Source organism: Ostrea edulis, chromosome 5 (genome assembly GCF_947568905.1).
Source record: "Ostrea edulis chromosome 5, xbOstEdul1.1, whole genome shotgun sequence".
NCBI classification, from domain to species: Eukaryota; Metazoa; Mollusca; class Bivalvia; order Ostreida; family Ostreidae; genus Ostrea; species Ostrea edulis.
This window is the reverse complement of record NC_079168.1, coordinates 26,792,132-26,864,220: the sequence shown is the minus strand read 5'-3', so window position 1 is coordinate 26,864,220 and position 72,089 is coordinate 26,792,132. Positions and strand designations below refer to the sequence as shown.

The 72,089-nt window shown below is 34.0% G+C and overlaps 3 protein-coding genes and 1 long non-coding RNA gene across 5 annotated transcripts; 3 read left to right on the top strand and 1 right to left on the bottom strand.

Annotated features, from left to right (window-relative positions):
- The first annotated feature begins 5,492 nt into the window (after nt 1–5,492).
- Nucleotides 5,493–10,025, top strand: LOC125652057 (uncharacterized). The gene is made up of 6 exons (XM_048880968.2): nt 5,493–5,579; nt 5,907–5,966; nt 7,759–7,812; nt 7,916–7,966; nt 8,873–8,962; nt 9,872–10,025. Exons 1-6 carry the CDS (start codon nt 5,519–5,521, stop codon nt 9,946–9,948), a joined length of 393 nt encoding a protein of 130 aa, XP_048736925.2. The 5' UTR covers nt 5,493–5,518; the 3' UTR covers nt 9,949–10,025.
- Nucleotides 10,026–28,215: 18,190 nt separating this feature from the next.
- Nucleotides 28,216–34,165, top strand: LOC130046628 (uncharacterized). The gene is made up of 6 exons (XM_056165576.1): nt 28,216–28,311; nt 28,633–28,692; nt 31,688–31,741; nt 31,845–31,895; nt 32,874–32,990; nt 34,015–34,165. The coding sequence occupies exons 1-6, from the start codon at nt 28,251–28,253 to the stop codon at nt 34,056–34,058; spliced, it is 387 nt and encodes a 128-aa protein (XP_056021551.1). The 5' UTR covers nt 28,216–28,250; the 3' UTR covers nt 34,059–34,165.
- A 15,856-nt stretch (nt 34,166–50,021) lies between these two features.
- Nucleotides 50,022–56,385, bottom strand: LOC125653883 (uncharacterized). Of its 2 annotated transcripts, none has more exons than XR_008803128.1 (3): nt 56,146–56,385; nt 50,785–50,872; nt 50,022–50,142 (listed from the first exon to the last, which is right to left on the bottom strand). It is a non-coding gene; the product is annotated as an uncharacterized LOC125653883 (long non-coding RNA). The 2 variants fall into 2 exon arrangements; XR_008803129.1 differs by lacking the exon at nt 50,022–50,142 and adding an exon at nt 50,150–50,676.
- Nucleotides 56,386–60,081: 3,696 nt separating this feature from the next.
- LOC130054789 (uncharacterized) lies at nt 60,082–65,934 on the top strand. The gene is made up of 6 exons (XM_056165575.1): nt 60,082–60,174; nt 60,496–60,555; nt 63,551–63,604; nt 63,709–63,759; nt 64,738–64,854; nt 65,784–65,934. The coding sequence occupies exons 1-6, from the start codon at nt 60,114–60,116 to the stop codon at nt 65,825–65,827; spliced, it is 387 nt and encodes a 128-aa protein (XP_056021550.1). The 5' UTR covers nt 60,082–60,113; the 3' UTR covers nt 65,828–65,934.
- Nucleotides 65,935–72,089: the final 6,155 nt, after the last annotated feature.

Sequence of the window (72,089 nt, the reverse complement as noted above, 5' to 3'; positions counted from 1 at the left end):
TCATAGCCAACTGACACTTTAATATTAGTGCATATTTACCATTTAGCTGTTTGTCTTTTATTTCACAAGTTTTATCGTATTTTTACAGCCTTATTACTTTTGATTTCATCTCGACCACGTGTATATCCTACATTCATACGCATATTATGAAGTAGTTCCAAATTTATGATCAGAAAACGGCGATTTTAAACAATTTACAGTAAGCATCAATTTGATTGCACCTAAAACATATCATAATATGACTAAATATTTAGTCCAAAACATAAATGTTGGATCAAAGAAACTTTTACAAGATTTCTGTAAAAAGCCGTTGACAGAGGTATAGTGCGGGGAGTGCATGGAACTCTGGGTAGAGAATGCCAAGGCCCTCTGAAAATCACTAGTATGCATTAATTACTTATGAAATGTTATCAGAGGTAATTGTAGTACACATCTAATAAATGTGTTAGACGCACAGCAAGATTAATTTTGGTAAAGATAATCTTTTTATTATGCATTTTATTATTCGTTTTAAACTGAAGATCACCGTCACAATATCGGTACTTTAAAACTAGTAATACCTGTACAATTCCTCTTCAGTGAGAGGATGCGAACTTCCTTGGGAAGTATAATGACAATCTTTCCCCTAGATATGACCATTTCAGCATAATGGTTGGTGGCAATACAGATGGAAAAAACCAAATCTTCTGTCAAAAACAGCTTCCTAAAATCTGCAGTTTTCTGAATATCTGAAAGGAAATTGCAAATAAAATGAGTATTGGCCACCACACCTTTTTGGCAGCATTTAGAAAACTTGCCATACCTTATAATTAGAAACAGAATAATAATTTTCCATTTTCTTTGTCTCTTTTTGTATGTATGTGATACCTAGTAATGCAGTAAAAAAAAAAAAACACCAGTAAAACACGCATTTCAGTGTACCATGATGCCGTGATTCCATTTGTGAATGTATTATCTGGATTTATTTATTATTATTTATTGTTAACCAAATGTATACAGATTTAACCCTGTATTCAACCTCAAAGAGTCATACCAACTGAATGTCAGGTTGTCACTCTGAATGAAATGCCACAGTTCTTGGATCAGGTGTCCCTGTGTCCTTCACATCAGCATCCTTCCATCGCATGCCTGGATTTGCCAGCAGACTGTCACTAGAGGACTATACCTGGGAACTTCCAACTAAATATTGGGATGGCAATACCCTTTTTAAAGATGAAAAGAAATTACAATTAAGAATTGTTAGTATTGGGATTGCGTACGTACATGTGTTAGAAATGAATGTAATAATTTATTATACATTGCAAGTGTAGCAGAGTGCGTAATGAAAAAAAAGATATGCATGATGTAGGTGTCAGCATTATGCCTAGCATATACATTGGGGGGGGGGGGGGTACTGAAGAAATTAAGGTTAAAACTTACAGGATCCAGCGAAAATACTGCAACTCTGAGGGAAAGTATGTGACCCCAGATATAAAAGTAGAATTGAACTGGTTCTTCATGGTACACAGTGTCTAAATCCCCTTGCATGGTACTCTGATGGCGTGTGGATTTAGTCGAAATTAGACAAAATCTAGGCAAGATCATAACTCATAGCATACCAGTACCAGCATGTATGGATCACATGTAATTTATGGTCATAAGCTACTCAGTGTATATAAAATACATGCATTTGGATAAAAGAGAAATCTATATGATTTTTCATTAGCCTGTCATAATCAGACTTTGATGTTACGTACCCCCCCCCCCCCCCCCCCCCCCCCCATTTCGGCCCAAACACACATTTCGTAAATATATTTCTGTTACAATATGAAGAAAATAATTCAAATTATGATAAAAAATTCTATCATTACAATGACGTAATAGGTGTTTTCCTAACAGATTGTGTTTTCATTTCATAGAAAGATAATTTTTGAAAAACATGGAAAAATCCTGGAAAATAGCCCTCTAACCAGCGGCCATGAATGCCCAGTCTGATTAAAACCACACCATCCCCCTTCTCATTGTACACCCACTTCTTACACTCGCGCGCCAGGTAAGGAGAGAATTCTGGAAAAAGGGGGATGTTAATCAGACGGATTGATGCCGGACCAGGACAGATTAAATGATGTCAGCTCTTAATAAACAATTGGGTGTTATTCACTTGGTTTAGATAGAGTTAATGCTACACCTGTATACAGGGGTACCTGTTTGTCCTCTGATGACAATATCAGACTGTTTATATTTATATATTATAATACTGACTAAGAGTTAATGCTATACAGGGGTACCTGTTTTGTCCTCTGATGACAATATCAGACTCATAAAATATAAATATTTTCTTTCATGAAACGACAAATTATGGCATCAAATCGCGTTGATTAATCGTGAATTTTTCATAACAAATCTGCAATTTTTTTCTAGTCGGCCTATGTGGCTACATCAACTTACATATACAAGTTTATACTGAATGCATGATCGTTTGGGTCATCCTGCAACAGGAATTCCTGGGCATCTTCTTCTAACATCAGGTCGTTTTAAAGATGTAAAATACAAGCCTTCCCTGTGACAGTGAAACTATGTTGTTGTTTTCGTTGAAACGGAAACACGTGTGTTGCCAGTGCACACTTTCAGAAAACCCCGCGGGACCCGCTATCCCGATCACGGAAAAATAAAACTATAGGCCTAAAGGCTATATGCGAACTTCTCTTTAGTTTTATTTGTTTGGCAGGGGAAAAATTATTACTACTCCGAAGAAATATAACGTTTATATCTGAAATTGAAGTATTTCATTTTTTTTTTTTTTAAATTTACTCTGCCGATGTAACATTGTCAATAGGTGTTTTATGAAGTTACATGTGGGTTGTGTAACTGTTATATACCAATATTCGTTTTATGCTCTTTAAAAAAAGCAGAAAATACCTGGCTGATTATTTCATACATATGTGTATATTGCTTTAGTGTATCAAAAGGTACTGAATTTACTAAAAGATGACAATAGTTTTCACCACTTTATTGTGCGACGCGCGTCGATCGCTTTTAGCAACGACGTTTTGTCGCTAATTTTAAAGAAAACCGCGCAGCATGTCCCTATTTCATTTTATCGTAATATAAAAACTACCGAGAATTATAACACGAATAAGGGCCCATCAAAATGGAAGTGTCCTCTACTTTTACAGGCTGTATTTACTTTTCCCTATTTCCATATGTAAATATAGGTACACTGTAAAACGCCGATATGTTTAAACATTGAGAAATAAAATCGTAAGAAAACGTACATGTGCAAAAAATTGCTATTTTCTTATAACTTTGCCAGGCATTAAAAATAATTTTATATCTTCTGAAAGCAGGGAATATATGCTTTTCAAAAATATAAAAAAATATTGAAATCATAAGGAAAATAAAAAAATCATATCGAGGGGGGGGGGAAATTACCTTGCGAAAAAGCGTTGCGTCATATTTAGACGAAGCCATCCTTCACTTTAAATGCTTTTTTTAATTTAATGGCTTTACTTACTTTATTGATTTTTACATAGTCAAACAATAGAGGAAATTTCCAAAAATATGATATATACACCTGTAGATCATATATCTTATGACCGTAGTTTCAAAGATTTAGAGGCACTCCTTTTGCGTTGCCCTGTTTTTACGCGCCACCGGTCAAATTGACCGGTACGGTAGAGAAGGGATTAATGAAACGAACAATTATGGCATCAAATCGCGTTAATTAATCGTTAATTTTTCATAACATGACAAAACTGTAATTTTTTTTCTAGTCGGGCTATGTGGCTACATCAACTTACATGTACATGTTTATACTGAATTCATGATCGTTTGGGTCATTCTGCAACAGGAGATCCAGGGCATCTTCTGACATCAGGTCGTTTTAAAGATGTAAAATGCAAGCCTTCGCTGTGACAGTCACAGTGAAGCTGTGTTGTTTTCGTTGAAACGGAAACACGTGTGTTCCCCGTGCATACTTTCAGAAAACCCTGCGGGGCCCGGAAAAATAAAAGTATAGGCCTATAGGCTATATGCGAACCTCTTTTTAGTTTTCTTTGTTTGGCAGGGGAAAAAATATTACTATTCCGAACAAATATAACGTTTATATCTGAATTTGAAGTATTTTATATATCTTTTTTTCTTAATTTACTCTTCCGATGTAACATTCTCAATAGGTGTTGTAGGTTGTGTAACTGTTATATACCAATATTGGTTTTATGCTTTTTTAAAAAGGCAGAGAATACCTGGCTGATTATTTCATACATATGTGTATATTGCTTTAGTGTATCAAAAGGTACTGAATTTACTAAAAGGACAATACAAATTTTATAGTTTTCACCACTTCATTGTGCGACGCGAGTCGATCGCTTTTAGCAACGACGTTTTGTCGCTAATTTTAAAGAAAACCGCGCAGCATGTCCCAATTTCATTTTATCGTAATATAAAAACTACCGAGAATTATATCACGAATAAGGGGCCATCAAAAAGGAAATTTCCTCTACTTTTACAGGCTGTATTTACTTTTCCCTATTTCCATATACAAATATAGGTAAAACGCCGATATGTTTAAACATTGAGAAATAAAATCGAAAGAAAACGTACATGTGCAAAAAGTTGCTATTTTCTTATAACTTTGCCAGGCATTAAAAATGATTTTTATATCTTCTGAAAGCAGGGAATATATGCTTTTCAAAAATATAAAAAAAATACTGAATTCAAAAGGAAAATTAAAACAATCATATCGAGGGGGGAAAATGACCTTGCGAAAAAGCGTTGCATCATATTTAGACGAAGCCATCCTTCACTTTAAATGCTTTTTTTAATATAATGGCTTTACTTACGTTATTGATTTTTACATAGCCAAAAAATAGAAAAAAATTCCAAAAATATGATATATAGAGCATGTATCTTATGACCGTAGTTTCAAAGATTTAGAGGCACTCCTTTTGCGTTGCCCTGTTTTTACGCGCCATCGGTTAAATTGACCGGTACGGTAGAGAAGGGGTTAAGGAAACTTTTCTTGTGAAATTATATATTCACAACTTATACCATTGAGTTAAGCTATTTTGATTACCATGATAAGAAGTTGAATTGCAGTCTCTACTTGTGTAAATATATAATGCAACATAACTACGACTGTTTCGTTAGGATTATAAATTGAAAAGTATTTTTGGAGAAAGTAAACGGAAAAGTTCCCAACATCAAATACACTAAGTTACAACTCGAGCGACAGCTTGGAGAAGGTGCTTAAACCATATAAAAAAAACACATATAAATCAAATTAATTTCCTGAAAATGTGATGTGTTTTACAACAACCAAACAGTATAGCTTGTTCATACATTATAAATAATAGTACGGAATGGGTAATTTGACATAGGTATTTCTTCAAAAACCGGCAATTTGACAGGTGTGATTAAAGGGGTGATTTCATATACATGTACATATTTGTTTTCAAAAAACTTGCGTTTGTTACAGTGCATATAAAGACATGGTATTTTCTCTCAATATCATTGAGACTCGCAGGGACGGATATTCAATATGGTTCCTATGAGGTTGTTACTGCTGTTCGCAATACCACTAATTGGTATTTTTCTGCAAAGTAAATATCAACCTATCTTTACTGTAAATTTCTAATTATACGCGAGGAATTTATTATCGCGTAGTTTCGCGAGAAATATCACTTTCGAGAAAAAAAATGGTTTTCGTTTTTATTTTTATATTGCTAAAATACATGCAAAAACACTAGATCAACAGAACACTCGCGTATTTATTTTTTCACGATTTGACGTCCGTGAGTGATTTTACGATGACAAATGCTCGCGTAAAATAATGAATCTACAGTATCTATCTGTTCAACTGTAATATCTATCATATTATTTTCATTTATATTTTTGATAGTTGTGACTCACCAAACTTATCATTTCAGAATCATCCAGCAAGAGCATTGACGAAAGTAATCATCATCTCGAAAGTTCCTCAGACCTCGGTGAGTAACTTCACCTGTGTATGAAATTAATAGCGTCAAATAATATCTACAACCGTTTTAATCACTGTTTTCTACTGCGGGGTAGACCCTTTTACCCAATGGAGCTATAGGGCTAACACTATAAGTTTACTCCTCCTAGTTACCCGATCCCACTTTTGGTATGTCTAAGGTTCCATATTTGTACAGCAATTAATTTTGTTTTTCTTATACAAGTTATATATCTCAACTAACTGAATACCATAGAGGTTGTTTTCCATATGATCAGTTATTGAATCGAGGCAGGCTAGTGAGGAAAAAAATGAGGTTACATGGGTTTCGACAGTCCCGCTTAAACTTAATATTTCACAAATTTTATGGCCGTCATAACGACATAGTTTACCAATACAACAGATTGATACAGGTGCTTACTCCTACTAGGAACATCATCGCACCTCTTGTATATCCAGGGGTCCGTTTTTGCCCGACTCTGTATTTTGTAATGCCTGTAGCAGTTATAAGAATGATCACTGTTCGTTATTTTTACATTTCAGTTGTAATTTAACTTGAAATTAACAAAGCTGGTCTTTCATATCTATATGAAAATATTCCATTAGCACCTGTATGTAAATCAATGATAGGTTGTATTTGCAATCTAGATTGTTATAACGACCATAGAATTTGTGAAATTCTGACTTTAAACGAAACTGTTGGAAGTCCTGCACCATCAACATGTTTGTCAGTAGCCTGTTTACTCATCTTTAAAAATTGCTTTGTTAAAAACTACTCTGATTTCACGCACAAGTACTCTGGAATTAAAATTGAAATGAGTTCCTCATTGACAGTATATTCGTAGTCTTTGGTGATCAGGTCTTCCTAGAGTCTGTTGGAATATCTATGGGCACGAATTGTGTTCCTTTGCTAGCTGACCTGTTTTCATAATCATGTGAAGCGGAATTTATTTGAAACCTTTTACGTGAAAAAAGAAATACCTTGCTGTGGTAGCTATACCGACAACGTTTTATCTGTTAACAATGATAACATTCATTCATATGTCAATTCAATATATCCTTGTGAACTGGAAATAAATGACACCACAGAGTCATCCACTTCGGGTTCATACTTAGATATTTTATTAAAAATAGATATTAACGGGAAGTGAACAACTCAACTTTATGATAAACGGGATGGTTTAAGCTTCTCCATCATCAACTTCCCATAATTATGCAGCTATAACCCACTACCGCCTGCACATGGTGTTGATATCTCTCAACGTAATCGATACACACTAACGTGTTCTGCAAAGGATCAGGTCTAAAAAATAAGAATGAAAACAAGTTAATGGTGCAGGGGTTCCGACAGTCTCGTTTAAAGTCAGCATTTAAAAAAAATTATGGTTGTGATAAAGATGTAGTTTGCCAATACAACCTATCAATGTGTCTAATGCTGTCTGACGTATTTCATGCCGATTGTTAGGCCGTTATGGCATTACTAATTTTGACTACGGATAACTCCGTTTACCTGATCAAGATATAGGACTAACAGCGGATAAACCCGGTTGACAGGGGATGCTTACTCCTCCGAGGCACCTGGTCCCAACTCTGGTATATCCAGGGGTCCGTGTTTGCCCAACTTTCTGTTTTGTATTGTTTATAGGTGTTATGAGATTAATCACTGCTCATTATCTTTAACTTTCAATAAGCAACTGTCTATAATGTCATACTTTCATACCAATTGTTTGGGCGTTCTTGGCACATTGATTTTGATTAAGGATAACTTCGTTTATTATAAAATTCAATTTCATTTTTTTTTCCAGAGGGGAACCATATGCTGATTCGAACCAGGCGAGATATAGACAGTGCAATTGCAGGTAGTAGAGTGCCTAGATGATTTTGTATCTATTGCAGATGAAATTATCTCTTAGATGGTATGTTACGAAGAATACTTATAACTTTTTTTCACGTTTTTCTAAGATATGACAGAATCTGAACGTGCAGTGGGCGATTCAGAGCTATCAAATGAGGGTAAGTGTTTGAAATCATTTTAGCATCAATGTGTTTACTTGCGATTACTTGTTTGAATGTATATTTATTTTGAAAATATATAACATGACGGCATGAACGGTGAAGTTTAAGGAAAGTTGATGGATGCTAGTTAGCATTTATTAAAACGTATACAGGGTGTGAAACCTTACGATTTAAACAGCCATGTTGAAACATGAACTTTATTTCTTACTTTTCTTTATTTCTGTTGAATTTGCAGCCATCATAAAATGCATACTATATTTTACAATTAGTATTGTATTCATACGCATATTATTTGCAACTGCGCTCATTCATGAGGTAATACCTACCAACGCAATTTATCAAGCTATCAATTGCAAAAACATTGAAAATATACGTGTTAGTGATACATTAACATATATTCTATCACTATTTCGAAGTTCTCAATCATATTAGTGTAAACTACTGAACAGTCTCTATCTCAATATAACTATATTATTGTAGAATACTTGATTGCATTATAATTATACCAGTGTAGACTACTCTATCTCATTAAAATTATATTCGTGTAGATTACTTTATTTCTTTATAATCAAATTAGTGTAAAATGCTGAACAATCAATATCGCGTTATAATTATATCAGTGTAAAATACCGAATAATCATCATCTCATAATAATTATATTAATGTAGAATACTGAATAACCATCATCTCATAATGATTATATTAATGTAGAGTACTGATCAATCACTTTCTCATTATAACTATATTAGTGTTGACTCAGCATCTCATTATAAGTATATTAGCGTAGTAGATTGAGGAATCAACATCTCATTATGATTATGTTATTATAGAACACTAAACAATCACTACCTTCTTATGATTATTGATTGCAAAGTTCAATAAAAATTGTGAATTATTCGTCAGATGAAATAAAAAAACGTTTGGTTCGACGTAAACGAAAACGCCGCCAAAGGATCTTCGGTGTGAGACGTGTTCTGAAGGGAGTACGAAAAGGTAACTACAAAGCTTGACCTGATGAATATAATGGCATTCCAGTATGTGAATATTTTTTATGTTCATGTGTACTTAAAAAAACTCCAATTTACTTCGTTTGAAATCCAAATACACTTTATTTATCGCTAAATATATTCACTTCGTACTCACAACTCCTCATCTCTTGGGGCAGATTGGCTTTCGGTTTCCATCTCCGTTTTTGAACGCATTACGTGTTATTAATTGTCACATTGATCTGGTTTGATAACAAATAAGTATATATGTGTATGTTTAAGTAAGAGAAAATATCCCCCCTGCACCAACAAGAGATTTTTAATTCCATTTCCTCATTATATGATGCTGTGGTGAAAGTGAACGCTCTTTAGCCATTTATCTATTCATTTATTCAGGCATCTTTTCAAGAACAATTCATCGATCATTCACCCCAATAGGAGAATATGTTTTCATCTTTGTCCGTTAAGCATTGATTAATTTATGGAAAAGTCAGATAACTTTTTTATGATACATAGGCTCTTTTCACTGAACAATCTCTGAAAGTGTTTGGTGCAATATTGCGTCATCGACCGTTGTTTTCGAAACTGGATGTGAAATGGCACGTATTTTTCTATCAAGTAGAATTTCCACGGCATGCTATTGATGATCACCATTTACATTTTGAATCACTGATTTTTATCATTGTTGGTGAATACTAACTCTATAAATGAGCTGTTTTCTTTTGTTTTGCATTTATCCAAGTATAACGATGACACCAGTCATTGTTATGTAGTTTTATTAAAATACTTGAAGTGTCAATGCTTCTTATTAATACCAGAACTCAACAATCGTCCACAAGTACAATTTTGTTTTCTGATGGAAACCTTTACTATTTCTACTCATCGCAATATTGAAAAAAGTATTTACTATATGCAGGTTTAGATATAGCAGATTCTCTCACAAATCTGATCGGGATCCGAGACACTGATGAGAACAACGAAGACAATGCGTGAGGATGATTATTAGGACGAAGAGGCCTAAAATACATGCACAGTAAATTAAGTAAAAAATAAAAAAGGTAGATTACTTTTATTGTTGTCACAAACTTTGAGAAAAGATTCTGGTAATGAACAAAACATTTAGTAATGGCATTTGTTTCCTTCTACACAATGGAAAAAAAACTTTCAATAGAGATAATCATTTTCCTAGTTTTCAGCTATCAGTGTGGAAAACAAAAAGTCCATAAGCTTCATTACTCTCCAGAGGAGTTGTACGTTCCCATGTAATGCCTCAAATCCCACACGCGTCCCCACCCTTACCGCAGGATTCCAGATACGAACAAAAAGTTAATGTACACTAAAGAAATGTGAATGTGTGTAAACATTTCTTACCGCCTTACCTTGTGATTTTTAAGAGAGAATTTAAAAACCAAACTTTCTTCAGCTGTACACGAAATGGGGATCCCAGCACATTTCTAAAATCCTTTAACACAGTCTCCAACAAAATACCTTAAAACCACCTTTTCTTCCTTGGTTCCAAGAATCATATCCAGTTATAGCCACTTTTGAAAAAACTAATCAGATTAAAATAAAACGTCGCATATACAAAATTGGGTAGGTATGGGAACTTTGTTATCAAATCGCATGCTCCTTTATTGGCTGACCTGTTCTTTCTATTCTTACCAGGCAGAATTTATTCAAAAGACATATGAATGAAAACGATTATTTTTGAAAGATAAAACGTCATCGACATATCTATATGTCAAGTTGAAGGCCACGGCGAGAATGTTTTTCTCCTGTAGAAGCTTTTGAATAAATTTTGTGTCGTAAGCAAATAAAAGGAGCACAATTCCTGCCCACGGCTATTCCAACAAACAGTTGGAAGATCTGATTACTAAAGACTACAAATGTATTATCAATAAGGAATTCCAGCATCTTTTTTATATCAACTCCAGTGTAGTTGGCCTAAATCCGATTGGTGTTTATCAAGGTAATTTGTTTGAATGACTGATCACTAGATATGAATATTTTCTTTTTACATTTTAATTGATGACGCAACATTCTATAATATAAAAAAATATTTATCTCTTTGGTGTAATAATTAATTCATTAAACGTCTGGTGAACGCAATTTAAGTCATGGTTCTGTCGCATATAAAGTCAAAACTGAGTTTTTGTGTCATGGTAGACGTTTACACAAGAAAAAAGGCTATCTTTGCTAGGGCCGTGATTGCCATGCACAGGTAAAACACATTTCGCAATTCATTTACATCTATATAAGAAAGAAAAATTCTCAGTTTGGATATCCAATCCACAGGCGCGATTTACAAAAACACTTACGACTTACGACCAAATTTACATATTGGAATGTTATAGTTTATTGTAAGATCATTCACTCCAAATTCAAAATATCTTTTTTACAATGTTGACAATTAAGCCACAGAAAACTTTTCCTTCATTCACTCAACGTAATAACAGTGTAATACAATCTAAGAAGAAAACATCTCTCGTTGCGGCCTTCAATGCGACATTTAGATATATCGATGACGTTTTTTCTATCAATAATAATAGCTTTAATTCATATGTCGATTTGATATATCCCTGTGAGCTCGAAATAAAGGACACCACAGAGTCGTCAACTTCTGCTTCATACTTAGATATTTTATTGAAAGTAGACATTAACATCAAACTGACGACTCCACTGTATGACAAACGGGGTGATTTTAGCTTCTCCATCATCAACTTCCCATATTTATGTAGCAATGTTCCATTATCACCGGCATATGGTGTTTATGCAAGGTGAAGATAACGAACAGTGATCAATCTCATAACTCCTATTAGCAATACAAAATAGATAGTTGGGCAAACACGGACCCTTGGACACACCAGAGGTGGGATCAGGTGCCTAGGAGGAGTAAGCATCCCCTGTTGACCGGTCACACCCGCCGTGAGCCCTATATCCTGATCAGGTAAATGGAGTTATCCGCAGTCAAGAACGGCTTAACAACGGTATGAAACACGTCAGACAGCATTTGACCCCATGCGAGGTTGTATTGACGAACTAGATCGTTATAACGACCATAGAATTTGCGAAATGCTGACTTCAATCGAGACTGTTGAAATCCCTGTACCAACAACTTGTTTGTCAGTAGCTTACCTCGATTTAAAAACTAACTATACCCAGAACAAGCTCTTGCATATCGAATCAGTTGAGATATACAAACACCATATGCAGGTGATAATGGAATATTGCTACATAAATGTGGGAAGTTGACGATGGATGAGCTGAAATCATCCCGTTTGTCATACAGTTGAGTTGTCAGTTTGCCGTTAATGTCTACTTTCAATAAGATATCTAAGTATGAAGCAGAAGTGGACGACTCTGTTGTGTCCTTTATTTCGAGCTCACAGGGATATATCAAATCGACATATGAATGAAAGCTATCATTATTAATAGACAAAACGTCATCGATATATCTAAAAGTCGAACCAATTGTTAAGCCGTTCTTGGCACACTTATTTTGACTGCAGATAACTCCGTTTACCTGATCAGGATAAAGGGCTCACGGCGGGTGTGACAGGTCAACAGGGGATGCTTACTTCTCCTAGGCACCTGATCCCACCACTGCTCGTTATCTCTTCACCTTGCATATATATATATTAATTAAGGAATGACTTAAACTGACCCAAACCAGGTTATACACGTATAACTTGCCTCAGAATTAAAGTCATTCCTTATAATTTAATGCAAGAGACAAAGATGATACACTTTGTTTATCAAAATGTACAGAAACTCGGAAAAATACAAGTCAATTGAGCCGCGCAATGATTCACTTAGCAACAGCGACATGAAGCGTCTATTTATCAAAATATTGCATCGAAGGTGAAGTTTGTCATGATAGAAAATATGTGTAGACCATGCATACGATGCGTATTTCGCTGCCCTTTAGAGATATAGATCGCCTTTGTAGTTGCTCATCCCAGACAGACTGAGAAAATACGGAAAATTGCATTGTTTAGGAATTAGGCCTACCCAAGACAAGTCTTCAAATATCAGAAAATGCAATCAATTGCAGCTTTTCTGTGAAAACTTCTATTACATGAAAACTTAATAACCCTTGGATGCAACGTTGTCGCTAATAGTAAATCCAACACAAGATAATATGTATAAGCAAGTGACAAATTGCGATCCACATGTCAACGTGACTCACGTCATGTGTTAAAATGTGACGTATGAATGTTTGTTTGCTTTGTTGAAAGGTGGGTCAATCCCCCCCCCCCCTTGTTTTTTTTTTCTCCCAGTTAGAAATGTATTTCAAAATGAACAAAGCCATACTTACTTGGTAAATCATTATTTCGAATTTGATATCTTTGTTTTAATATATTATTTGACCATCATACAGAGAATTATGTTTTACAACAGTGATTAGTGTACAAGTAGATGCAATATTGACAACGAAAAAAATAATATGTGTATCAAACCGAAGTATCTTATTGTACACGTTGACAATAGACGACTGAAAACAGTGCAGAGCTGCGATATAAATTGAAAGAGAGAGACAGACAGACACACACATACACACAGAGAGAGAGTGAGAGAGAGAGAGAGAGAGAGAGAGAGAGAGAGAGAGAGAGAGAGAGAGAGAGAGAGTGTGTGTGTGTGTGTGTGTGTGTGTGTGTGTGTGTGTGTGTGTGTGTGTGTGTGTTCCGGCATCTGGTTGTCAAGGGTGTGTGTCCCCATACCAATCCAGGTTATACAAAAATAACTTGCTATTTCTGTGCTTTATATAATATATTTCGAATGCATTGTGTATCATGTATGATCCTCTGAAATGTACGTTAAATAACTGTATCCCATTTCCATTCTCAATGACTGTGTAGCATGTGACAGCGTGGAGAGAATTCCATCATCATTGAAAGCAAGTTTTAAGACTTGTCAAGATGGTCGAGCGGTCTAGCGCGACGATTACATGCAGGTCGTGAGTTCAACCCCGGGTGGGGGCAAAAGTGGGTATCCAAATCAAGCGAAATTTTCTGTGCTATATATTAAATATTTCTTCACTTAGGGCAGATATTCATTTAAGAGTTCATTGCTCTTTCTGTGCTTTATATATATATATATATATATATATAGAGAGAGAGAGAGAGAGAGAGAGAGAGAGAGAGAGAGAGAGAGAGAGAGAGAGAGAGAGAGAGGGGGGGGATAAATCTTCTATATAATCTTCTAGAGTGCTCGACGTGGCCTCACGGAACTACATAAATTGATGACCAGATAGATTTCTATCACATAATACCATTTATTTCTCTACAGGCTGTTTCGTAAGGGGATACCCCCCCCCCCTCAATGGGGATTTTTTCTTAAACAAACTTTATATAAAATTGTACAGTAGTCAAATCTGATTAATAATGGATAGAAGGAAATGTATTAACAAACTATCAAACTATGTCAGTGAACGCATGGTTACAAGAAATGAAAGACTTCAGTAGAGAAACAACTACCTGGATTTCTTTGTTTTAAATAATGAAAGGTAAAGATAACGAACAGTGATCAATCTCATAACGCTGGACATTAAAAGAATAAAAATGAACATTTTAAGTGAAGTTTAAGTTCCTATATGGGAAGAAATCTCTTGTCACTACCTAGTTCGAAAATTAGACGCTTTGTATTTATTAAAATGCTCATGAGGTTGATATTAAAAAGATACTGGAGTTCATTATTGACAATATCTTCGTAGCATTTGGTGAACAATTCATTTAACAGTCTGATGGAATTTCTATGGAAACGAATTGCGCTCCTTTCACTGCTGGCCTGTTTTTATATTCCTACAAGGTATATTTATTGAGAGTTTTACATGAAAAAAAAAAGCTTTTACATCGGAAGACAATATGTCTTACTGTGGCCTTCAACTCAACAATGATACATTTTCTATTAATTATCTTGTATGCACGCTTACATTCCAAAGTCACAATTAGCGTCTCGGTACCAAATTATGATATGTACTCTCAGGTGTCAATTTCATCGTATTGACACCTATCTGAACATTGCAGATCAGTCCTTTGTGTTGAGTAAATTTGTGAAATAAAGAAGTTGCCCTGCGTCATTTCTTACCTAATCGACAGGGTACTCATATCCTGGGCAGGATGATGATTGAAAGTTTTGATGCAAAAACTTAAATGCAAGATCGCGTCAAGATTTCTAAAACACGAAATGATTATGTCGCATTTTTTGAATTTCTACCGCATCCCCTCAAATTGCATAACAAAACAAATATCATGGACAGCACGTTGCATTAAATATTTAGGTAAAAAAATTCGAAAAGAACAAGGATCATTCGGGAAATAATTAATACAATCGATATATTTACATTCCAATATTGTTGGGGTTTTTTGGGTTTTTTTTGCAAAGACAAGCTTTGAATTCTTAATGATAGTAGTGGTCAATGACATCATAGCGTTGATCTAACCAATTACATTCTAAAACTTCATAATTATTTCGGATTTCAAAGATTTCGGTTGAGCATCACTGAAGATATATTACATTTTGTATTTGTTGAAATGCGCATCTGGTGCATCAAAATTGGTACCGTATAAGTTTTACATTATGACCCCTGGGTCGAGGCCTCTGCTGGTGGACTGTTAGTCCCCGAGGGTCTCTACAGCCCAGTAGCTAAGTACTTCGTTACTAGCTTGAAAATACGGATGTATATTTAATTGCTGTTACAAAATTTAGAAATTCATTTCAAACTTAAGGATTATCTCCCTCATGCATAGCTCTTATCCTTGGATGAATTTGGCTCCACTTGTTTGGCACGCTGTTTTTGGCTATATTTAGCTCTAAAACTTCATAGTTATTTCGGATTTCAAAGATTTCGGTTGAGCATCACTGAAGAGACATTATTTGTCGAAATGCGCATCTGGTGCATCAAAATTGGTACCGTATAAGTTTTACATTCAAGAAAACCATTCTGACTTTGTGGTTCTTGCAATCATGTTGTAAATTCTATAAAGGTACGAGTTTGGTTAGTTTCTTCCTGGGCACGTAGAATCAGGGTGCAGGGGGATGCTCCCTTTTTCGACAATGACCATTATTTGTTACTTTGTAATACAAATGAAAATTTATTGGATGACTGCCCTCTACCACGCATCATTTATTTTTAGCTGTAGCAGTGAAAGGGAAGATTATAAGCTTCAAAGTCAGGAGTATATACCCTTTTGAGAAATATGTACATAAATAGCAAAAATATTCCCCCTCCCCCAATGATATAAGAAATGAAAAAAAGGAATTTTTAAGGCACTTAAAGAAAAAGACTCTAACCTAAACACCCGCTCCTGCCCCTGCTGTTGAAGACAATGAAGACTGGACATTTTTAAATATTTCCTTTTTGTTTTTATCATTTTGCTTGTCATGCATTTTTTAGAAGCCAACTTCATACATGTATTATCTTGTATTTCAGCTGCCTTCCCCTTCCCTTTGGAACACGAAAATACCTGTCTGGGGCCCGTTTTACAAAACAACTTACGACAAAGTCGTAAGTGCAAGGTGAAGATAACGAATAGTGATCAATTTCATAACTCCTATAAGCAATACAAAATAGATAGTTGAGCAAACACGGATCCCTGGACACACCAATCGGTATGAAACACATATTAACAATTGTGAAGGAGAATCTTCAAACTTGCTGTGTGACTACATATAAGTGGTGATAATCAAATATGGATTCTTAAATATTCCAAAAAACTTTTAGCAAACTTGATATCGGAAAACTTTTGTCAAATCAACAACATCAAAACGTATAGCTTTTCAACACTTTACACGACTCTCCTCACACTTTACACGACACTCCTCACGATGAATTAAAGACTACACTTTCTGACATAATAGGCAGTTGCGTCCTCAACAAAAATGGAAAACGCAAACATTCATACACTGTATCTAGTGATCAGTTATTAAAAAAAATACTTTGTTAAACACTACTCTGATTCCAGGCAAAAGCACGCTGAAGTTGAAATAAAAAGTATGCTGGAGCTCCTCACTGACAGTATCTTCGTGATCTTTGGTGATCAAGTCTCTCAACAGTCTGTTGGAATTCCCATGAACATTAATTGTGCTCCTTTGTTAGCTGACCTGTTTTTATATTCATACGAAGCAGAATCTATTATAATGATTGGTTTTTATATGGCGCTTTTCCCGCGTATGCTGCTCAAAGCGATTTACAATACATTATTGTATTGTATATTCATGTATACAATACACAATCTGTATATATACAGACCTTATATCAATCTAGAATTGTCTCAGCTTCCTTCGAAGCATACAGTGAAATCTGCCATTACAGGCGCTAGAGCACTAACATTCTAACAATATCTTTCACTATCTATAACCAGGTACACCTTTTACACTTGGGTGGAGTGAGGATATTCATGTAAAGTGCCTTTTCCAAGGACAGAACGTCGGCAATGTCGCGTCCAGGACTCGAGCCCACAACCTTTCGGTCGAGAGTGTGACAGCCTATTCACTAGGCAACCGACGCCACATATTCAAAATATTTCATAACTTACATATTCAAAAGTATTGCAAAACTTCGTGAAAAGAAAAAAATCGTTTGCTATGGCCTTCAATTGGAAATTAAGATATATCAACAATGTTTTGTCTATTAGTAATAACAATTTTCATTCATATCTCGATTCAATATATCCCTGTGAGCTCGAAATAAAAAAAACACCACGGAGTCGTCTACTTCTTCATGCTTAGATATTTTATTGAAAGTAGACATTAACGACACACTGAAAACTCAACATTATGACAAACGAGGTAATATCATCTTCTCCATCGTCAACTTCCCATATTTATGTAGCAATATTCCATTATCACCTGCATATGGTGTTTATATCTCCCAACTGATTCGATTCGCAAGAGCTTATTCTGCATATGGTCAGTTTTAAATCGAGGCAAGCTACTGACAAACAAGTTGATCATACAGGGGTTTCAACAGTCTCGATTGAAGTCAGCATTTCGCAAATTCTACGGTCAGTAAAACGATATATCATTGGGACTAATGCTGTCTGACGTGTTTCACAACGATTGTTAGACTGGTTTGGCACACTGATTTTGACTACGGATAATTTCGTTTACCTGATAGGTATATATGGCTCACGGTCAACAAGGAATGCCTACTCCTCCTAGGCACCTGCTCTCACATCTGGTGGGTCAAGGGGTCCGTGTTTGCCCAACTATCTATTTTTATTGCTTATTGGAGTTGTGAGATTGATCACTGTTTGTTATCTTCACCTTTCATGAAACATACTCGTTAGTTAAATAAGCTAGAATGTGATAATACTGATTTTATTGTATGTCCCCCTAGGGACCTGGTCTCACCTCTACCTATCTATTATACTAAATTAGCTATATATATATCTACATATACGATATTGAACTATCTATTTTGTATTGAATATAGGAGTGATGAGATTGATCATTGTTCGTTATCTTCGGAGAGTGGTAATGAAGAAATAGACTCTTCTAACGTTAAGATGGGGTCATATAAAATATATTTCTCAAAATGGACTCTTGGGTTATAAATTATTTTGATTAGAAATTGTAGGTGATACTTGCTGATACATATGTATCTTCCAAAATATGATGTAGATGAAATGTGAAGATAACGAGCAGTGATCATTCTCATAACTCCTATAAGTAATAAAAAAAATTAGAGAGTTTGGCAAACACGGGCCCCTGGAGACACACAGGAGTAAGCTCTTCTGTCGGCCGGTCACACCAGCCGTGAGCCTATATCTTGGTCAGGTAAACGGAGTTATTCGTAGTTAAAAACAATGCGCGGGTATGTTAAGGCAGGTTATGAAAATCTTTACTGGGATAAAATCCGTGAAACAATGTGACGTCATAAATGAAATTGCATGTACATTTAAGAGCGATTGAATTCTTGTCAACTGATAATTTTTATTTTGTGTAATATTGATTACAAGTCTCCCTTTTGTAATACATTGCATATATTATATATATAGTATGCGCCACAGTAATTTTGATAGTATAGCCTATAAGTCACCGCAATCGCTCCTACATGTACATGCAATTTGCATCTCTAGGCATTTACAACAAGAAAGCCAATCGTGTGTAAACAAAGACTTGTTACAAGTATAAGATGAGGATCGTTTGTTGATATCTATTATAGTAGTTTGAAACTAGTACTGGACACACACTTCTCCGAATCTTGCTTGGGAAACTGATGAACTATTCCGGTGCTTTTATAATCGAGCATTGTTTGCGAAAAATCCCCCCCCCCTTATGACGACATTCGATACTTTTGTTCAAATATTAACGTCCATACTGGGAATGTTTAATTTTCGCAAGCATTTTCATGTAAATATAAGTACGTTTTCTTTCTCAAACTATTCCATATTCCAAATTATTTTACGAAACACTGCTGCGGAAATGGCAAATAATGTACAAAATATGACACGCGTCGGAATGTATGCGAAAAGCAGTCGTGTGAAAAAGAAAAAGGTGCAAAGTCACAACATGTGCGACACATAAATACCTTGACAAATAGCAAGGAGACGATCAAGTCAAGCGACACTAGCTACCATTGCCGCGTAACTGCTGTTGAACTTGTAAAGGAAGTACATGTAGTAGCTCATACTGACGTTAACTTGATATAATCCGTGGTTTGAAAGAAGAGGAATTGTCGTGCTAGACTAGATGTTTTGTCTGAATCCATGTTTAATATATACATTATATTTTTAAAAAGAAATAAAAATTTTAATTTATTTTTATTAATTTAACTTTTCTTCCGTAATCATGAAAATTCGAACCTATTTCAGTAGGTTTAAAATAAATATAGTTTTTAACAATGTATTCCAAAACCAAGCACGAAGAACTAGGCTGCCCCAATCTTTGACAATGAGCGTTTTTTATTTTGTAGTGCAAATAAATTTAGACTGTCCCCTCGCCCATTACTTTGAACAGTAGTTGTACATGTAAAGAATATAATCTTGAACGTTATTAAAAACTATTTCGCCAACCCTAACCCCAAGTGATTATACCAATGTACAACTTCTAGGACGCCTACCTCAAAAATCAAGAATACCTTCACCCCTTCATATTTCTACTGGAAGTTAGGTATATGAATAGCTTTTAATTGCAGTGTTTGCAAAAAAAAAATATTCACAGGCTTTTGAGGAGTACTTCATTTAGTATCTGGATTACCCTGTTTTTTAAGTACTAATTTCCACCCAAAATCATTACATTTCCCAATTTCTTATTATATGGTTATGTTTAAGCATGCTATTATTCTATAATTTATATTTTGCATATATTCTAAAGATTATTGTAAAAGATATAGATAAAAATTCCGTCAAATTATTTTTTAAATTGAAAATCGGAATGATCTTGTAAAATTCAGAATTTTCAATTGACCATGAAATTTATACACATTGTAAAGGACATCCTGATCTTCCTTCATGACAAAAAGAAAAAATATTCATTGACTAGTTATTTTTGGCCGATATCAATACATCCCGTATAAAAAGACTTTTTATACACCGTATGAAAGGTCATAAACTAATGTACACGGCAGTTACTGATAGAATCGTCTATTAAGAAAACAATTTAAGAAAACTGCTTAGCATCAGCAAAATGTAAAACATGGACTAGATGGTTTCGTGTTTAAATGTTCAATAATTATTTCCTACTGAAAGTGGTAGGATTATGATAAACTATAAGTGTTTTACCGTCATTATCGCCAGTTAGACCAATATTTAAATCCTGGGGTAGTGTGCTACTTTTCCATTTTCTATTAAGGTACATCCGTGATCTATTTATAACAGTCATTCAATGACGTTATACAGAAGCACATGATTGTTATGCTGTTATAATGCAAAATAGTTTTTAAAAGTTACAAGCTTCCTCTCTCTGTGTAGGACAGATTTTAAAAATTATGCAATTTACGTGCATAAAGGGTGTATGACCTGCCTTAACATACCTGCGTGTTCAAAGAACGGACTAGCAATCGGTATGAAACACGTCAAACAACATCTGATCCAATATTATTTTGCAGAGGCAAACTAGATCGTTAAAACAAAAATAGAATGTGCGAAATACTGACTTTAAGTTATACTGTTGAAACCCCTGCACCATCAACTTGTTTTTCAGTAGCCTGCCTCTATTTGAAAAATACCCATACGCAGAACAAGCTATTGTTCTCGAATCATGAGAGATATAAACACCAAGTGATAATGAAATATTGCTACACAAATGCAGGAAGTTGACAATGGAGAAGCTGAAATCCCGACGTCTGTCAAACAGTTGCATTGTTTATTTGTTTGCAGTTTATATCTACTTTCAATGAAATATATAAGTATGAAGCAGACGTTGACGACTTTGTGATGTCTTTTATTTCGAGTTTACAGCGATATTTCGAATCGACCTATAAACGAAAATTGTTATTATTAATATATAATACATCGTTAATATATCAAAATGTCGAATTGAAGGCCATGCCAACATTTTTTTTCTTACGTAGAAGTTTTTTTTAATAAATTCTGCTGCATAAGAATATAAAAACAGGTCAGGAAATAAAGGAGCACAATGTGTGCCCATGGGAATGCTAACAGACTGTTGGAAGACCTGATCACCATAGACTATGAATATATTGTCAGTGACGAACTCCAGCATATGTTTATTGCAACGTCATGGTACTTGCACGTGGAATCAGAGTATTGTTGACAAAGTATTGTTGTTGTGTTTTTTTTCGATTATTGAATCACTATATATTTATGTATATTTCTGATTTCCATTTGTGTTAAAGAGGCAACTGGCAATGGTGTTAAAAAATCTTGTCTTTACTTTTTCGCGAGGAATGGTCGTGTAAACTGTTAAAAATTCAAACGTTTTGATGTCGATTTGAAAAAAGGTTTGCAATTTCAAATTTACTAAAAGTCCTTTAGAGTTTAGAACCCACGTTTGATTTACACCGCTTCTGGCAAATGTAGTTGCACAATAAGTTTGAACTTTTTCCTTTCCACCTGTTAATATTTTCAGGGCCTTTGTAAAACAATACTAGATCTAGCGATGTATTTTTCTTTCTAAGGGTTTTCATAAAGTTTTTTAACCCTGTATAGGTACCGTAACACATATTCATCTGACCCATTGACTGGGATGTCATATGTTTCTAAAACTGAAGCATCGTTTTCAAGAATTTCATATTTTGAATGGGCAGTTGATGCGTATATACGATTACCAAAAGTGGAATTAATGCCAAGTTCAGTTGTAATAATGATACTTGTATGCACTTGTGTACATGTAGCAATTCTACCGATTACCTCTCGCCCCCGCCCCCGTCATAAAATAAAATTGGAAGATAATATGGTATTTAAATTATGGAATCGTCAAAAGCGAGGTTACCATGTACACAGATGTGATTAGGTCTTAATGTGTAAATAGTGACCTAGTAGGCATATATGCATATACGTGAATAACTAACACACACGTAAATGTACCAACTATGTACAAATTAAGATCAAACCTGAAGCAATATATATAGATTGAGAGGGAAATGGATATCTTAAAAGTCCGTGTAATCGAAGCACATCTGCAAGTGTCATGTAAAGAATCCGTCAAAGGTCAATTTAACGTTACCTAAGGGCCAAAGGAAATGTGAAGATAACGATCAGTGATCAATCTCATAACTCCTATAAGCAATACAAAATAGATAGTTGGCCAAACACGGACCCCTGGGCACGCCAAAGGTGGGATCAGGTGCCTAGGAGGAGTAAGCATCCCCTGTCGACTGGTCACACCCTCCGTGAGCCCTATATCCTGATCAGGTAAATGGAGTTATCCGCTGAAAATAAAAGAAAATTATTTCAATATTATGCAGAAACACAACAACAGGTGGGTTTTTTTTTACCTTGATAAATGTATATCGTATCTACTAGAATTATATATCATAAAATTATAACGTATAATGGTATGTTTTATTTCATTTAAGAAAATAAATAAATTTGCTTACTCCTCCTAGGCACCTGATCCCACCTCTGGTGTGTCCAGGGGTTCGTGTTTCCCGAACTATCTATTTTGTATTGCTTGTAGAAGTTATGAGATTGATCACTTCGTTATCTTCACCTTTCATCTTGCGCTATTGTGAAAATATGCGGGTTTTTTCCAAACTCTGGATCACCTCGACTCTTGACTGCAATGCTTATCCAAGTATACTGATCAAGACAAGTTACATCCCTTTTGCGAAGTGAAAGTAGACATCTGCGAACTTACAGTCACAGTGAAGGGTGTTTCGGATATTTTCTGCTGGTTCAAGTCTTTAAAGAAACTAAACAATTCATTTTACACTTAAGTGTTTGTCGCAGATCGTTATGCGTTTGATGGATAGCTTTCAATGATGACGTATCATTTACGCAGTGATCGTGTTTACAATTGGGATAACTTGTATGCAAACACTTCTAAGAAATTTAGCCAAAAGAGAAATGCACAACTGACATTAAATGCGTCCAATGTCATTGTCATAACAGTTCAGATCCGTGAGTAGTTTATTGTTATTCATTTTGCCATAGTTGTAAAATAATTAGACAGTAAACAACTATATATGCAATTCACCGTTGAACATAACCTTCTAGCAAAATCGTAAAGAAGAAATGCCTGTGCCGATAGGTGTTTGTGATTAAAGTTTTATCACATTAGCTTTAATGTTTGTGACCATTCATAAATATAAAACTTAAATGGTATCAATTTTGATGCACCAGATGCACATCTAGAAAAATAATGTCTCTTCAATGTATAATAATCCGAAATGACAATAAACTTGTAAGAGCTATGTTAGGGAAAAAAGGGTGCCAAAAAGTGAAGTCAAATTCGTGTAGGGATAAGAGCTATGCATGAGGGAGATAGTCTTTAATTTGGAAATTAATTTCTAAATCATACCACAGCAATTAAATATACAATCGTATTTTCAAGTTAATAATGAAGTACTTAGCTACTGGGCTGTAGAGACCCTCGGGGATTAAGTTTCCACCAGCAGAGGCCTCTACCCAGCGGTCATAATGTAAAACTTATACGGTACCAATTTTGATGCACCAGTTGCGCATTTCGACAAATAATGTCTCTTCAGTGATGCTCAACCGAAATGTTTGAAATCCGAAATGCCAATATATTGGTAAGTCTGTCAATTCAAATTCATTTTGAAGTCTACAATTGATCATTCTGCTATCATAAATGTATTAATCAGCAAGAAACATTTATTATTCTTAATATATCTATATATTTTTAGTTCTGACTGTCAGGCATGCGGATTCAAGATTGGATGTTCTAAATTAAAATTAAGACAGAAATGTTTTCGGTGAGGAATGTATAAGGATCATATGACAACACAAATGTGTGTCATTAAAATTCAAGTGGATCCATCATGGCTGTAACTCGTTTAAAGACTTATCTGCTGGAATGTGTCCATTGAGAAAATCATAAATATTGAGACTGTTGGAGAATATTTGATGGACTTTTTTATTATTATTATTTCTCATCACCTTTCTTGGAAGGAACTCAACGCAACTGAATAATGCAACTGTACATGCAGTTTACTGATTAAATACTGATCAATGCAAAAACAAATATTGTGTTAGTCATTGTTTACAAACTAAGTTTTAGATAAATCTTGAACATATAATTAAAGATTGTTTGATTCATTTCCTGCACAGACTGAGGGCTTCACAGTCTGCAATTTAAAATGTACAATTTTTAATTTAATAGAAAGCAATCAGGATAGGTCTGACAGAAACAGAACAACTTTAAATTCGTATTCTTGATATTATCAAAATGGACACAAAATTTGCTTTTAAAAACAACATAACACCAACACCGCGAATAGGTAGGTGGGCAATATCTTTGTAATGCCTGCATCTTATAAGTCATTGACCTATGGTACATAAACCCATTTTATAATTTTGATACACAACCTTAAACTGTTTTTAATAACAGCAATTCACATACTTGAAAATTGTGTTGTTATAAACAATGGATATGTTGGAAATATTGTTAGGCATCAATTTTCATTATTGCATCGTGAATCATCTTTTTAATGCCAACATCAAATAATGCAATATTCATGGAAATGAAGGAAATTATTTGCTACAAATTAGAAAAGTGCACTTATGTTCTTCTGGAAGGAGTACTGACACCAGCCAAAAGACCATCCATAGTCAGGGTTTTTTCACTAAAGTTGGATTAATAGAGAACGAAAGAAATAAAATCAAAGGGTTGTGAAAATCAGGGCTTACAAAATGTTGGAAAAGCATGCATACCTATTCATTGTTATACTAACGTTACATGTAGCTGCTACAGTTCCTATTTAATGTTTACATGGAGACAAAACAGTTCGATTACCAACATTTTTATAACAGGACTTTTGGACTATCTCTAGTCAAAACTTACTCAAATTAGTATAAGGATGTAACATACTTGTTGTTAATGCAAATGGAAAGAGATCTAATTAACCAACATCAAGTTTCCAAGGAAGTAGTTTTCTATAGCAGGTAAACTACATATTGCATTATTTCTTAATTAGGATATTTTAGCCAGCCTATGAATACAAACACAAAGTTATGATATCATAGAATCAAGCTACTGAAGTACATAGAATTGTTTTCAATGATTATGGTTGCTGGCCCTTTTATTTCCATAGTAACATATTTTTCTTCATATTCCCCCCTTTATTATAATAATCAAATCTAAATGATTAAACAGAGTTACATAATGCTTTTACAGGAAATACCTATAAACATAAATATCTAGTAATCTTATCTTGTGAATAACCAAAAATACATTGGATACAAAGTAATTCAAACACATTTATAAAATTTCATTTTTATTATAAGTATAATCTTTTACCACTGTCTTTTGATTTCAAGATTTTATAGATGTTTTCTTCATCAACTTATGACTAATCCATGGAAATTATAAAATGTTGTACTTTATAACAATTATTTAGATTATGACAACACTTTCACATAACAATAGGTTTTCATGTTTCTGCTTCCTGAAACAAATCAGTTTTATAGTTAGCATTTTTCTTCAAAGCTAAAAGGAATCATATATCTTATATAATGGTTGTTATGGTAACACAATTATTTATCATTGACATAGCTAAGCTAATCTAAGCAGTCATTTGTACATAATACATTTATTTGTTCAAATATAATATGACAATGAGATAGTTTACACTATAACATGGTATTAAGCAGACCTGTAATGCTCTCTAATACACTACTTCACTTATTATAACTCTGTTTTCAAATATTGAAATATGGTTGCTATGACAACTAAAATATTTCATAACATGAGGATGCATAATATACATGTATCATTGTTTATGCCAAATTTAATACATTAGGGATATCACATTGATAAGATATTCAAACATTACTCATATATTCAGATCATGAGATTTGTTATATTCCCTTGGCAACCAATTTTTGAAGCTATATATTTTTTATTAGCAAAATAAGACATAGTTTGTTGGTAATTTTAAGAGATGAATTAAATCATATATAACTTTCAAGGATATGTTGTCGTGTTTCTTGTAAATGAAGTCATAAAATGGCTTAAAATTGGTGTTTTTCAAAAATAGTCAAAATGACAAAATTGACAAATTGAAAAATGACATTGATTTTTCATCTAAGGAAACAACAGGTAATCCAATATTGATTTATTGATTTTTTTATTATGTATTTTTTATGATTAACCTAATCTTTAAGCAAGCAATAGAGAAATTTGCACACCAGTCAATTTAATTTATTTATATTTAATTAGAAACAGGCCAAATCGAGCATTTCTAAGCACCATGGGAGCTATTGTCAATGTGTACTTGTTACTATGGCAACAACAGTACCTTAATTACAATTTTTTGTGCCAAATTCTATGATAGGGTATCAAATAATCACTATATACCAGATTTCAGTAAAATTGGCAAGGGCACCTATCCATCCCTATATTGAAAATATTGATGCTTACAGAGAATGGCTCTTAAAGCAATTGAGAGACATGATCACCATATCCTGGCGATAAGAAACATTACTACAAGAATATTGGAATTCCACGATGGAATGCCATTCCGTTTCTTTTACAGTTGAATTTGTTTTTCGTTAGAATACATATTCAATAGGATATCTATTTATATCTATTTATATATTCACCTCTGGTAAATCCAAGGGCCCGTGTTTGTCCAACTCTCCATTTTGTATTCCTTATAACAGACATTATTTGTCGAAATGCGCATCTGGTGCATCACAATTGGTACCGTATATATAAGTTTTACATTATAAGAGTTACAAGATTCTTATTAGGCAGAATGTATTTAAATGTGTCTTCATGGGAAGACAAAATATCTTGCTGTGGCTAAGTATAAAGCATGTGTCGAAGACACTGGGATTTCCTTTTAGCTCAATCAAGGAATCCCAGTTAACTTCCTAAACAGCTGTAAATCTAGATATCGATTAAAGGTTCTTATTATGATGCACTTAAAATGACCATACAGGATCTAGTCCATGTACAAGTTTGAATGTATTTATAATCTTTGAAAACTACAAAAGTATTCCTACATACCGATAGTATTCATGCTTTCTTCATACAGGGGTATTTATAATTGTTTCCTCTGTTCCGACATTTTTAAAAAATAAAAATGGTGTATCACAATTTCCTTCTCTGTCCTTGGAAACTGTTTAGGATGCTTAAAATGCTGGCGGACGATTCGATGCGACGGTTACTAATGGATATTTCTTATGGAAACTTTTCTTGTGAAATTGTATATTCACAACCTATGCCGTTGAGTTAAGCTATTTTGATTACCATGATGAGAAGCTGAATTACAGTCTCTACTTGTGTAAATATCATATTATGCAAAATAACTACGACTGTTTCGTTAGGATTATAAATTTAAAAGTATTTTAGCAGAAAGTAAACGGAAACATCAAATACACCAAGTAAAAACCCGACCGACAGCTTGTAGAAGGTGCTTAGACCTTATAAGAAAACCCCATATAAAACAAATCAACGTCCTGAAAATTTGATGTGTTTTACAATAACCAAACAGAATAGCTTGTTCAAACATTATAAATAATAGTACGGAATGGGTAATTTGGCATACGTATTTGTTCGAAAACCGTCAATTTGACAGGTGTGATTAAAGGGATAATTTCATTTACGTATTTGTTTTCTAAAACTTCCGTTTGTTACAGTGTATATAAAGACATGGTATTGTCTCTCGATATAATTGAGACTCGCAGGGACGGATATTCAATATGGTTCCTATGAGGGTATTACTGCTGTTCGCAATACCACTAATTGGTATTTTTCTGCAAAGTAAATATCAACCTATCTTTACTGTAAATTTCTAATTATACGCGAGGAATTTATTATCACGTAGTTTTGCGAGAAACATCACTTGCGAAAAATATTTGACGCTTTTTTTTCATATTGCTAAAATACATGCAAAAAAAATAATCAACAGAAGACTCGCGTATTTATTTTCTCGCGATTTGATGTCCATGAGTGATTTCGCGATGATAAATGCTCGCGTAAAATAAAAAATGTACAGTATCTATATGTGCAACTGTAATATCTATCGTGTTATTTTCATTTATATTTATTGAAAGTTGTGACTCACAAAACTTATAATTTCAGAATCATCCAGCAGGAGCATTGACGAAAGTAATCATCATGTCGAAAGTTCCTCAGACCTCGGTGAGTAACTTCATCTGCTTATGAAATTAATAGCATTATATATCTAATTCCGTTTTTAATCACTGTTATTTACTGCGGACTACACGTTTTTACCCAATGGAGCTATACGCCTCACGCTGGGTGTTGCCGATTCAAAATGGATGTTTATTCCTCCTAGATTCCCGATCCCACTTTTAGTATATCTAAGGTTCCATATTTGTACAGCCTTATTGAATACCCTAGAGCTTGTTTTCCATATGATCAGTTATTGCATTGAGGCAGACTAGTGAGAAACAAACTGATGTTACATTGATTTCAACACTCCCGCTTAAACTTAGTATTTCACAAATTATATGGCCGTTATAACGACATAGTTTACTAATACAACAGGTTGATCGAGGTGCTTACTCCTACTAGGCACATGATCACACTCCTGGTATATCCAAGGGTCCGTGTTTGCCCGACTCTGTATTTTGTAATGCCTGTAGGAGTTATAAAATTGATCACTGTTCGTTATCTTTACATTTCAATAGTAATGTAGCTTGAAATTAACAAAGCTGGTCTTTCATATCTATATGGAAATATTCCATTATCACTTGCATGTAAATCAATGTTCGGTTGTATTTGCAAACTAGATTGCTATAACGACCATAGAATTTGCGGTATGCTGACTTTAAACGAAACTGTTGGAAGTCCTGCACCATCAACTTGTTTGTCAGTAGTCTTCTTCATCAACAAAAATGGAAAACGCAAATGTTTATATCTATTGATTACTCATCTAAAAAATTACTTTGTTAATAACTACTCTGATTCACGCACAAATACTTTGAAATTGAAATGAATTCCTCATTGACAATGTCTTCGTAGTCTTTGGTGATCAGGTCTTCCTAAAGTCTGTTGAAATACCTATGGGCACGAATTGTGCTCATTTGCTAGCTGACCTGTTTTTATATTTATATCAAGCAGAATTTATTCAATAACTTCTACTTGAGAAAAAAATCCCTTGCTGTGGTCTTCAATGCGACATTTAGATTTACCGATAACGTTTTACGTATTAAAGATGTTAATATTCATTCATATGTAAATTCGATATATTCTTGTGAGCTGGAAATAAATGAAACCACAGAGTCATCCACTTCGGTTTCATACTTAGATATTTGATTTAAAATAGATATTAACGGGAAATGAACAATTCAAATTTATGATAAACGGGATGGCTTCAGCTTCTCCATCGTCTACTTTCCATAGTTAGGCACCTATAACCCATTATCACCTGCACATGGTGTTTATATCTCTCAACTGATTCGATACATACAGGCGTGTTCTGCAAATAACCAGGTTTTACAAATAAGAATGACAAACAATTTGATGGTGCAAGGGTTCCGACAGTCTCGTTTAAAGTCAGCATTTTGCAAATTCTATGGTCGTTATAACAATCTCATTTGCCAATACAACCTATCATTGGGTCTAATGCTGACCGACGTATTTTATGGTGATTTCTATGCCGTTCTTGGCACACTGATTTTGACTACAGATAAGTCCGTTGACCTGATAAGATACAGGACTCAAAGCGGGTGTGATCGGTCGACAATGGATATTTAATCCTCCGAGGCATCTGATCTCAGCTCTGGTATATGCAGGGGTCCGTGGTTGCCCAACTTTCTGTTTTGCATTGTTTACAGGTGTTATGAGATTGATAACTTTTCGTTATCTTTATCTTTCAATAAGCAACTGTCTATAATGTCATATCTTTAAAATGTCATACCAATTGTTTGGGCGTTCTTGGCACATTCATTTTGACTTAGGATAACTTTGTTTACCTGATCAAGATATAGGGCCCACAGTGGGTGTGGCTGGTCGACAGGGGATGCTTAATCCCCCGCGACATCTGATCCCACATCTGGTATGTCCAGTGGCATTTGTTACCCCAATGCTCTATTTTGTATTGCTTATAGCTCTTAGGGCGTACACGTTTACTATTATTTCGGATTTCAAAATTTCGGTTGAGCATCACTGAAGACACATTATTTGTCGAAATGCACATCTGGTGCATCAAAATTGGTACCGTATAAGTTTTACATTATAAAAGTTATGAGATTGATCACTGTTCGTCATCTCCAGCTTTCATTAAAAAGTGTAGTTATTATTTCATGAGGAATGGTCGTGCAATGTGTTTAAAAGTCATACGTTTTGATGTTGTTGATTTGAGAAAAGAATTGTTTAGCGTCCACATTTGATTACCACCATTTCTGGCATTTGTAGTCGCACAGTACGTTTCAACTTTCTTTTTCACGGGTGTTGATATTTTCGTGAGGAGCAAATATAGATTCGTGGTATACCATTTACTGGATCCAACAATGTATCTTTATTTGTAAGGATTTTCATGAATTGTAGGAATGCAGTATAGGTACGGTAACTCATATTCATACGACCCATTGACTGGGATATTAAATGTGTTCAAAACTGAAGCATGGTTTTGAAGAATTTCATCCTTTTAAAATGCAGTTGGGGTATAAGTACGATTCTCAAAAGTAGAATTAATGCCAAGTCCGTTTAAAATACAATTGTAATAACGATCCTTTCAAACAAAGACAACTTTGTTAAAAGCTTTGTCAACTGGAACCAAAACATAGTCCTCATGTAACCTATCTGATTCTTTTATCACTTCTGGATTACTAACCTCATACGGATAGATTGTACATAGTTTTGTTTTGATGTGTCGTTTGTAATAACAACCCATGCATCCAATTTTTATATCAAATTCTATAAACAAATGTTTCAATGTTTACTGGGTATATATAAAAGGCGATTAAAATAGATTTAGAAAATAGTTCGATATAATAATCTCACTTTTCCATCAAAAAGTTTCATTCAAATCCAGTAATTGTTACATTTCAATAAAAACAGTAGAATTAGATGGTGCTATCGTAGATAACCCAACGGTATGAAAATTTAAAGTCCCAATTTCTGAAAACAAATAGTAAAACTCGCCTCATAATTATAAATCTTTTTTCAGATGGGAAGCATGAGCTGATTCGAACCAGGCGAGATATAGATAGTGCAATTGCAGGTAGTATAGTGCCTAGATGATTTTGTATGTATTGCAGATAAAATTATCTCTTAGATGGTATGTTACGAAGAATAATTAAAACTTTTTTTCACATTTCTCTTAGATATGATAGAGTCTGAACGTGCAGTGGGCGATTCAGCGCTATCAAATGAGGGTAAGTGTTTGAAATCATTTTAGCATCAATGTTTTATTTGAGATTACCTGTTTGAATAGATATTTCATTTTGAAAACATATAACATGACAGCAGGAACTGTGAAGTTTAAGGAAAGTTGATGGATGCTAGTTAACATTTCATAAAACACATACTGGCGTGAAACCTTGCGGTTAATCAGTCATGTTCAAATATGAGATTTTTTCTTACATTTCTTCATTTCTATTGAATTTGCAGCCATCATAAAATGCGTACTATATTTTACAACATATACTGTAAATGCATAACATTTGGCTGTGTATTCTATTTAGCGCCTTTGGCGGAACGCAGCTTCCGCTAAATCAAGTACATCGCTAAATGCCATCCGTAAATATAGATGTTTAAAGTAATTCGAGAATGCGCTAAATGAAATCTACGCTAACTTGTTGAAAAAACGATTTCCGCCAAATATCGTACACGCCAAATATAATACGTTTACAGTATTCTGTCACTTTGTTGAAGTTTTCAATCATATTAGTGTAGAATACTGAACAATCTATATCTCAATATAAATATATTATTGTAGAATATTTTCTCACATTATAAATATATTAATGTAGACTACTTTATTTCAATATATTCGTGTAGATTACAGAATAATCAGTATATCATTTTGTTATTTTCGTGTAGATTACTTTATCTTTTTATAACTAAATTAATGTAGAATACTGAACAATCAGTATCTCATTATAATTATATCATTAAAGAATACTGAACACTCGCTATCTCATTGTAGTTATAGTAGTGTAAAATACTCTCTCTTTCATTATAATTATATTAGTGTAGAAGACAGACGAATCTGTCATTATAAGTATATTAGCGTAGTAGACTGAGGAATCAACATCTCATTATGATTATGTTATTATAGAACACTAAACAATCACTAACTTCTTTTGATCATTGATTGAAAAGATCAATAAAAATTGTGAATTATTCATCAGATGAAACACATGACATACAAAAACGTTGGGGCCGACGTAGGAGAAAAGGGGGCCGCAGGAGGTCACGACGTAGAAGGAGAGTCAGTGTCGGCCGTGTTATGGAGAGAGTAGGACAAGGTAACTACAAAGCTTCACCTGATAATGGCCTATGAGTATGTGAATATGTTTTCATGTTCATGTGTACCTTAAAAAAAGTGCATTTTATTTTGTATGAAATACAAATGCATTTTATTTATTGTTACATATATTCACTTAGTACTTACAACTTTTCTCTTGGAGCAGATTGGCTTTCGTTTCCCATCTCCGTTTTGGTACATATTATGTGTTATTCATTGTTACATCGATCTGGTTTGATAACAAATAAGTATATATGCGTATGTTCAAGTAAGAGAAAAGGTCCCTTCTGCACCAACAGGAACTGTTTCTAGTTCCATTTCCTCATTATGGGGTGCTGTGGTCAGAGATAACGCTCGTGAGCCATTTATCTATTCATTTATTCAGGCATCTCTTCAAGAACAATTTATCAATCATTCACTCCAATATGAGGGAATGGTTTCATGTTTGTCCGTTAACCTTTGATCAATGTGTGGAAAAGTCAGATATTTTTTTTTATGAAATACATATATGTATAGGCTCTTTTCACTGAATTATACGATTTCTGAAAGTGTTTGGTAAAACTTACACGGTACCAATTTTGATGCACCAGATGCGCATTTCGACAAATAATGTCTCTTCAGTGATGCTCAGCCGAAATGTTTGAAATCCGAAAGTGTTTGGTGCAAGATTGCGTCATCAACCGTTGTTTTCAAAACTTGATGTGAAATGACACGTGTTTTCTATCAGGTAGAATTTCCACGTCATACAATTAATGATCACCGTTTACATTTTGAATCGCTGATATTTATCATTTTTGGTGATTACTGACTCTATAAATGCGCTGCTTTCAATTGTTTTGCATTTATCCAAGTAAGACAAGGACACAAGTCATTGTTATCTAGTTCTATTGAAATACTTGAAGTATCACTGCTGCATATCAATACCAGAACTTAACAATCGTATGTAAGTACAATTTTGTTTTCTGATGTAGACCTCTACTATTTTCACTGATCTCAATATAGAAAGATGTATTTACTATATGCAGGTTTAGGTATCGCACAGTCTGTCAAGGATTTGTTTGGGAGATGAGACATTGGTAGGAACGATGACGACAATGCGTGAGGATGAATATTAGAATGAAGATGCCTAAAATGGATGCACAACAAATCATACCAAATAAAAAAAATCTTTAGTAATGGCATTTTTTTCCTTCTACACAATGGAAAAAACTTTCAATAGAGATAATCATTTCCTAGGTTTCAGCTATCAGTGTGGAAAACAAAAAGTCCATAAGCTTCATTGCTCTCCAGAGCAGTCGTATGTTCCCATGTACCGCCTCAAATCTCACACGCGTCTCCACCTTTACCACAGGATTCCAGGTACGAATAAAAAGTGAATGTGCACTAAAGAAACGCGAATGTGTGTAAACACTTCCTACCGCTGTACCTTATGATTTTTAAGAGAGAATTTAAAAACCAAACTTTCTTCAGATGTACACGAAATCGGGATTCCAGCAGACTTCTCAAATCCTTTAACACAGTTTCCAACAAAATACCTTAAAACCACCTTTTCTTCCTTGGTTCCAAGAATCATATCCAGTTATAGCCACTTTTGAAAAGACTAATCAGATTAAAATAAAACGTCGCATATACACAATTGGGTAGGCATGGGAACTTTGTTATCAAATCGCATGCTCCTTTATTGGCTGAACTGTTCTTTCTATTCTTACCAGGCAGAATTTATTCAAAAGACATATGAATGAAAATGATTATTTTTGAAAGATAAAACGTCATCGACATATCTATATGTCAAGTTGAAGGCCACAGCGAGAATGTTTTTCTCCTGTAGAAGCTTTTGAATAAATTTTGTGTCGTAAGAAAATAAAAGGAGCACAATTCCTGCCCATGGATATTCCAATAAACAGTTGGAAGATCTGATTACTAAAGACTACAAATATATTATCAATAAGGAATTCCAGCATCTTTTTTATATCAACTTCAGTGTATTTGGCCTAAATCCGAATGGTGTTTACCAAGGTAATTTGTTTGAATGACTGATCACTAGATATCAATATTTTCTTTTTACATTTTAGTTGAAGACGCAACATTCTATGATATCAAAAATATTTATCTATTTGATGTAATAATTAATTCATTAAACGTCTGGTGAATGCAATTTAAGTCATGGTTCTGTCGCATCTAAAGTCAAAACGGAGTTTTTGTGTCATGGTAGACGTTTACACAAGAAAAAAGACTATCTTTGCTAGGTCCGTGAATGCCATGCACAGGTAAAACACATTTCCAATTCATTCACATCTATATAAGAAAGAAAAATTCTCAATTTGGATAAACAATCCACGGGTGCGATTTACAAAAAAAGTTACGACTTACGACCAAATTTACATACTGGAATGTTATAGTTTATTGTAAGATCATTCACTCCAAATTCAAAATATCTTTTTTACAATGTTGACAATTAAGCCACAGAAAACTTTTCCTTCATTCACTCAAAGTAATAACAGTGTAATACAATCTAAGAAGAAAAAATCTCTCGCTGCGGCCTTCAATGCGACATTTAGATATATCGATGACGTTTTCTCTATCAATAATAATAGATTTAATTCATATATCGATTTGATATATCCCTGTGAGATCGAAATAAAGGACACCACAGAGTTGTCAACTTCTGCTTCATACTTAGATATTTTATTGAAAGTAGACATTAACAGCAAACTGACAACTCCACTGTATGACAAACGGGATGATTTCAGCTTCTCCATCGTCAACTTCCCATATTTATGTAGCAATGTTCCATTATCACCGGCATATGGTGTTTATGCAAGGTGAAGATAACGATCAGTGATCAATCTCATAACTCCTATAAGCAATACAAAATAGATAGTTGGAGAAACACGGACTCCTGACACACCAGAGGTGGGATCAGGTGCCTAGGAGGAGTAAGCATCCCCTGTTGACCGGTCACGCCCGCTGTTCGTTATCTTCACCTTGCACTTACGACTTTGTCGTAAGTTGTTTTGTAAAACGGGCCCCAGATACGTATTTTCGTGTTTTAAAGGGAAGGGGAAGGCAACTGAAATACAAAACAATACATGTATGAAGTTGGCTTCTAAAAAATGCATGACAAGCAAAATGATAAAAATAAAAAAGAAATGTTTAAAAATTGCCAGTCTTCATTGTCTTCAACAGCAGGGGCAGGAGCGGGTGTTGAGGTTAGAGTCTTTTTCTTTAAGTGCCTTAAAAATTCCATTTTTTCATTTCTTATATCATTGGGGGAGGGGGAATATTTTTGCTATTTATGTACATATTTCGCAAAAGGGTATATACTCCTGACTTTGAAGCTTATATTCTTCCCTTTCATTGCTACAGCTATACATAAATGATGCGTGGTAGAGGGCAGTCATCCAATACATTTTCATTTGTTTTACAAAGTAACAAATAGAGCATCCCCCTGCACCCTGATTCTACGTGTCCAGGAACAAACTAACCAAACTCGTACCTTCAAAGAATTTACAACATGATTGCAAGAGCCGCAAAATCAGAATAGTTTTCTTGAATGTAATTGGTTAGATCAACGCTACGACGTCATTGCCCACTACTATCATTAAAAATTCAAAGCTTGTCTTTGCAAAAAAAAAAACATTGGAATGTAAATATATCAATTGTATTAATTATTTCCCGAATGATCCTTGTTCTTTTCGAAAAAAATTTACCTAAATATTTCATGTAACGTGCCGTCCATGATATTTGTGTTGTTATGCAATTTGAGGGGATGCGGTAGAAATTCAAAAAATGTGACATAATCATTTCGTGTTTTAGAAATCTTGACGCGATCTTGCATTTAAGTTGGTGCATGAAAACATTCAATCATCATCCTGCCCAGGATATGAGTACCCTGTCGATTAGGTAAGAAATGACGCAGGGCAACTTCTTTATTTCACAAATTTACTCAACACAAAGGACTGATCTGCAATGTTCAGATAGGTGTCAATAGGATGAAATTGGCACCTGAGAGTACATATCATAATTAGGTACCGAGACGCTAATTGTGACTTTGGAATGTAAGCGTGCACACAAGATAATTAATAGAAAATGCATCATTGTCGAGTTGAAGGCCACAGTAAGACATATTGTCTTCAGATGTAAAAGCTTTTTTTTGTCATGTAAAACTCTCAATAAATATACCTTGTAGGAATATAAAAACAGGCCAGCAGTGAAAGGAGCGCAATTCGTTTCCATAGAAATTCCATCAGACTGTTAAATGAATTGTTCACCAAATGCTACGAAGATATTGTCAATAAGGAACTCCAGTATCTTTTTAATATCAACCTCAATGAGAGTTTTAATAAATAAAAAGCGTCTAATTGTCGAACTAGGTAGTGACAAGAGATTTCTTCCCATATAGGAACTTAAACTTCACTTAAAATGGAGATGCTATATCAATACTTGCGATGGTTTTACCTCCATGACATTGTCAAACATAACCAAAAAAACAGAATCTTGAGAATGGTATCAATAATGAACAAAGCTAATCATCTTTGTCAGATCTAATTTTTTTTATTAGATTGACCGTCAATATGCTCAGCTAAAAATACGTTCATTTTTATTCTTTTAATGTCCAGCATTATGAGATTGATCACTGTTCGTTATCTTTACCTTTCATTATTTAAAACAAAGAAATCCAGGCAGTTATTTCTCTACTGAAGTCTTTCATTTCTTGTAACCATGCGTTCACTGACATAGTTTGATAGTTTGTTAATACATTTCCCTCTATCCATTATTAATCAAATTTGACTACTGTACAATTTTATATCAAGTCTTTGCAAGAAAAAATTCCCATTATAACATTTTTGTGACATAATTGCAACTCTTTATGTCTGTCTGGAAATTGATGAAATATATAAATAAAATGATTGTGGTTCAATTATATATTACTGCTGCGTATCTATCTATCTATCTATCTATATAAATATATATATTGATGACCAGATGGATTTCGATAACATAATATCATTTATTTCTCTACAGGCTGTTTCGTAATGGAATAGCTCCCCCTCACTCGTCAGGAAAAAAATGACATCTAATGAAAAACACCTACACGACTGAGTACATGTTACACAGAAACATACTGGGTAGATGCTTATTGCTAAGCATAATTACACACAAGACTGAGTAAATAGAAATTTACGGGAATGACGGCAAGTATTGACAAGTTCTGAACGCTTATTCAATGAAGATTTTTTCGGGATGACATATTATAAAGAATTTCTCTAGAATACATAGATTTCAAAAAGTGCATGCTTCAGTTTTAGACACATTTAATATTCCAGTCAATGGGTCGAATGAATATGAGTTACCGTACCTATACTGGATTCCTAAACTACATAAAAACCCTTACAAACAAAGATACATTGCTGGATCCAGTAAGTGCTCTACCAAGCCCCTATCTTTGCTCCTCACAAAAATGTTAACAGCTGTGAAGGAGAAACATCAAACTTACTATGCGACTACATATGCCAGAAGTGGTGTTAATCAAATGTGGATTCTAAAAAATTCTGAAGAACTTTTAGTAAACTTGAAATCACAGAATTTTTGCCAAATCAATAGTATTAAAACCTATGACTTTTCAACACTATACACGACCATTCCTCACAATGAATTAAAGACTGGACTTTTTGACATCATAGACAGTTGTTTCTTCAACAAAAACGGAAAACGGAAATATTCATATCTAGTGACCAGTCATTCAAACACTTACTTTGTTAAACACCACTCTGATTCCACGCACAAGTACTCTGAAGTTGAAATAAAAAATATGCTAGAATTCTTCATTGACAATAATGGTCTTTGGTGATCAGGTCTTCCAACAGTCTGTTGAAATTCCCATGGGCACGAATTGTGCTCCTTTGTTAGCCGACCTGTTTTTATATTCATAGGAAGCAGAATTTATTCAAAAACTTCTACTTGAGAAGAAAAAATCTCTCGCTGTGACCTTCAATTCGACTTTTAGATATATCGATGACGTTTTGTCTATTAACAATGATAGCTTTCATTCATATGTCGATTTGATATATCCCGGTGAGCTCGAAATAAAGGACACCACAGAGTCGTCCTCTTCTGCTTCATACTTAGATATTTTATTGAAAGTAGACATTAACGGCAAACTGACAACTCAACTGTATGACAAACGGGATGATTTCAGCATCTCCATCGTCAACTTCCCATATTTGTGTAGCAATATTCCATTATCATCTGCATATGGTGTTTATATATCTCAACTGATTCGATATGCAAGAGCTTGTTCTGGATATAGTCAGTTTTTAAATCGAGGTAAGCTACTGACAAACAAGTTGATGGTACAGGGATTTCAACAGTCTCTATTGAAGTCAGCATTTCGCAAATTCTATGGTCGATATAACGATCTAGTTCGTCAATACAACCTCGCATTGGGTCAAATGCTGTCTGACGTGTTTCATACCGATTGTTAAGCCGTTCTTGGCACACTGATTTTGACTGCGGATAACTCCGTTTACATGATCAGGATATGGGGCTCACGGCGGGTGTGCAAGGTGAAGATAACGAACAGTGATCAATCTCATAACTCCTATAAGCAATACAAAATAGATAGTTGGGCAAACACGGACCCCTGTACACACCAGAGGTGGGATCAGGTGCCTAGGAGGAGTAAGCATCCCCTGTTGACCGGTCACACCCGCTGACTATATATATATATATATATATATATATATATATATATATATATATAAACTTCATGAAACCCCCTTTAAACAGACATACATAACTAGAACTAGATCCAGTAAGTGTTCTATCAAGTCACAGTCTTTGCTTCTCACATCAATATTAACAATTGTGAAAGAGAATCTTCAAACTTGCTCTGTGACTACATATAAGTGGTGATAATCAAATATGGATTCTAAAATATTCCAAAAAACTTTTAGTAAACTTGATATCGGAAAAGTCTTCTCAAATCAACAACATCAAAACGTATAGCTTTTCAACACTTTATACGACACTCCTCACACTTTACACGCCACTCCTCACGATAAATTAAAGACTACACTTTCTGACATTATAGACAGTTGCGTCTTCAACAAAAATGGAAAACGCAAATATTCATACACTCTATCTAGTGATCAGTTATTAAAAAATTACTTTGTTAAACACCACTCTGATAAAAGATTTTTTTCTTCTCACGAAGTTTTTCAATACTTTTGAATATGTAAGTTATGAAATATTTTGAATATGCGGCGTCGGTCTACCTGGCTATAGATAGTGAAATATATTGTTAGAATGTTAGTGCTCTAGCGCCTGTAATGGGAGTTTCCACAATATGCTTCCAAGGAAGCTGAGAAAATTCTAGATTAGACAAAAGCACTCTGAAGTTGAAATAAAAATTATGCTGGAGTTCCTCGCTGACAGTATCTTCGTGATCTTTGGTGATCAAGTCTTTCAACAGTCTGTTACAATTCCCATGAACATGAATTGTGCTCCTTTGTTAGCTGACCTGTTTTTATATTCATACTAAACAGAATTTATTATAATGAATAACAATAATGATTGGTTTTTATATGGCGCTTTTCCCGCGTATGCTGCTCAACGCGATTTACAATACATTATTGTATTGTATCTATACAATATACAATCTGTATATATACAGACCTTATATCAATCTAGAATTTTCTCAGCTTCCTTGGAAGCATACTGTGGAAGCTCCCATTACAGGCGCTAGAGCACTAACATTCTAACAATATCTTTCACTATCTATAGCCAGGTACACCTTTTACACTTGGGTGGCGTGAGGATATTCATGTAAAGTGTCTTTTTCAAGGACAGAACGTCGACCATGTTGCGGCCAGAACTCGAGCCCACAAGCTTTTGGTCGAGAGTCTGACAGTCTATTCACTAGGCAACCGACGCCGCATATTCAAAATATTTCATAACTTACATATTCAAAAGTATTGAAAAACTTCGTGAGAAGAAAAAAAATCGTTTCCTGTGGCCTTCAATTGGACATTAAAATATATCAACAATGTTTTGTCTATTAGCAATAACAATTTTCATTCATATGCCGATTCAATGCAAGGTGAAGATAACGAACAGTGATCAATCTCATAACTCCTACAAGCAATACAAAATAGATAGTTGGGCAAACACGGACCCCTGGACACACCAGAGGTGGGATCAGGTGCCTAGGAGGAGTAAGCATCCCCTGTTGACTGGTCACACCCGCCGTGAGCCCTATATCCTGATCAGGTAAACGGAGTTATCCGCAGTCAAAATCAGTGTGACAAGAACGGCTTAACAATCGGTATGAAACACGTGAGCTCGAAATAAAAGACACCACGGAGTCGTCTACTTTTGCTTCATGCTTAGATATTTTATTGAAAGTAGACATTAACGGCACACTGAAAACTCAACATTATGACAAACGAGGAAATATCATCTTCTCCATCGTCAACTTCCCATATTTATGTAGCAATATTCCATTATCACCTGCATATGGTGTTTATATCTCCCAACTGATTCGATTTGCAAGAGCTTATTCTGCGTATGGTCAGTTTTAAATCGAGGCAAGCTACTGACAAACAAGTTGATCGTACAGGGGTTTCAGCAGTCTCGATTGAAGTCAGCATTTCGCAAATTCTACGGTCAGTATAACGATCTAACAGTGGGACTAATGCTGTCTGACGTGTTTCACAACGATTGTTAGACTGGTTTGGCACACTGATTTTGACTACGTATATTTTCGTTTACCTGATAGGTATATATGGCTCATGGTCAACAAGGGATGCCTAATCCTCCTAGGCACCTGCTCTCACATCTGGTGGGTCAAGGGGTCCGTGTTTGCCCAACTATGTATTTTTATTGCTTATTGGAGTTGTGAGATTGATCACTGTTTGTTATCTTCATCTTTCATGTAACATAATCGTTAGTTAAATAAGCTAGAATGTGATAATGCTGATTTTTTTGTATGTCCCCCTAGGGACCTGGTCTCACCTCTACCTATCTATTATACTAAATTAGTTATATATATCTACATATACGATATTGAACTATCTATTTTGCATTGAATATAGGAGTGATGAGATTGATCATTGTTCGTTATCTTCGGAGAGTGGTAATGAAGAAATAGACTCTTCTAACGTTAAGATGGGGTCATATAAAATCTTTTTCTCAATATGGAATCTTGGGTTATAAATTATTTTGATTAGAAATTGTAGGTGATACTTGCTGATATCTTCCAAAATATGATGTAGATGAAATGTGAAGATAACGAGCAGTGATCATTCTCATAACTCCTATAAGCAATAAAAAAAAATAGAGAGTATGGCAAACACGGACCCCTGGAGACACATAGGAGTAAGCTCTTCTGTCGGCCGGTCACAACATCCGTGAGACTATATCTTGGTCAGGTAAACGGAGTTATTCGTAGTTACAAACAGTGCGCGGGTATGTTAAAGCAGGCTATGAAAATCTTTACTGGGATAAAATCCGCGAAATAATGTGACGTCATAAATGAAATTGCATGTACATTTAAGAGCGATTGAATTCTTGTCAACTGATAATTTTTATTTTATGTAATATTGATTACAAATCTCCCTTTTCATATACATTGCATATATTATATATATAGTATGCGCCACAGTACTTTTGATAGCATAGCCTATAAGTCACCACAGTCGCTCCTAGATGTACATGCAATTTGCATCTCTAGGCATTTACAAGAAGAAAGCCAATCGTGTGTAAACAATGACTCGTTACAAGTATAAGATGATGATCGTTTGTTGATATCCATTATAGTAGTTTGAAACTAGTACTGGACACACATTTCTCCGAATCTTGCTTGGGAAACTGATGAACTATTCCGGTGCTTTTATAATCGAACATTATTTGCGAAAAATACTCCCCTCTCCCCCTTATGTCGACATTCGATACTTTTGTTCAAATAGTAACGTCCATACTGGGAATGTTTAATTTTCGCAAGCATTTTCATGTAAATATAAGTACGTTTTCTCTCAAACTATTTCATATTCCAAATTATTTTACGAAACACTGCTGCGGAAATGGCAAATAATGTAAAAAATATGACACGCGTCGGAATGTATGCGAAAAGCAGACGTGTGAAAAAGAAAAAGGTGCAAAGTCACAACATGTGCGACACATAAATACCTTGACAAATAGCAAGGAGACGATCAAGTCAAGCGACACTAGCTACCATTGCCGCGTAACTGATGTTGAACTTGTAAAGGAAGTACAGTATAATTTGTCCAAACCGGCCTCTGAGTACTCCGGCGCTCTGTCAATTCCGGCCACAAAATATATTCCCTAACATTTCTTTAAAAATCCTTTATTAATAATTCCCTGTACTCCTGATACTGCGTATTCTGTATATCGGCCGGTTTACACAGTCCCAACTGCTATCAATTAACTTTAATTATCCTTTGTAAACCGGCCCCTCGATGATACACCACTCTAATTCTTGCGGTCAGTGGTATTCGGTGAACACAAGGTCCCAACTGCTGGTAATTAGCTCTAATTATCGCATTTAAACCAGCCACCCCACGATGACCAACCTGTCGGTATTCGGTCGATCACATCCGGTGTACACAAAGGGTGTCTCAAGGGAAGCCACAGGTAAGTAAAAGAGTGCAACTGGCGAGGAGTCGCGATCAGTTTAAAATAAAACTTGATATTTAGGGGGTGCACTTTTCAATTATGACAGCATCACGCAAGAGGTAATGGCACCCTCCCCCTAACGACAGAGACGAGAACTGACATTTAAAGACAAAGTTCAATTAATCGATGAATTCGATACATTCTTGGAATGAAACAAAATCGGCAACAATCCCGATATGTTTTCCAAAAGCAGGGTTTCCCCTCGTGGACTTTTCGGAGCTCTACGGCGAGTCAGACAGTGATGATATGCAGTTAGTTAGCACAACTCCCCCTGTCCGGTCGATCACTCGGCATTACATTAGTTTCCGTTTCACAAATTGAGAGTTGAAAGCGATACATTTACAATGAAAGCGGGAAAAGACAAATTTTAAACGAACACAACACAAACTTGACGAACGTACATAATGTAGTACTTGATAACAGCGATGATGTAGACGAAATCGACAATTTACAAACTGAAAATTGCGCGAATAATTCCCAGATTTTAAACTGTTTAATGAAAATTGAAACTTTATCAAATGAGCACGACAATTAAACACTGACATTTATATTTTTACATTTTGAATTCTTTTGTGATATATTAAAACGTTAGCAATCATTACACATGTATGCATAGATAGTGAATACAAGGGAGGCAACTCTCATTCTTGTCAACATTCTGCACTCCGGACTCTGTGCAAACCGGCCAATTTCCTTGGAACCACAGATAGCCGGTTTAGACAGATTATACTGTACATGTAGTAGCTCATACTGACGTTAACTTGATATAACTCGTGGTTTGAAAGAAGACGATTGTCGTGCTAGACTAGACGTTTTGTCTGAATCCATGTTTAATATATACATATATTTTTGAAAAGAAATAAAAAATTTAATTTGTTTTCATTAATTTAATTTTTCTTCCATAATCATGAAAATTCGAACCTCTTTCAGCAGGTTTAAAATAAATATAGTTTTTAACAATGTATTCCAAAAACAACCACGAAGAATTAGGCTGCCCCCCGTCTTTGACAATGAGCGTTTTTTTTATTTTGTAGTGCAAATAAATTTAAACTGTCCCCTCGCCCTTTACTTTTAACAGTAGTTGTAAATGTAAAGAATATAAGCTTGAAAGTTATTAAAAAATATTTCGCCAACCCTAACCCCAAGTGAATATACCAATGTACAACTTTAAGGACGCCTACCTCAAAATCAAGATTACCTTCACCCCTTCATATTTCTACAGGAAGTTAGGTATATGAATAGCTTTTAATTGCAGTGTTTGCAAAAAAAATATTCACAGGTTTTTGAGGAGTGCTTCATTTAGTATCTGGATTATCCTGTTTTTTAAGTACTAATTTCCACCCCAAATCATTACATTTCCCAATTTCTTATTATATGGTTATGTTTAAGCATGCTATTATTCTATATTTTACATTTTGCATATATTCTAAAGATTATTGTAAAAGATATAGATAAAAATTCCGCCAAATTATTTTTTTTGAATTCAAAATCGGAATGATCTTGTAAAATTCACAATTTTCGAAAAGGGGTGTAATTCAAAGCTTATTATCTCCCTTGTATACATAGAAACTGACCATGAAATTTATACACATTGTAAAGGACATCCTGATGTTCCTTCATGAAAAAAAGAAAAAATAATCATTTACTAGTTACTTTTGGCCGATATCAATATATCCCGCATAAAAATACTTTTTATACACCGTGTGAAAGGTCATAAACTAATGTGCACGGCAGTTACTGATAGAATCGTCTATTAAGGAAATATTTAAAGAAAACTGCTTAGCATCAGCAAAATGTAAAACATGGGCTAGATGGTTTCGTGTTTAAATGTTCAATAATTATTTCTTACTGAAAGTGGTAGGATTATGATAAACTATGAATGTTTTACCGTCATTATCGCCAGTTATACCAATATTTAAATCCTGGGGTAGTGTGCTACTATTCCATTTTCTATTAAGGTACATCCATGATCTATTTATAACAGTCATGCAATGACGTTATACGGAAGCGCATGATTGTTATGCTGTTATGATGCAAAATAGTTTTTAAAAGTTAGAAGCTTCCTCTCTCTGTGTACGACAGATTTTAAAAATTATGCAATTTACGTGCATAAAGGGTGCATGACCTGCCTTAACATACCTGCGTGTTCAAAGAACGGACTAACAATCGGTATGAAACACGTCAAACAACATCTGATCCAATATTATTTTGCAGAGGCAAACTAGATCGTTAAAACAAAAATAGAATGTGCGAAATACTGACTTTAAGTTATACTGTTCAAACCCCTGCACCATCAACTTGTTTTTTAGTAGCCTGCTTCGATTTGAAAAATACCCATACGCAGAACAAGCTCTTGTTCTCGAATCATGAGAGATATAAACACCAAGTGATAATGAAATATTGCTACACAAATGCGGGAAGTTGACAATGGAGAAGCTGAAATCCCCACGTATGTCAAACAGTTGCATTGTTTGTTTGTTTTCCGTTTATATCTACTTTCAATGAAATATATAAGTATGAAGCAGACGTTGACGACTTTGTGATGTCTTTTATTTCGAGTTTACAGCGATATTTCGAATTGACCTATAAACGAAAAATGTTATTATTAATAGATGATACATCGTCAATATATCGAAATGTCGAATTGAAGGCCATGCCAACATTTTTTTTCTCACGTAGATGTTTTTGAATAAATTCTGCTGCATAAGAATATAAAAACAGGTCAGGAAATAAAGGAGCACAATGTGTGCCCATAGGAATGCCAACAGACTGTTGGAAGACCTGATCACCATAGACTATGAATATATTGTCAGTGAGGAACTCCAGCATATTTTTATTACAACGTCATGGTACTTGCACGTGGAATCAGAGTATTGTTGAACAAAGTATTGTTGTTGTTTTTTTCGATTATTGAATCACTATATATTTATGTATATTTCTGATTTCCATTTGTGTTAAAGAGGCAACTGGCAATGGTGTCAAAAAATCTTGTCTTTACTTTTTCGCGAGGAATGGTCGTGTAAAGTGTTAAAAATTCAAACGTTTTGATGTCGATTTGAAAAAAGGTTTGCAATTTCAAATTAACTAAAAGTCTTTAGAGTTTAGAATCCACGTTTGATTTACACCGCTTCTGGCAAATGTAGTTGCACAATAAGTTTGAACTTTTTCCTTTCCACCTGTTAATATTTTCAGGGGCTTTGTAAAACATTACTAGATCTAGCGATGTATTTTTCTTTCTAAGGGTTTTCATGAAGTTTTTTAATCGTGTATAGGTACCGTAACACATATTCATCTGACTCATTGACTAGGATGTTATATGTTTCTAAAACTGAAGCATCGTTTTGAAGAATTTTATATTTTGAATGGGCAGTTGAAGCGTAAATACGATTACCAAATGTGGAATTAATGCCAAGTTCAGTTGTAATAATGATACTTGTATGCACTTGTGTACATGTAGCAATTCTACCGATTACCTCTCGCCCCCGCCCCCGTCATGAAATAAAATTGGAAGATAATATGGTATTTCAATTATGGAATTGTCAAAAGCGAGGTTATCATGTACACAGATGTGATTAGGTGTTAATGTGTAAATAGTGACCTAGTAGGCATATATGCATATACATGAATAACTAAAAATTTACAAATTAAGATCAAAGCTGAAGCAATATATATAGATTGAGAGGAAAATGGATATCTTAAAAGTCCGTGTAATCGAAGTACATCTGCAAGTGTCATGTAAAGAATCCGTTAAAGGTCAATTTAACATTACCTAAGGGCCAAAGGAAATGTGAAGATAACGAACAGTGATCAATTTCATAACTCCTATAAGCAATAAAAAATAGATACATGTAGTTGGCCAAACACGGACCCCTGGGCACACCAGAGGTGGGATCAGGTGCCTAGGAGGAGTAAGCATCCCCTGTCGACTTGGCACACCCTCCGTGAGTCCTATATCCTGATCAGGTAAATGCAGTTATCCGCTGAAAATAAAAGAAAATTATTTCAATATTGTGCAGAAACACAACAACAGGTGGGTTTTTCTTACATTGATAAATGTATATCGTATCTACTAGAATTATATATCATAGAATTAAAACGTATAATGGTATAATGTTTTATTTCATTTAAGAAAATAAATAAATTTGCTTACTCCTCCTAGGCACCTGATCCCACCTCTGGTGTGTCCAGGGGACCGTGTTTGCCCAACTATCTATTTTGTATTGCTTGTAGAAGTTATGAGATTGATCACTGTTCGTTATCTTCACCTTTCATCTTGCGCTATTGTGAAAATATGCGGGTTTTTTCCAAACTCTTGATCACATCGACTCTTGACTACAGTGATTATCCAAACATATTGACGAAGACAAGTTACGTCCCTTTAGCGAAGTGAAATTAGACATCTGCGAACTTACAGTCACAGTGAAGGGTGTTTCGGATATTTTGTGCTGGTTTAAGTCTTTAAAGCAACTAAAATATGCCTTTGATGGGTAGCTTTCAATGATGACGTATCATTTACGCAGTGATCGTGTTTACAATTGGGATAACTTGTATGCAAACACTTCTAAGAAATTTAGCCAAAAGAGAAATGCACAAATGACATTAAATGCGTCTAATGTCACTGTCATAACAGTTCAGATCCGTGAGTAGTTTAATGTTATTCATTTTGCCATAGTTATAAAATAATTAGACAGTAAACAAATAATATGCAATTCACCGTTGAACATAACATTCTAGCAAAATCTTAAAGAAGAAATGCCTGTGCCGATAGGTGTTTGTGATTAAAGTTTTATCACATTAGCTTTAATATTTGTGACCATTCATTAATGTAAAACTTATATGGTATCAATTTTGATGCACCAGATGCACATTTAGAAAAATTATGTCTCTTCAGTGATGCTCAACTGAAATGTATAAAAATCCGAAATGACAATAAACTTGTAAGAGCTATGTTAGGGAAAAAAGGGTGCCAATAAGTGAAGTCAAATTCGTCTAGGGATAAGAGCTATGCATGAGGGAGATAATACTTAATTTTGAAATTAATTTCTAAATCATACCACAGCAATTAAATATACAATCGTATTTTCAAGTTAGTAACGAAGTACTTAGCTACTGGGCTGTAGAGACCCTCGGGGATTAAGTGTCCACCAGCAGAGGCCTCTACCCAGGGGTCATAATGTAAAACTTATACGGTACCAATTTTGATGCACCAGATGCGCATTTCGACAAATAATGTCTCTTCAGTGATGAAATGTTTGAAATCCGAAATGACAATAAATTGGTAAGTCTGTCAATTCAAATTCATTTTGAAGTCTTCAATTGATCATTCTGCTATCATAAACGTATTAATCAGCAAGAAACATTTATTATTCTTAATATATCTATATATTTTTAGTTCTGACTGTCAGTATGCGGATTCAAGATTGGATGTTCTAATTAAAATTAAGACAGAAATGTTTTCGGTGAGGAATGTATAAGACTCAACATCATCATATGACAACACAAATGTGGGTCATTAAAATTCAAGTGGATCCAACATGGCTGTAACTTGTTTAAAGACGTATCTGCTGGAATGTGTACACTGAGAAAATCACAAATATTGAGACTGTTGGAGAATATGTGATGGACTTTTTTTTATTATTATTTCTCATCACCTTTCTTGGAAGTAACTCAACGCAACTGAATAATGCAACTGTACATGCAGTTTACTGATTAAATACTGATAAATGCAAAAACAAATATTGTGTGTTAGCCATTGTTTACAAACTAAATTTTAGATAAATCTTGAACATATAATTAAAGATTGTTTGATTCATTTCCTGCACTGACTGAGAACTTCACAGTCTGCAATTTAAAATGTACAATTTTTAAATTAATAGAAAGCAATCAGGATTTGTCTGACAGAAACAGAACAACTTTAAGGATGTATGGGACTGACATCAGAGTAATTAAAAAATCCTAAAAATGAGTGAAATAGATAGTATTGTACTCATTTTATCGAAAAAAGACATTTTTTAAATAGGTTCGTGAGTTCGTTTCCATGGTAACGAACATCAAAGATACCCTTGCTGGAGACATTATAATTGACTGAAATTTACTATTTGTCTAAAAGGGGGTATGGAACTAACATCAGAGCAGTGAAAAAATTCCTAAAGTGATTAAAGTAATTAGCATTAGTTTTAATTTAACAGAAAAATTCATTTCTAAATAGGTCTTTGAGTTCGTTACCATGGTAACCATCATCAAACATATCCTTGCTGGAGACATCATATTTAGAACCTGTAGAGAACCCGGAAGTGTATGGCTGACATCAGAATAATTAAAAAATTCTAAAATGGAATGAAATGGATAGCATTATATTTATTTTATCAGAAAAAGACATTTTTGACATAGGTCCGTGAGTTCGTTTCCATGGTAACCGTCATCAAACATATCCTTGCTGGAAACATCATGTTCAAAACCTGTAAACAAAAAATGGAAAGGTATGACTGACATGAGAATAATTAAAAGATTCTAAAATTGAGTGAAATGGATAGCATTATGTTTATTCTATCAGAAAAATACATTTTTGACATAGGTCTGTGAGATCGTTCCCATGGTAACCATCATCAAACATATCCTTGCTGGAGACATCATATTTAGAACCTGTAGAGAACCCGGAAGTGTATGGCTGACATCAGAATAATCAAAAAATTCTAAAATTGAATGAAATGGATAGCATTATGTCTATTCTATCAGAAAAAGACATTTTTGACATAGGTCTGTGAGATCGTTACCATGGTAACCATCATCAAACATATCCTTGCTGGAGACATCATATTTAAAACCTGTAGAGAACCCGGAAGTGTATTAATTAAAAAATTCTAAAATTGAGTGAAATGGATAGCATTATGTCTATTCTATCAGAAAATGACATTTTTGACATAGGTCTGTGAGTTCGTTCCCATGGTAACCATCATCAAACATATCCTTACTGGAGACATCATGTTCAAAACCTAGTGTAAAAAAAACACCAAAAAACGGAAGGGTATGACTAATTTAAAAATTCTAAAATTGATTGAAATGGGTACCACTATATTTAATTTACCAAAAAAAAACCCCACCTGTTTTGACATACATGTTGGTCTGTGAGTTCGTTTCTATGGTAACAATCGTCAAACATATCCATACTGGAGACATTATATTCAAAACCTGTGAAAAATATACGTGTAAGGCTGACATCATAATAATTAAAAAATTCCAAAAATTACGTGAAATGGATAGCATTATATATATTTACTATTAAATAAATATATATATTAAATATAATAAATATTTATATATAATTATTGCTTTATGAAGGAGCTTTTTAAAGATTTGTTCCCTATATATTCAGATATAAAACTTTGATCCCCTATTGTAGCCCCATCCTACTCCCCAGGAGCCATGGTTTCAACAAACTTTAATCTGCACTATGTCAGGAAGCTGCCATGAACATTTGAACTTTCCTTGCCCAGCAGTTCTTGAGAAGATTTTTAATTGACCCCTCCCTATTTTTGTAATTATCTCTTTTATACCTTTAAAGGTAGCATGGCCCTTCATTGCATGAAATTGGCCTGCTTGTTCTGGAAGTATTGTACTGGAGATTGATTGATTGAATATTGTTTTACGTCCCTCTCGAGAATATTTTACTCATATGGAGATGTCACCAATGCCAGTGAAGGGCTGCAAAATTTAGGCCTATGCTCGGTGCTTAGGGCCATTGAGCAGGGAGGGATCTATCTCGTGCCACATCTGCTGTGACATGGGACCTCGGTTTTTGCAGTCTCATCCGAAGGACCGCCCCATTTAGTTGCCTCTTGCGACAAGCAAGAGGGTACTGAGGATCTATTCCAACACAGATCCCCACAGGATTTTTGTGGAGAATTTTTTATAAATTTGTCAATATATATCTACTATTTCGCTATTATCTCCCCTTGGAGCAGGGTGTTACCCTTCATTTCATCAGACTTAACTTGCCTCGACCCAAGGATGCTTTTTGCCAAGTTTGTTTGAAATTGGCCAAGTGGTTCTGGAGAAGAAGTCAAAAATGTGAAAAGTTTACAGACAGTCAGACGATAGACAATGGGTGATCAGAAATGCTCACTTGACCTAAAAATGAGTTGCATTTCTTTATAAAATCATATCAAAGATAAAAATTCTGCAATCTTAAGTAAAATAAAAATTTCATTTGTAACTAGTTCTAATTGTAACTGGGACCATTACATATGTTCCCCAAACCAGTTAAAAAGTAAAGTCATTGTAAACCTATAGCAAAAATCATTTTATTTTAGCCTTTAATTACATGTAGTACATTTCCTATGATTTACTATGGTCATTTCAGTGCAAAGAAATAAAAGAAAGCAATGCACGTGCATACACGCACACACGAGTATGATTCCGTACTTCTGTTGATGTCATTCTAGTACAGGCCTTTCTATCATATACCCACAGAAAGAATTTCTTAATGTTTGCATCAAATACAAGAAAGTTATAGTGATTTTAAAATCATCCAATCAGAAATCATCACACGTGCGTGCACGTGCTGACCAGTAATTTTAACCACAGCAATTTGTAAGGAGTACCAAGACACACCTAAAACCTCAAAATCAAAAGAATTTGATGAAAAACAAAAACATTATCGTCCTTAAAAAAATTAACTTTTGAAATGTGATGCATGTGCATGCACGTTTGCGTTGGCATTTTTTGTTACACCAATATATATATACACATATCATCTACCTATGAAGTGAATATCAACTCATTCGCTTCATTAATAAGAGAGTTACAGATGTTTTAGTACATGTATTATCCAATTAAAAAGAAGCGCACGTGCATGCGCGTGCAGATTGGTAATTTTGACAATCCAGATCAGTTAAGGATCTCAATATCTACCTATGATATGAATATCAATCCATTTGAATGAGCAACAAAAAAGTTACACTGATTACAAAATTCGTGTACGAAAAATGTGATGCATGTGCATGCACGCGCGTGCAGACAACACGACTATCATTTTGCGTATATACAAATGATATACTATCATCCTAACAAGGTTTCATGTTGATTCCTTGTGAATTCTGATTTTCAATTTTTTGGTACCAAAATTGCAATGCACGTACGTGCGCGTACATGCACATGCAGACAAATTACTATTGTTTAGTTTTGTGTTTGCATCCCCCACTCTTCCATATTTCTTTCCTGTGGGTGCATTGTTCAAATATTGACAACATGTATTTGAACAATTTTAGGTATCTATTAAAAGAATCAATAAATTATATACATGTAGTTGTGTGTGTATAACTTAAATTAAGACATAAAATTGTAATGAAGTATGTGCCCCTATGATATATATTAATAGAATAATTAAACAATATTAAATTTTACAATGAATATCATAAGTATTCAAGATTATTACTTTAGAGGTTATTTTGTATGCAGGGTCCTGTATAAAAACTTATTACTAAGTATAAATTTTGTAGTAAGTTTTCTGGTTATTGGGTCAATGGCAGAGTCAACATACAAAATTTGATCCATGGTTGTTGAGTGTCCATCATGTTTAGGGGCGAAATCAAAAGACCATGCAATGTCAGGAAAAAAAAATTAAATTCAAATAGTTAGGGGGCCTCAGGGAAAGTAAAAACTCAAATAAGTTTTTGTCATCCAACATCGATTTCACTTTATTGGAAAAAAGACAAGTGGCTGTTAAAAACCACATAATAATATATTACATTTTACCGGTAATGAACATTAAATATTTTAAATGTACACTTTAATTTGTGAATAAACAGGAGTAAAAGTATAACAGTATTATTTATATTCGCATGTTTTTACTTGTTAATCGATTAATTTCAACATTCATAATATTTAGATTTAAGGGGAGTGGGGTGTGATTTTGTGAAAACTATGTAAAACGTATACGGTACCAATTTTGATGTGAATTTAGTTTTTTGTCAGACATTGAACTTTTGATTTCGCCATCGCCCCTTTACATGTTAAATGATTTAAGAATTCCTCTCAAAACTTAGAGGTACACTTGCATCAAATATTTGATGTGTGTCTTGCCCAAACTGCATTTAGCATTAGGACTAACTTATTGACAGGTGCAATTATATAAACCTAGATACATTGTACCTTAATGATAGCCAATAGTATATGATATAATGAAAAAGAGCCAAATTAATTCACTGAATATAACTTTCAATTAAGCTCAATAAAATAATTAGTTAAGGGTACAAATTCAATATATGTGAAACAATAATGGACTTTCAATATTTTAATATAGTCTGTTAAATTGTGATATTGATTTATTACAGTTGAAAAATCAAAGGGTCTTATAAAAGTTACTATATTCACATCAAATACAAAATAATATGTATTAGTAAATAGTTCGAAATAGTTTCAATTTAAATTTTACATAATATCTCTTATTTAGAGAATTCAGAAAATCAAGTATTTTAATAAAAAGACCAGAAGGATATGAAAAGTTAAAAGCCTAGCATTATATGTTTATTTGCAAGAGTTATGTATTTGCATCAAAATATCTGTATCTATGATGTAACCCATGTTTCTTTTTTATGCACAAGTAACTTATTTTGGTGAGTGTATACTTATTCATGGTGGGCAGTATATACATGTAGGTATGTATGCATTTAAAAAAAAACTAGAGTTCCTTGCAAAATTATGCATATAACAAAAACGTACATATTTATCATAATACCATGCTTGTCATTTTTTCATTATAGGACTTGGGGAATCTTTAATTTGCATATATATTTTAAAAACAAGCACAATATGATATCATGATATCAAATGCCTTGCAGCAAAATTATCCAGCTAGCTTGACAATTCCCAAATATTGTTTACATGAAATAGATATAGAACAATTATATTTTACTCTCACATGGTATGTGTAACACAAAAAAGGTGAATACAACTAGATTTCATCATTGAATCTGTCTACATGGTCTAGCTGATATTTAATAGTGGACACTTTGGCCCGAAGAAACTAGATAATACATTAGGTGAATAGAAAACTAATAATGTTAAATAAATTTCTTTAATGAAGCGTCTTGTTAAAAAAAATATTTAGTGTTGTACATGTATAATAGTAGTGTCATAGTGTTGAAATTGTTGGGCTGAATTTAAACTTAATTGGCAGAAAATACCTAGCATCCATCTTCCTGCATGATTGAAAAAGGCCATGGTTACCTTACGATTTTATTGTAATCAGCTATCAATTAGTGTATTACTATTCCTTTGTAATAAAATTACTTTTTTGTTACTCGGGGGGAGGGGAGGGGGGTATTTGAATTACTGAACTGAAAAACAATACTGATACATCAATGAACCTCGGCTATTTACATGAAGTGTTAATATTGGGGCCTAAGGAAGCTGAGTGACAATTCATATTCTTTTTGTTGTTCAACACATTCATGCTGGCATAGAATTGCAGCATACTGTCATGAATGAGTCAACTTTCACATCTTACGTTAGGCCTATAACTCATTGAAAAATAACCTTTGTTTAAATCATAATTCTAAACTCATTTTTATGAAATCTAAAACATTTATCAAAAAACATTTGATCTGGACATAAATTCTATTCATGATTTCAAAAACTTTTAGCAACATTAGATGCAGAAAACATGCATGATTAATGAAATTTATCATTCCATTTTATTATATTCCTTTGTAAGAGTGGAACACAATCATATAATATGTGTATGGCTGCAATGTTCCGGGGAAAAAATAAGACACTGAAACAAGATACTGGAGATATTTGTGCTGTTAATGGTGTAAAGGTTACTATGAATTGAATCTTAATAAGTGGATGAAAATGATTTCAAAATCAATTATATAGTAAAATAAATAAAAGTTGACCCATTTATGGCATTATGATGTATATTTTGCACAAAGTGAAAATAAATCAAAGCATGTCACTGGGTTTGTATAATTTGTATGTGGTGGTAGATTTTTATAGTGTCAGCTGTCTCTGTTTTCTGTACTGCAAACATCAATTATTAAAGGAAGAAAAAATCTTACTCATCAATTTATGTAAAACCAAAGATCCACCACTGATCTATTGTGTATATCCTAGCTTTATATGACCCCTCCTCCAACAGATATTTAAATTTATAGAGATGTATATTAAAACTTGACAAATACTTTAACATATTCATACTCAGATGCTTGTATCATACACTTTGTATGTTTGGCTAAATAATTTAGGTTGATCTAGATCTTCAAAGTCTATGAACAATCAGTTGACATTGACAATTTAATAAGCGCCGGTGAATTCATACCCTATTTCAATATTGTTTTCAAGCATCGATTTTCATGGAATTTTTGGGAAGATTTGCACTTGAACAATTTTGTTTTCTTCTTATTTGACGTACATGCGTACTCGGCATTAATTTATTAACCTGTTAACAGTGATTGACAAACCTGAACACATGTCTTGCGTCTGCGATTGCAAATATAGATGATCCGGCGTCTGGTGTCTTGGTGAGGCAGCTTTCCATCGTCTTCTGTGGGTCAAAAAACCTTGATGTAACGCTGGATCGCTTTAGCTGACTGAAATCCGCGTTTTCCCCGCATTTCAATGTTTCAAAAGTCTCACTATGTTTACATTGCCGAAAAGTAATTAAAGTCGTAAAATTTACGCGATTTGTTTTTATTTCGAATATAATAATATTTTTGTCATATTATGTAAAATATATCTATAGAATTAATTGCATTGTAGATATTATCTAACATACACTCAGAATCAAATAGGAGATGCGAACGACATAGGATTTATTTACGTCATTCGGAGTTGCGCGGTAATTTCAAAATCGTCAGTCCCGTACTTTAAATTCATATTCTTGATATTACCAAAATGGACACAAAATTTGCTTTTAAAAACAACATAACACCAACACCCCGAATAGGTAGGTGGGCAATATTTTTGTAATGCCTGCATCTTATAAGTCATTGACCTATGGTACATAAACCCATTTTATAATTTTGATACACAACCTTAAGCTGTTTTTAATAGCAGTAATTCACATACTTGAAAATTGTGTTGTTATAAACAATGGATATGTTGGAAATATTGTTAGGCATCAATTTTCAATATTGCATCGTGAATCATCTTTTTAACGCCATCATCAAATAATGCAATATTCATGGAAATGAAGGAAATTATTTGCTACAAATTAGAAAAGTGCACTTATGTTCTTCTGGAAGGAGTACTGACACCAGCCAAAAGACCATCCATAGTCAGGGTTTTTTCACTAAAGTTGGATTAATAGAGAACGAAAGAAATAAAATCAAAGGGTTGTGAAAATCAGGGCTTACAAAATGTTGGAAAAGCATGCATACCTATTAATTGATATACTAACGTTACATGTAGCTGCTACTGTTCCTATTTAATGTTTACATGGTGACAAAACAGTCAGATTACCAACATTTTTATAACAGGACTTTTGGACTATCTCTAGTCAAAACTTACTCAAATTAGTATAAGGAGGTAACATACTTGTTGTTAATGCAAATGGAAAGAGATCTAATTAACCAACATCAAGTTTCCAAGGAAGTAGTTTTCTATAGCAAGTAAACTACATATTGCATTATTTCTTAATTAGGATATTTTAGCCAGCCTATGAATACAAACACAAAGTTATGATATCATAGAATCAAGCTACTGAAGTACATAGAATTGTTTTCAATGATTATGGTTGCTGGCCCTTTTATTTCCATAGTAACATATTTTTCTTCATATTTCCCCCTTTATTATAATAATCAAATATAAATGCTTAAACAGAGTTACATAATGCTTTTACAGGAAATACCTATAAACATAAATATCTAGTACTCTTATCTTGTGAATAACCAAAAATACATTGGATACAAAGTAATTCAAACACATTTATAAAATTTCATTTTTATTATAAGTATAATCTTTTACCACTGTCTTTTGATTTCAAGATTTTATAGATGTTTTCTTCATCAACTTATGACTAATCCATGGAAATTATGAAATTTTGTACTTTATAACAATTATTTAGATTATGACAACACTTTCACATAACAATAGGTATACATGTTTCTGCTTCCTGAAACAAATCAGTTTTATAGTTAGCATTTTTATTCAAAGCTAAAAGGAATCATATATCTTATATAATGGTTGTTATGGTAACACAATTATTTATCATTGACATAGCTAAGCTAATCTAAGCAGTCATTTGTACATAATACATTTATTTGTTCAAATATAATATGACAATGAGATAGTTTACACTATAACATGGTATTAAGCAAACCTGTAATGCTCTCTAATACAACTTATCATTATGATAAATGATGTACTACTTCACTTATTATAACTCTGTTTTCAAATATTGAAATATGGTTGCTATGACAACTAAAATATTTCATAACATGAGGATGCATAATATACATGTATCATTGTTTATGCCAAATTTAATACATTAGGGATATCAAATTGATAAGATATTCAAACATTACTCATATATTCAGATCATGAGATTTGTTATATTCCCTTGGCAACCAATTTTTGAAGCTATATATTTTTTATTAGCAAAATAAGACATAGTTTGTTGGTAATTTTTTTTTTTTAGATTTTACACATAAAGAGATGAATTAAATCATATATAACTTTCAAGCATATGTTGTCGTGTTTCTTGTAAATGATGTCATAAAATGGCTTAAAATTGATGTTTTTCAAAAATAGTCAAAATGACAAAATTGACAAATTGAAAAATGACATTGATTTTTCATCTAAGGAAACAACAGGTAATCCAATATTGATTTATTGATTTTTTTATTATGTATTTTTTATGATTAACCTAATCTTTAAGCAAGCAATAGAGAAATTTGCACACCAGTCAATTTAATTTATTTATATTTAATTAAAAACAGGCCAAATCGAGCATTTCTAATCACCATGGGAGCTATTTTCAATGTGTACTTGTTACTATGGCAACAACAGTACCTTAATTACAATTTTTGTGCCAAATTCTATGATAGGGTATCAAATAATCACTATATACCATATTTCAGTAAAATTGGCAAGGGTACCTATCCATCCCTATATTGAAAATATTGATGCTTACAGAGAATGGCTCTTAAAGCAATTGAGAGACATGATCACCATATCCTGGCGATAAGAAACATTACTACAAGAATATTGGAATTCCACGATGGAATGCCATTCCGTTTCTTTTACAGCTGAATGATTTGTTTTTCGTTAGAATACATATTCAATAGGATATCTATTTATATCTATTTATATATTCACCTCTGGTAAATCCAAGGGCCCGTGTTTGTCCAACTCTCCATTTTGTATTCCTTATAACAGACATTATTTGTCGAAATGCGCATCTGGTGCATCACAATTGGTACCGTATATATAAGTTTTACATTATAAGAGTTACAAGATTCTTATTAGGCAGAATGTATTTAAACGTGTCTTCATGGGAAGACAAAATATCTTGCTGTGGCTAAGTATAAAGCATGTGTCGAAGACACTGGGATTTCCTTTTAGCTCAATCAAGGAATCCCAGTTAACTTCCTAAACAGCTGTAAATCTAGATATCGATTAAAGGTTCTTATTATGATGCACTTAAAATGACCATACAGGATCTAGTCCATGTACATTGTACAAGTTTGAATGTATTGATAATCTTTGAAAACTACAAAATTATTCCTACATACCGATAGTATTCATGCTTTCTTCATATAGGGGTATTTAGAATTGTTTCCTCTGTTCCGACATTTTTAAAAAATAAAAATGGTGTATCACAATTTCCTTCTCTGTCCTTGGAAACTGTTTAGGATGCTTAAAATGCTGGCGGACGATTCGATGCGACGGTTAATAATGGATATTTCTTATGGAAACTTTTCTTGTGAAATTGTATATTCACAACCTATGCCGTTGAGTTAAGCTATTTTGATTACCATGATGAGAAGCTGAATTACAGTCTCTACTTGTGTAAATATCATATTATGCAAAATAACTACGACTGTTTCGTTAGGATTATAAATTTAAAAGTATTTTAGCTGAAAGTAAACGGAAACATCAAATACACCAAGTAAAAACTTGACCGACAGCTTGTAGAAGGTGCTTAGACCTTATAAGAAAACCCCATATAAAACAAATTAACGTCCTGAAAATTTGATGTGTTTTACAATAACCAAACAGAATAGCTTGTTCAAACATTATAAATAATAGTACGGAATGGGTAATTTGGCATACGTATTTGTTCGAAAACCGTCAATTTGACAGGTGTGATTAAAGGGATAATTTCATTTACGTATTTGTTTTCTAAAACTTCCGTTTGTTACAGTGTATATAAAGACATGGTATTGTCTCTCGATATAATTGAGACTCGCAAGGACGGATATTCAATATGGTTCCTATGAGGGTATTACTGCTGTTCGCAATACCACTAATTGGTATTTTTCTGCAAAGTAAATATCAACCTATCTTTACTGTAAATTTCTAATTATACGCGAGGAATTTATTATCACGTAGTTTTGCGAGAAACATCACTTGCGAAAAATATTTGACGCTTTTTTTTCATATTGCTAAAATACATGCAAAAAAATTAATCAACAGAATACTCGCGTATTTATTTTCTCGCGATTTGATGTCCATGAGTGATTTCGCGATGATAAATGCTCGCGTAAAATAAAAAATGTACAGTATCTATATGTGCAACTGTAATATCTATCGTGTTATTTTCATTTATATTTATTGAAAGTTGTGACTCACAAAACTTATAATTTCAGAATCATCCAGCAGGAGCATTGACGAAAGTAATCATCATGTCGAAAGTTCCTCAGACCTCGGTGAGTAACTTCATCTGCTTATGAAATTAATAGCATTATATATCTAATTCCGTTTTTAATCACTGTTATTTACTGCGGACTACACGTTTTTACCCAATGGAGCTATACGCCTCACGCTGGGTGTTGCCGATTCAAAATGGATGTTTATTCCTCCTAGATTCCCGATCCCACTTTTAGTATATCTAAGGTTCCATATTTGTACAGCCTTATTGAATACCCTAGAGCTTGTTTTCCATATGATCAATTATTGCATTGAGGCAGACTAGTGAGAAACAAACTGATGTTACATTGATTTCAACACTCCCGCTTAAACTTAGTATTTCACAAATTATATGGCCGTTATAACGACATAGTTTACTAATACAACAGGTTGATCGAGGTGCTTACTCCTACTAGGCACATGATCACACTCCTGGTATATCCAAGGGTCCGTGTTTGCCCGACTCTGTATTTTGTAATGCCTGTAGGAGTTATAAAATTGATCACTGTTCGTTATCTTTACATTTCAATAGTAATGTAGCTTGAAATTAACAAAGCTGGTCTTTCATATCTATATGGAAATATTCCATTATCACTTGCATGTAAATCAATGTTCGGTTGTATTTGCAAACTAGATTGCTATAACGACCATAGAATTTGCGGTATGCTGACTTTAAACGAAACTGTTGGAAGTCCTGCACCATCAACTTGTTTGTCAGTAGTCTTCTTCATCAACAAAAATGGAAAACGCAAATGTTTATATCTATTGATTACTCATCTAAAAAATTACTTTGTTAATAACTACTCTGATTCACGCACAAATACTTTGAAATTGAAATGAATTCCTCATTGACAATGTCTTCGTAGTCTTTGGTGATCAGGTCTTCCTAAAGTCTGTTGAAATACCTATGGGCACGAATTGTGCTCATTTGCTAGCTGACCTGTTTTTATATTTATATCAAGCAGAATTTATTCAATAACTTCTACTTGAGAAACAAATCCCTTGCTGTGGTCTTCAATGCGACATTTAGATTTACCGATAACGTTTTACGTATTAAAGATGTTAATATTCATTCATATGTAAATTCGATATATTCTTGTGAGCTGGAAATAAATGAAACCACAGAGTCATCCACTTCGGTTTCATACTTAGATATTTGATTTAAAATAGATATTAACGGGAAATGAACAATTCAAATTTATGATAAACGGGATGGTTTCAGCTTCTCCATCGTCTACTTTCCATAGTTAGGCACCTATAACCCATTATCACCTGTACATGGTGTTTATATCTCTCAACTGATTCGATACATACAGGCGTGTTCTGCAAATAACCAGGTTTTACAAATAAGAATGACAAACAATTTGATGGTGCAAGGGTTCCGACAGTCTCGTTTAAAGTCAGCATTTTGCAAATTCTATGGTCGTTATAACAATCTCATTTGCCAATACAACCTATCATTGGGTCTAATGCTGACCGACGTATTTTATGGTGATTTCTATGCCGTTCTTGGCACACTGATTTTGACTACAGATAAGTCCGTTGACCTGATAAGATACAGGACTCAAAGCGGGTGTGATCGGTCGACAATGGATATTTAATCCTCCGAGGCATCTGATCTCAGCTCTGGTATATGCAGGGGTCCGTGGTTGCCCAACTTTCTGTTTTGCATTGTTTACAGGTGTTATGAGATTGATAACTTTTCGTTATCTTTATCTTTCAATAAGCAACTGTCTATAATGTCATATCTTTAAAATGTCATACCAATTGTTTGGGCGTTCTTGGCACATTCATTTTGACTTAGGATAACTTTGTTTACCTGATCAAGATATAGGGCCCACAGTGGGTGTGGCTGGTCGACAGGGGATGCTTAATCCCCCGCGACATCTGATCCCACATCTGGTATGTCCAGTGGCATTTGTTACCCCAATGCTCTATTTTGTATTGCTTATAGCTCTTAGGGCGTACACGTTTACTATTATTTCGGATTTCAAAATTTCGGTTGAGCATCACTGAAGACACATTATTTGTCGAAATGCACATCTGGTGCATCAAAATTGGTACCGTATAAGTTTTACATTATAAAAGTTATGAGATTGATCACTGTTCGTCATCTCCAGCTTTCATTAAAAAGTGTAGTTATTATTTCATGAGGAATGGTCGTGCAATGTGTTTAAAAGTCATACGTTTTGATGTTGTTGATTTGAGAAAAGAATTGTTTAGCGTCCACATTTGATTACCACCATTTCTGGCATTTGTAGTCGCACAGTACGTTTCAACTTTCTTTTTCACGGGTGTTGATATTTTCGTGAGGAGCAAATATAGATTCGTGGTATACCATTTACTGGATCCAACAATGTATCTTTATTTGTAAGGATTTTCATGAATTGTAGGAATGCAGTATAGGTACGGTAACTCATATTCATACGACCCATTGACTGGGATATTAAATGTGTTCAAAACTGAAGCATGGTTTTGAAGAATTTCATCCTTTTAAAATGCAGTTGGGGTATAAGTACGATTCTCAAAAGTAGAATTAATGCCAAGTCCGTTTAAAATACAATTGTAATAACGATCCTTTCAAACAAAGACAACTTTGTTAAAAGCTTTGTCAACTGGAACCAAAACATAGTCCTCATGTAACCTATCTGATTCTTTTATCACTTCTGGATTACTAACCTCATACGGATAGATTGTACATAGTTTTGTTTTGATGTGTCGTTTGTAATAACAACCCATGCATCCAATTTTTATATCAAATTCTATAAACAAATGTTTCAATGTTTACTGGGTATATATAAAAGGCGATTAAAATAGATTTAGAAAATAGTTCGATATAATAATCTCACTTTTCCATCAAAAAGTTTCATTCAAATCCAGTAATTGTTACATTTCAATAAAAACAGTAGAATTAGATGGTGATATCGTAGATAACCCAACGGTATGAAAATTTAAAGTCCCAATTTCTGAAAACAAATAGTAAAACTCGCCTCATAATTATAAATCTTTTTTCAGATGGGAAGCATGAGCTGATTCGAACCAGGCGAGATATAGATAGTGCAATTGCAGGTAGTATAGTGCCTAGATGATTTTGTATGTATTGCAGATAAAATTATCTCTTAGATGGTATGTTACGAAGAATAATTAAAACTTTTTTTTCACATTTCTCTTAGATATGATAGAGTCTGAACGTGCAGTGGGCGATTCAGCGCTATCAAATGAGGGTAAGTGTTTGAAATCATTTTAGCATCAATGTTTTATTTGAGATTACCTGTTTGAATAGATATTTCATTTTGAAAACATATAACATGACAGCAGGAACTGTGAAGTTTAAGGAAAGTTGATGGATGCTAGTTAACATTTCATAAAACACATACTGGCGTGAAACCTTGCGGTTAATCAGTCATGTTCAAATATGAGATTTTTTCTTACATTTCTTCATTTCTATTGAATTTGCAGCCATCATAAAATGCGTACTATATTTTACAACATATACTGTAAATGCATAACATTTGGCTGTGTATTCTATTTAGCGCCTTTGGCGGAACGCAGCTTCCGCTAAATCAAGTACATCGCTAAATGCCATCCGTAAATATAGATGTTTAAAGTAATTCGAGAATGCGCTAAATGAAATCTACGCTAACTTGTTGAAAAAACGATTTCCGCCAAATATCGTACACGCCAAATATAATACGTTTACAGTATTCTGTCACTTTGTTGAAGTTTTCAATCATATTAGTGTAGAATACTGAACAATCTATATCTCAATATAAATATATTATTGTAGAATATTTTCTCACATTATAAATATATTAATGTAGACTACTTTATTTCAATATATTCGTGTAGATTACAGAATAATCAGTATATCATTTTGTTATTTTCGTGTAGATTACTTTATCTCTTTATAACTAAATTAATGTAGAATACTGAACAATCAGTATCTCATTATAATTATATCATTAAAGAATACTGAACACTCGCTATCTCATTGTAGTTATAGTAGTGTAAAATACTCTCTCTTTCATTATAATTATATTAGTGTAGAAGACAGACGAATCTGTCATTATAAGTATATTAGCGTAGTAGACTGAGGAATCAACATCTCATTATGATTATGTTATTATAGAACACTAAACAATCACTAACTTCTTTTGATCATTGATTGAAAAGATCAATAAAAATTGTGAATTATTCATCAGATGAAACACATGACATACAAAAACGTTGGGGCCGACGTAGGAGAAAAGGGGGCCGCAGGAGGTCACGACGTAGAAGGAGAGTCAGTGTCGGCCGTGTTATAGAGGGAGTAGGACAAGGTAACTACAAAGCTTCACCTGATAATGGCCTATGAGTATGTGAATATGTTTTCATGTTCATGTGTACCTAAAAAAAGTGCATTTTATTTTGTATGAAATACAAATGCATTTTATTTATTGTTACATATATTCACTTAGTACTTACAACTTTTCTCTTGGAGCAGATTGGCTTTCGTTTCCCATCTCTGTTTTGGGACATATTATGTGTTATTCATTGTTACATCGATCTGGTTTGATAACAAATAAGTATATATGCGTATGTTCAAGTAAGAGAAAAGGTCCCTTCTGCACCAACAGGAACTGTTTCTAGTTCCATTTCCTCATTATGGGGTGCTGTGGTCAGAGATAACGCTCGTGAGCCATTTATCTATTCATTTATTCAGGCATCTCTTCAAGAACAATTTATCAATCATTCACTCCAATATGAGGGAATGGTTTCATGTTTGTCAGTTAACCTTTGATCAATGTGTGGAAAAGTCAGATATTTTTTTTTATGAAATACATATATGTATAGGCTCTTTTCACTGAATTATACGATTTCTGAAAGTGTTTGATAAAACTTACACGGTACCAATTTTGATGCACCAGATGCGCATTTCGACAAATAATGTCTCTTCAGTGATGCTCAGCCGAAATGTTTGAAATCCGAAAGTGTTTGGTGCAAGATTGCGTCATCAACCGTTGTTTTCAAAACTTGATGTGAAATGACACGTGTTTTCTATCAGGTAGAATTTCCACGTCATACAATTAATGATCACCGTTTACATTTTGAATCGCTGATATTTATCATTTTTGGTGATTACTGACTCTATAAATGCGCTGCTTTCAATTGTTTTGCATTTATCCAAGTAAGACAACTTTGTTTTCTGATGTAGACCTCTACTATTTTCACTGATCTCAATATAGAAAGATGTATTTACTATATGCAGGTTTAGGTATCGCACAGTCTGTCAAGGATTTGTTTGGGAGATGAGACATTGGTAGGAACGATGACGACAATGCGTGAGGATGAATATTAGAATGAAGATGCCTAAAATGGATGCACAACAAATCATACCAAATAAAAAAAATATTTAGTAATGGCATTTTTTTTCCTTCTACACAATGGAAAAAACTTTCAATAGAGATAATCATTTCCTAGGTTTCAGCTACCAGTGTGGAAAACAAAAAAGTCCATAAGCTTCATTGCTCTCCAGAGCAGTCGTACGTTCCCATGTACCGCCTCAAATCTCACACGCGTCCCCACCTTTACCACAGGATTCCAGGTACGAATAAAAAGTGAATGTGCACTAAAGAAACGCGAATGTGTGTAAACACTTCCTACCGCTGTACCTTATGATTTTTAAGAGAGAATTTAAAAACCAAACTTTCTTCAGATGTACACGAAATCGGGATTCCAGCAGACTTCTCAAATCCTTTAACACAGTTTCCAACAAAATACCTTAAAACCACCTTTTCTTCCTTGGTTCCAAGAATCATATCCAGTTATAGCCACTTTTGAAAAGACTAATCAGATTAAAATAAAACGTCGCATATACACAATTGGGTAGGCATGGGAACTTTGTTATCAAATCGCATGCTCCTTTATTGGCTGAACTGTTCTTTCTATTCTTACCAGGCAGAATTTATTCAAAAGACATATGAATGAAAATGATTATTTTTGAAAGATAAAACGTCATCGACATATCTATATGTCAAGTTGAAGGCCACAGCGAGAATGTTTTTCTCCTGTAGAAGCTTTTGAATAAATTTTGTGTCGTAAGAAAATAAAAGGAGCACAATTCCTGCCCATGGATATTCCAATAAACAGTTGGAAGATCTGATTACTAAAGACTACAAATATATTATCAATAAGGAATTCCAGCATCTTTTTTATATCAACTTCAGTGTATTTGGCCTAAATCCGAATGGTGTTTACCAAGGTAATTTGTTTGAATGACTGATCACCAGATATCAATATTTTCTTTTTACATTTTAGTTGAAAACGCAACATTCTATGATATCAAAAATATTTATGTATTTGATGCAATAATTAATTCATTAAACGTCTGGTGAATGCAATTTAAGTCATGTTTCTGTCGCATCTAAAGTCAAAACGGAGTTTTTGTGTCATGGTAGACGTTTACACAAGAAAAAAGACTATCTTTGCTAGGGCCGTGATTGCCATGCACAGGTAAAACACATTTCGCAATTCATTCACATCTATATAAGAAAGAAAAATTCTCAATTTGGATAAACAATCCACGGGTGCGATTTACAAAAAAAGTTACGACTTACGACCAAATTTACATACTGGAATGTTATAGTTTATTGTAAGATCATTCACTCCAAATTCAAAATATCTTTTTTACAATGTTGACAATTAAGCCACAGAAAACTTTTCCTTCATTCACTCAAAGTAATAACAGTGTAATACAATCTAAGAAGAAAAAATCTCTCGCTGCGGCCTTCAATGCGACATTTAGATATATCGATGACGTTTTCTCTATCAATAATAATAGATTTAATTCATATATCGATTTGATATATCCCTGTGAGATCGAAATAAAGGACATCACAGAGTTGTCAACTTCTGCTTCATACTTAGATATGTTATTGAAAGTAGACATTAACAGCAAACTGACAACTCCACTGTATGACAAACGGGATGATTTCAGCTTCTCCATCGTCAACTTCCCATATTTATGTACCAATGTTCCATTATCACCGGCATATGGTGTTTATGCAAGGTGAAGATAACGATCAGTGATCAATCTCATAACTCCTATAAGCAATACAAAATAGATAGTTGGAGAAACACGGACTCCTGACACACCAGAGGTGGGATCAGGTGCCTAGGAGGAGTAAGCATCCCATGTTGACCGGTCACGCCCGCTGTTCGTTATCTTCACCTTGCACTTACGACTTTGTCGTAAGTTGTTTTGTAAAACGGGCCCCAGATAGTATTTTCGTGTTTCAAAGGGAAGGGGAACGCAACTGAAATACAAAATAATACATGTATGAAGTTGGCTTCTAAAAAATGTATGACAAGCAAAATGATAAAAACAAAAAAGAAATGTTTAAAAATGGCTAGTCTTCATTGTCTTCAACAGCAGGGGCAGGGGCGGGTGTTTAGGTTAGAGTCTTTTTCTTTAAGTGCCTTAAAAATTCCATTTTTTTTTCATTTCTTATATCATTGGGGGAGGGGGAATATTTTTGCTATTTATGTACATATTTCGCAAAAGGGTATATACTCCTGACTTTGAAGCTTATATTCTTCCCTTTCATTGCTACAGCTAAACATAAATGATGCGTGGTAGAGGGCAGTCATCCAATAAATTTTCATTTGTTTTACGAAGTAACAAATAGAGCATCCCCCTGCACCCTGATTCTACATGCCCAGGAACAAACTAACCAAACTCGTACCTTCAAAGAATTTACAACATGATTGCAAGAGCCGCAAAATCAGAATGGTTTTCTTGAATGTAATTGGTTAGATCAACGCTACGACGTCATTGCCCACTACTATCATTAAAAATTCAAAGCTTGTCTTTGCAAAAACAAAAAACATTGGAATGTAAATATATCAATTGTATTAATTATTTCCCGAATGATCCTTGTTCTTTTCGAAATTTTTTTACCTAAATATTTCATGTAACGTGCCGTCCATGATATTTGTGTTGTTATGCAATTTGAGGGGATGCGGTAGAAATTCAAAAAATGTGACATAATCATTTCGTGTTTTAGAAATCTTGACGCGATCTTGCATTTAAGTTTGTGCATCAAAACATTCAATCAACATCCTGCCCAGGATATGAATACCCTGTCGATTAGGTAAGAAATGACACAGGGCAACTTCTTTATTTCACAAATTTACTCAACACAAAGGACTGATCTGCATTGTTCAGATAGGTGTCAACAGGATGAAATTGGCACTTGAGAGTACATATCATAATTAGGTACCGAGACGCTAATTGTGACTTTGGAATGTAAGCATGCACACAAGATAATTAATAGAAAATGCATCATTGTCGAGTTGAAGGCCACAGTAAGACATATTGTCTTCAGATGTAAAAGCTTTTTTTGTCATGTAAAACTCTCAATAAATATACCTTGTAGGAATATAAAAACAGGCCAGCAGTGAAAGGAGCGCAATTCGTTTCCATAGAAATTCCATCAGACTGTTAAATGAATTGTTCACCAAATACTACGAAGATATTGTCAATAAGGAACTCCAGTATCTTTTTAATATCAACCTCAATGAGAATTTTAATAAATAAAAAGCGTCTAATTGTCGAACTAGGTAGTGACAAGAGATTTCTTCCCATATAGGAACTTAAACTTCACTTAAAATGGAGATGCTATATCAATACTTGCGATGGTTTTACCTCCATGACATTGTCAAACATAACCAAAAAAACAGAATCTTGAGAATGGTATCAATAATGAACAAAGCTAATCATCTTTGTCAGATCTAATTTTTTTATTAGATTGACCGTCAATATGCTCAGCTAAAAATACGTTCATTTTTATTCTTTTAATGTCCAGCATTATGAGATTGATCACTGTTCGTTATCTTTACCTTTCATTATTTAAAACAAAGAAATCCAGGCAGTTATTTCTCTACTGAAGTCTTTCATTTCTTGTAACCATGCGTTCACTGACATAGTTTGATAGTTTGTTAATACATTTCCCTCTATCCATTATTAATCAAATTTGACTACTGTACAATTTTATATCAAGTCTTTGCAAGAAAAAATTCCCATTATAACATTTTTGTGACATAATTGCAACTCTTTATGTCTGTCTGGAAATTGATGAAATATATAAATAAAATGATTGTGGTTCAATTATATATTACTGCTGCGTATCTATCTATCTATCTATCTATATAAATATATATATTGATGACCAGATGGATTTCGATAACATAATATCATTTATTTCTCAACAGGCTGTTTCGTAATGGAATAGCTCCCCCTCACTCGTCAGGAAAAAAAATGACATCTAATGAAAAACACCTACACGACTGAGTACATGTTACACAGAAACATACTGGGTAGATGCTTATTGCTAAGCATGATTACACACAAGACTGAGTAAATAGAAATTTACGGGAATGACGGCAAGTATTGACAAGTTCTGAACGCTTATTCAATGAAAATTTCTTCGGGATGACATATTATAAAGAATTTCTCTAGAATACATAGATTTCAAAAAGTGCATGCTTCAGATTTAGACACATTTAATATTCCAGTCAATGGGTCGAATGAATATGAGTTATCGTACCTATACTGGATTCCTAAACTACATAAAAACCCTTACAAACAAAGATACATTGCTGGATCCAGTAAGTGCTCTACCAAGCCCCTATCTTTGATCCTCACAAAAATGTTAACAGCTGTGAAGGAGAAACATCAAACTTACTATGCGACTACATATGCCAGAAGTGGTGTTAATCAAATGTGGATTCTAAAAAATTCTGAAGACTTTTAGTAAACTTGAAATCACAGAATTTTTCCCAAATCAATAGTATTAAAACCTATGACTTTTCAACACTATACACGACCATTCCTCACAATGAATTAAAGACTAGACTTTTTGACATCATAGACAGTTGTTTCTTCAACAAAAACGGAAATATTCATATCTAGTGACCAGTCATTCAAACACTTACTTTGTTAAACACCACTCTGATTCCACGCACAAGTACTCTGAAGTTGAAATAAAAAATATGCTAGAGTTCCTCATTGACAATAATGGTCTTTGGTGATCAGGTCTTCCAACAGTCTGTTGGAATTCCCATGGGCACGAATTGTGCTCCTTTGTTAGCCGACCTGTTTTTATATTCATAGGAAGCAGAATTTATTCAAAAACGTCTACTTGAGAAGAAAAAATCTCTCGCTGTGACCTTCAATTCGACTTTTAGATATATCGATGACGTTTTGTCTATTAACAATGATAGCATTCATTCATATGTCGATTTGATATATCCCGGTGAGCTCGAAATAAAGGACACCACAGAGTCGTCCTCTTCTGCTTCATACTTAGATATTTTATTGAAAGTAGACATTAACGGCAAACTGACAACTCAACTGTATGACAAACGGGATGATTTCAGCATCTCCATCGTCAACTTCCCATATTTGTGTAGCAATATTCCATTATCATCTGCATATGGTGTTTATATATCTCAACTGATTCGATATGCAAGAGCTTGTTCTGGATATAGTCAGTTTTTAAATCGAGGTAAGCTACTGACAAACAAATTGATGGTACAGGGATTTCAACAGTCTCTATTGAAGTCAGCATTTCGCAAATTCTATGGTTGATATAACGATCTAGTTCGTCAATACAATCTCACATTGGGTCAAATGCTGTCTGACGTGTTTCATACCGATTGTTAAGCCGTTCTTGGCACACTGATTTTGACTGCGGATAACTCCATTTACCTGATCAGGATATGGGGCTCACGGCGGGTGTGCAAGGTGAAGATAACGAACAGTGATCAATCTCATAACTCCTATAAGCAATACAAAATAGATAGTTGGGCAAACACGGACCCCTGTACACACCAGAGGTGGGATCAGGTGCCTAGGAGGAGTAAGCATCCCCTGTTGACCGGTCACACCCGCTGACTATATATATATATATATATATATATATAAACTTCATGAAACCCCCTTTAAACAGACATACATAACTAGATCCAGTAAGTGTTCTATCAAGTCACAGTCTTTGCTTCTCACATCAATATTAACAATTGTGAAAGAGAATCTTCAAACTTGCTCTGTGACTACATATAAGTGGTGATAATCAAATATGGATTCTAAAATATTCCAAAAAACTTTTAGTAAAGTTGATATCGGAAAAGTCTTGTCAAATCAACAACATCAAAACGTATAGCTTTTCAACACTTTATACGACACTCCTCACACTTTACACGACACTCCTCACGATAAATTAAAGACTACACTTTCTGACATTATAGACAGTTGCGTCTTCAACAAAAATTGAAAACGCAAATATTCATACACTGTATCTAGTGATCAGTTATTAAAAAATTACTTTGTTAAACACCACTCTGATAAAAGATTTTTTTCTTCTCACGAAGTTTTTCAATACTTTTGAATATGTAAGTTATGAATTATTTTGAATATGCGGCGTCGGTCTACCTGGCTATAGATAGTGAAAGATATTGTTAGAATGTTAGTGCTCTAGCGCCTGTAATGGGAGTTTCCACAATATGCTTCCAA

Excerpts from the sequence above, each read along its gene's own strand:
- LOC125652057 (XM_048880968.2), top strand. The coding sequence starts at position 5,519 with ATGGTTCCTATGAGGTTGTTACTGCTGTTCGCAATACCACTAATTGGT. Across the intron at positions 5,580-5,906 it reads AATTGGTATTTTTCTGCAAA|AATCATCCAGCAAGAGCATT; the intron begins GTAAATATCAAC and ends TTATCATTTCAG. Across the intron at positions 8,963-9,871 it reads TCTGAAGGGAGTACGAAAAG|GTTTAGATATAGCAGATTCT; the intron begins GTAACTACAAAG and ends TACTATATGCAG.
- LOC130046628 (XM_056165576.1), top strand. The coding sequence starts at position 28,251 with ATGGTTCCTATGAGGGTATTACTGCTGTTCGCAATACCACTAATTGGT. Across the intron at positions 28,693-31,687 it reads CGAAAGTTCCTCAGACCTCG|ATGGGAAGCATGAGCTGATT; the intron begins GTGAGTAACTTC and ends ATCTTTTTTCAG. Across the intron at positions 32,991-34,014 it reads TATGGAGAGAGTAGGACAAG|GTTTAGGTATCGCACAGTCT; the intron begins GTAACTACAAAG and ends TACTATATGCAG.
- LOC130054789 (XM_056165575.1), top strand. The coding sequence starts at position 60,114 with ATGGTTCCTATGAGGGTATTACTGCTGTTCGCAATACCACTAATTGGT. Across the intron at positions 63,605-63,708 it reads TATAGATAGTGCAATTGCAG|ATATGATAGAGTCTGAACGT; the intron begins GTAGTATAGTGC and ends CATTTCTCTTAG. Across the intron at positions 64,855-65,783 it reads TATAGAGGGAGTAGGACAAG|GTTTAGGTATCGCACAGTCT; the intron begins GTAACTACAAAG and ends TACTATATGCAG.